The sequence below is a fragment of the Lytechinus variegatus genome, chromosome 1 (genome assembly GCF_018143015.1).
Source record: "Lytechinus variegatus isolate NC3 chromosome 1, Lvar_3.0, whole genome shotgun sequence".
Classification (NCBI taxonomy): domain Eukaryota; kingdom Metazoa; phylum Echinodermata; class Echinoidea; order Temnopleuroida; family Toxopneustidae; genus Lytechinus; species Lytechinus variegatus.
In genome coordinates this window covers 58,876,857-58,948,945 of record NC_054740.1, presented here as the reverse complement: position 1 = coordinate 58,948,945, position 72,089 = coordinate 58,876,857, and the positions used below count along the sequence as shown (strand labels likewise).

At 36.9% G+C, this 72,089-nt stretch overlaps 1 protein-coding gene and 1 pseudogene across 1 annotated transcript; both read left to right on the top strand.

Moving 5' to 3' along the window:
- Positions 1-1,897: 1,897 nt before the first annotated feature.
- LOC121431201 lies at positions 1,898-8,448 on the top strand. Its single transcript, XM_041628713.1, has 7 exons — positions 1,898-1,934; positions 2,487-2,533; positions 3,560-3,694; positions 4,152-4,262; positions 5,193-5,315; positions 6,024-6,771; positions 7,251-8,448. The coding sequence occupies exons 1-7, from the start codon at positions 1,898-1,900 to the stop codon at positions 7,478-7,480; spliced, it is 1,431 nt and encodes a 476-aa protein (XP_041484647.1). The 3' UTR covers positions 7,481-8,448.
- Positions 8,449-28,678: 20,230 nt separating this feature from the next.
- On the top strand, positions 28,679-71,698 carry LOC121431191 (annotated as a pseudogene).
- Positions 71,699-72,089: the final 391 nt, after the last annotated feature.

Here is a 72,089-nt window from a genome sequence, read left to right as displayed (position 1 = left end):
CTCTTCAATTTAAAAGGGATGTTTTGGGTACATAAGGTTGTTCATGTCATTTGGGTGATTGATTACCAACATAGGTAAACAAAACCAAAGATTGATCCTGAAATAGATGTCGTGTACAGGATGAAGTTTTTGCAATTTCTCAATTTCTTATGATGACTGTTTTTTTTCATCTTGTAAATCGATTTTTATTAGATTTGAATTTTACCGATTGAGGGCGTATTGCTATTATGTCTGGTCGCTTGCCCGTAGTTGTTGTTTTGATTTCTTTATTTTGGTGATACGAGCCCAATGACGTGAGTATCATTTGTTTATTTTGAAGTTTATAAGTTATATTTTCAGATAAGCCGAGTGGCATGGTGAAATATTGTTCTTAAGTAATGAAATTAATATGTCAAAGTCATGTAGGCCGAGTGAATTTGTTCAGATGAAAACGCCGTATACGTGTACTTGCATGCATTACGTAATATAGAAAGCGTGCGAGGCAGTTGTGTATGTAACTTGAATTTGGCGCCTTCGGGCACGTGATGTATGCATTGTCATAAGCCATTTAATCATAAAGAAGTGAACATAAACGCATTTAAAGTCGTAATTGATTTCTTTTATTATGAAAACTGTTAACCACTAGACCACAGAGACGGGTTAATGGCTGAGGAAATAGCTTTGATCCAGCTGAGGCATGGTGGCTTGTCATTGTTCGAAACTCACCTTCACCCAACAAAGGAAATTATAATTGATATGGTGTCGAAAATCTGTCTTTCTGACGGTCAATTGAATCAGGGTTGCCTTAGCCATTAACCCGTCTCTGTGGTCTAGTGGTTAAGGCACCGGCGTTCAAAGCTGGGGGCCCGGGTTCGATTCCCGGCAGAGACATTTTTTCGGCATCACCAATTTTTCCAAAGGGTAGATAGCTCTGGGGAACCTTGATTTAAGCTACGCCTACCTTTGTTCTCTTCATCCATTTCTTTACAATATTTAAATAAAAAAGAGTTGCCAAAAAGCTGTTGTACATGTAAAGCTTTACACACACACATATATATATATTATAATTTATAAACCCCTCAAAAAAGTTTAGAAATCTGAGTTTGGCCATTAATTTTCCCAACTCCCAATTTTACACAATGCATATTTGACATAATTCAAAAGGTAATTTAATCTTCTTTAAAATTATACCATGCTTGTTATGATCATGCCATCACGAAAAGAGCAGGATTCAAAAGTGTTGGATGAGGCCTAAATTGAAAAGCTGCAAAACAAGCAGAAAAAAGTCATTAAGGGTCAATACACAACATGATTTTTTTGTCTGTGTCAATATATAGAGATGAAAATCCATTCAAATCAAACCCCTGCTTCTTCAGTTTTTATGTTTTGTTGTGGTTTATGTAGTGATGGTTTGTTTGTTATGTTTTTGCTTGTGCAGAAGTGTGTTTGATTCCATGTTAATGTTCATGTTAAGGTACATGAAATTTTTTTTTAAAAACTGCTGATAAACTCACTCATCCCCACGGAAAAAAAAAGAATAGTGACTTTCAATATAGTGTCATTTTGCAACTTTTGAAATTGCCCCACATTTCAAAGCACTTCACCTCCATGTGAACCAAAATCATATCATGTAGGGTATCATTTTAAAGAAAATGAAATGATCTATTCATTGATATCAATTACACATTGATAAAACCGAGGATCGATTATTGGTCAAAGTCAGATTTCCAAACTTTTTTTTAAGGAGTTTATATATCACGCCACATTTATACATATATACACATCGTGAAAGAAATGAAAATTCATCTAATTTCTTTCAATATATCCACCCACACACACGCCTTTACGCAAATTTTATTCATTATGAACAGTTTAAGTTTGCTTTTGTTATGCTTGTTAAGTCTTTTTTTCATGAATTATGATCAAGAAGATATTGAAAACAAAGAAACTGATAGGTAATGCTGAATTTGTTTCTTAATGTGGTAATGTTTTGGCACATATGAAATTTCGACGTGATTTATCGCAATAAGTGACAGACTACCACCTTATCTCTCTATTTAAATAAAGAATATAACGACAAAATGGAATATGAACTTTGAAACCACAAACTTCATTACACTACATGTATTTCAAAGATGGAGAGATCTTTATGATTGTTACCTGCACATAGCATGGATATGGAGTTTTAAAGCGGTTCAACTAATACGAGGATTGCTGTTCATGAGACCATTCTTATTAGTTATTACTACAATAATGGGTAACGGCACAGTGTTCTTCCAATTTTGTATTGGCTACTATTGCTTTTTTGTCGATATTCCAAAAGAGGAAATGTTATGTTTTATGATTAAATAATTGTGAATTCATCTTTGCGATGAAAACATTATTGTTATACGCCTATTGTAATCATAGGTCTGCTGAGTAAGTCTATTTAAAACGACAAGCCCCTTTAATTTACTCATGGATTTCTTTATATTCTTTCCGCTTTAATGATTGATTTGTGTCTGCAGATATCAAGTTTGATGTTTCTCTGCCGCTCCTTCGAAAGGTTGACAAGGTAATAATCAACTTTATTTACCCTGTGTTATTCTAAAAATGTAAAAAAAGCAACTTGATGTCGATTCTAGAAGACGGATTTTGTCAGTTCAAGTATTCTTTATAATATAGAGGAAAGACTACAATGGTAAGAAATGGGAACAATACTTTTTATAGCGTTCAAGTTTGTCATAATTATGCGACACTTATATCGCTCCACAATTATTAATATAGGCCCTACTTATTACTTTTCAAAATCTTTTCCAATGAGGAAACATGTTTCTTTAATAGTCCAAACACCACAAAACCAAAAGGAAAAATAATCGACTCCATAAACGATTGTCAATATTATAAGATTACAGTCTAAATCGAATAGACGAAGGTAAATAAATCGTGCTGAAGAACACAGATTAAATGTACTTCTTGCCGCTAATTCGTATTCCAATTAATTAATGGCGTAGATTATTTTAGGCCCTCCAAGATATAAAGATATTGATCATTATTCGACTATATTTGATGAAGTCACCTGAATTAGAATACCGAACTTTCATAAGAAATGGAGTCTTCTCTTTGCCTTCAAATTCATGAATACATACACACCCACCTATATCTCTCTCTACTATAAACACACACACACCCACAACACACACTTACACACATATGTCCATAACAGTTAATTTCTAGTAAAATAAAAAAAAATCTTTGTATGTCCAATATGGAATTCATTCATTTTTTCCATTTCAGACATATTTTTATGGCTGGAATTCCTGGACATAAATCACACACAAGATGAGCTCTTGCATATCCAACAATATTCCATATTTATAACTCAATTTGGACAAGAGGTGAACTTGTGTCATTTTGTTATTTCATTTCCACATATTATTCATCACAATAGTATACAAGTGTTAAAAGTTTTCAAAATAACAGTAAGCAAATATTCTCCTAGTTCCAATGAAAAATTATACATGACAATTTTGGTGTTGTTGAAAACAAATATGAAATATTAATGATAATAGTTGATGAATTTATATTAAAATTGTTTCAGATTTTACAGAGAGATATCATCTTGAAGATAAGTCATTATTCTTTGATTCTTGAAGTGCTACATACATGTAACCGAGGCAATGAGAAATTTCACTCTGAACGTGGAACGAGGCTAAAGAAACTACCGAGCAAAAGTGTAAGTCATTCTCAACAAAATTGGTATATTGCTTTGAAAAAAAAAATCGTACAGATATTTCCCTTTTCTCCAAGAAACAGATAAATTTTCAATAGAATTTAAGAGAAAGGATTCATAAAGGAAATCAACCAGTGTATGGCCGTCAAGGCATTTCCGTTTGAAGAGACACCCTCCACCCATTTGGAATACAGCATCACTAATGCCTGCGGAATTATATATGAAGTACGAATGTCATTAAAATAAGATTTTTTGTTTATTACGTCGATCATATTGATATGAACAAAAATGAAACCTTCATTTTTTTATAAGTCGACCTGAAAATTTGATCTTTCGTCGTTTCAAAAGCATGTGTCATTGCAGTTTCTAAACTGTTCTTTCAGTATGTAACTAGGGCAAAAGAGTGCAGGGCAATAGTTAAATAATCACTATATCTGTTGGTTTATTATGCTCATGTCAGAGGTCCAAGCTACATCTTCCAGTGAAAGCAAATGAAGGGTTTTCATCACTGACGGATTATCAAACCGGTACTCAAAATCTCACCTTTAAAATCAGAGATCACTTCTCAGAGGTAAGCTTGGTCTTAGTATTTTAATGTAAACCATTTCTCAATTCTCGCCCCTGCGGTAGAAAGACAATCGTCTCCGAACGCACTCTGAATGGCTAAAAGTCATATTATTTAGAGTTTGTCTCGTTTTATTTATATATATACATGTATGTATATTTTACTGTATTATTATTTCTATTTATTCATTTATTTTTATTTTTTATTTCTTTATTTTTTATTTATTTATTCATTTATTTTTTTTTGTTTTTTATTTTTTTTTGTGGGGGGGGGGGGGCTTATCGCCAGGGACAAGTCTTCAGATGACCAAGTCCAAAACTTGTTGGGGTGCGTGCGTATGTAGACAAAGACCTCTGAGATGAGAAGCAGCCTTTGAACAATAAAATGGAAAATGGAGTTAGAAAGATGGCTGCGAAATTACTCCAGCGTTGGTGCAAGATTTGGTAGTATATAGGGAGGGACATCTGACTGAAAGGTACATGTACATGTAGTTATAGAGGGTGTGTGAATGTGTGTGTGTGCTAATACATACAGAAAAAAAATTATTAATTCTTCCCACAGTGCGTGGTGACAATTGAGATGATGTTTGTAAACTGTACGTTTTAGTCTGTTCATGCGAATTGGTTATTTGCTTGGCAAGTACTAGGTTTCTAAAAACCCAGCTCTCTCTGATGTTTATGTAATTGATATATAAGTGACTTTGTAGAACTGCAATTGTTCCAACAATAATATATATCTGTCATTCCATTCATACATTAATTACTTCTTTCATAATGGAAAGACAAATGCTTATCACTCAGACTGGATCTATTAAGCAAATCTAGAATCATTTCGTAGTAAATCATTTACATGCCCATCAATTTTTAAATTATCAACATTAAGTTTGATGGTTAATTTTATATTATCGACATTAATTTTGATTGTTAATTTGTTCAGGTGATTGGAAAGGTGACTGAATATCTGGGACAAAGTGATGACCAAAGTAAGCCAGAAATCTGGGCGTCGTATGAAGCCCTGTTCTTCTCTTCAACAATACCAGATATTGAAAAGTTTTATGTGGTGAGTTACGTTATCCATTATTTTTATTTCAGGGGTTGGGGTGTGTGGACATATTCTGTCTAATGAAGAAAATTAATGTTCACATAAATTTACATATAGGTCATTTAAACTAAGCGGAAAACGAAGCGAAATAATGACGTCCAATGATTATTTCCATATCGTAATCTTAGGATGCAGATACAAACCCATTATGCCCAGTGCACAATACACTTTAAAAACATTTGGTAAAAATGCTCCATGAGGGTAATTATGTGTCCAACGAACATTTGGCATTTCTAATTGGGCATTTTTATTTATCCAGTGTGATGAAAATTTTGCCCATTCTAAAGTAATTGCAGCTTATTTTTTAACCTTACTTTTTAACCTTACTGGACAAATGCTTCCCGCATTGCGTAAATTACTGCCCAAAATTGGTTGGACATATAATTACCCTCGTGCTAATTAAAATTTTACCATATATGTTTCTTACAGCGTACAAACAGACTCTGAAGTAATGAGAATAAATTTATTTATGTATTGTGGCTGCTTCTACCAGAGAAGCGAAAAATCCACTTTCCTGCTTCTAACAAAGAAACAGACAGAGAGTTCGGAGTCTAGTCTTTACTCATGGCAAAGTGTAATATTTGATTCCGTGCTTGCAATCTCTCATGAACTCATGAACTTCACGAAATCTAATTTGTCAATCCCAATATTTATTTATTTTTTTAGCTTGCGTATGATGGTGAAGCCAAGCTACTGCAGATGCTCCTTCCTACGGCCGATCCGAGGAACATGAAACTGAGAGGTGAATGGGTCATTGATATCCTTGATCCTGCAAAGACCTCTATACCAGGAACTGCGGAAAAGGGTACTCAAACCGATCCAACATCTTCTGATGAAGACGATTCCGGTGTATCAGGTAAAGACTGGACCTCGATACCAAGGCATGGATTCAATAGGCAGAGTTTCTACGGACAGATAAAGTCAGGGAAAGATCTGGATACAGACTTGTCGAAATACGATCAAGATGGACGCGGAAACCAGGTATCCAAGAGGGGTACAGGTGTGGAAACTGTAGCGGAACATCAACTTGACTGTGCAGGTAGTGCCTCACATGTATCCCTGGCTTCGAATCTGGTTGAGGAGATGGAAAACCTCTATCCATTCCTGCGTGATGTGACTCTTGGTTCTGTGGGTCTAAGCAATCTTCCTGCCATTACTCCAAAACCCCATATTGACCAACCCGTACAGAAGTCCAGAGCCAAGTCTGGGAAAGGGCGTCCCTCTCCTAGCTCCAAGTCTCAGAAGAAATACAGTAAGATTGTCCCACAAGGACCCATGAGTTTTGAAGACATGTTCAGCCGGGCATACGGGTGTTTAAGGATGGTCTTGCAAGAAAGGTTTCCTTTGGTAAAGCTCCGATGGTTGGTCATGTGTCTTCAGGCTCTTTCTGACTCGGTCAAAGAACAGGTCTCACGTGAGTGTTTTGTGATATTATTTGGCATTTCGACATTTCAGTGATATCAAAAAAGTATTGATAAAAAAAAATAAGCACTACAATTAAAATCAGAGCATTCATCTTCCGTTCTGACATGAACAATTCTCATACCATGAACGTATGTCTGAACGCCCACCTTTACAAAGTGACAGAATGAAATATCCTGGAGAGGGCTGAAGAGGTATAGATTATGATATATATAAAAAAGTGTGGTATGTTAGCCAGTGATTACACAACACTTTGGGACATCCACTTTTGGAGTGAAGTGTTGTTGGTTCGATCTTGGCCAATTCTAATTTTCGATTCAGAAATCCCCCCTTCCATGTGTTTGCAGCAATTTCTTCAGTATGTTTGTGGGTGTTAGACAATTGGTAGTAACTTAACTGGATTGATCCCCAAAAGCAGGTATTTGGATGAAAATCATAATTACTACTACTATTTTCCTTTATCCTCAATAGGTAAATTGTTTGGCGAAAGCCGTTCAATTGGCACAGACGATCTGCTACCATCCCTCATATTCTTCCTCATAAAGGGAGACCCAGGACAGGTTACAGCCCTATACCCACAGCTCAAGTTCCTCGAAGACTATCTCCCTGACATTGTTGCAAGTGGCATCATCGGTTTCACTGTAGCTCAATTCAGCACAGCATTTGCGTTCATTATTCAGACAGATGATGGCGACTCCTAAACATGATATTTTATAAATGTATTGATTGGATTTACTACATATACAGTCAAGTAGTAAATGGAGACGGGGCAGATTGTTTTTACACTCATACATGTTGTCTGAATGAAAATTAATCTTTACTGGAAATCAGTTGTTAGTTATGGCAGATTACGTTATTCATGATATCGAAAGGGAGGTGTGCTGTCCGGAGGCCCATTTATAAGCATGAAAGTCGTCAGTGGAGTAATAAATGGTTTGGATACTTAGATGTTTTATAAAATAGAATGTTGATATTAGTTTTGCGGTGATCTAATATTATAGTCTAATGAAATAGGAATGAATGGAGGAGTTCTGCAAAATGTTTCTTCATGTAACTAATTTTGGGGTACGGATGCTGCAAATTCGCAACATCGTAACATCGTATATTGATGAAAATGTGCATGTTGAGACATTTTTAACAGCGGTTTTTAAGGTCCATCCAAGCTGATGGATAATAATGTAGAGTTGACAGCTTGTTTGTATATCGTGTACTGGATCCTGTTTCATGTAAAGTCTTCTTATTTGCACCATATACCTAGTTTCTATTACAAGTATACTATACGCGAATCAAAATGAATGATTTCAGTAGTGTTAAATTGTTATGGTAACACGTCTTATGAAACGACAACCTGATGACCAAGATGCAAAGTGATCTTAATCTGGTCTTTTGAATATGTAGGCCTACCAATATGTGTCAGTAAATAGAAAGATAAATAACTGAACATATAAAGAGATTTAGTTTGGCCTATTTCCTGAAAAAAATGAACAAAACAGCTGACTATTTATATTTCTTTTATGTTTTATTATGATTAGGCCTAATATAAAACAATGCACAAATGTAAAGATTTTGATCAGGAGCTGCGAAACTGCCTTTAAAGGTTATCGGTGTGTGTGTGTTCATTAATGCAATGGGCCAAGCATTTTGAAGGAAACAGAACATATGGCATTTCGGGTTTAAAACAGTTTCTTGAGAGCGAGCGAAGTGAGCAATCAGTTTGCCATTTTATAAATGAAAAATCTCAGTTTGTGATAGATTCTGACAAGATGCTCAGAGAATTACATATTTTACTGATTTTTCTTTTCGTTTTTTTTCTTGGTTTTGTCACATTCTTTGTAAAAAGACGAGCACAATGTAGGCGGCTATAGCATGCAGTGATGCGTTCAGCGAATAGCTCGGAGAAAAAAAAATGGCGGGAGAGAGATGATATGCTTTGCCAGCAAAGCAGTAGTCCGGGGGAGCGTTTCATGAAAGTACTTGTCAGACGTTTTATCCGACAAGTCCTGTTTTATCCGACAGTTACTATAGTAACAGTGCTTCTCAACGAATCAGAATCCAGGAAAGGTGTCAGATCTGACAACTTGTCGGACGAAAATATTGATGAAACGCCCCCCAGGTGCTGGCCCTTTGAGATTTTTTAATCCCTCCATTCTCACTGCGCTCCATTCACTGCACGATTTGCCTCCATACTGCAATTTTGAGGGTTGCGCGATCAGTGGGTAAGTGAAGTGTGGAGGAAAAGAGCGTGCAATTGATGGTGCGCAGAGAGTGGAGGATTAAAAAAATCTCGAAGGGCCAGCATCTGGACTAGCATAGCAGGCGCCGAACCATCTTGAACACTGAACTGAACTTTTAGACTATCGATATCAAGAAAATGGATTAAGCAGCAAAAAAAAAAAAAAAAAAACAGCTCGCCCTTTTGAAAGGTCAAGCGCTCGCACAAAATTCCACACTTTTTTGCGCGCGTGCGTGTGTGTGTGTTAACCCTATCGAGGCCGGGGTATTTTTGGAGTTCATATGGCCGGGGGGGGGGCCTCCCAGGCCCCCCCCTTAAGATCTCGGCCGTCGACCACGTGATCGCGCCGAAAAAATACATTTAGACCAGCAAAACTAAAAATAATCATGAATTTATGAATTTTGGTTGCAAACACAATTTGCATTGACTTTGTACACGAATATCACGTTTTTGAGCAATTTTTGGTCTGACATGTACTTACATAATGTTGCGTAATTTCGGAACCTCGTACCCGGGTGACGCAAAATTGGTCTCAAAAGTTGCGCAAGACTTGAAAGTAAAAAGTCAGCGAGCGGCGCGGTCAAAATATTTTGCGCGGCGAAAATATCGCGCGATTCGTTGAGGAAGGGGGGGGGGGCCCCGGCCTAGATAGGGTTAAAGGCTCTGCAGAATCTGCCACATCGTTCCGAGTAAGTCTTTCGTGCAACTTGCGGGTGACTATTACTGCTACCCGCAGGTCACCCACAGGTTGCCAGCAATTACAATTTCTCGCATGTATCTCTCACGCGAATGCGGCGTCGGCACCATTGAAATCATAACGAAGGTTAAGGTTTTAAAATTTCATCATAAGGGTAATCAAGTATTACTGTACATCTTGCCTGAGGTTCACATGACCAAGGTCAAAGGTCGTGTAGGGTCAATGACAATGGTTAGTCGCGTGCATTTGAGTGTCCGAAAGTCCACACACACAGCTTCAACACAGGGAACAGTGGTTTTCATGAACGTAATATTGCAGAAATCTGGATATAACTTTATAACTCTTAATAATCTCACCCCAAATTGATAATAGTGTGGGAATTTTTTATCCAATTCCATCAATTTGGTGTAAATATTATTACAATTAATTCACTATTTACGTCTCGCTGTTCATTTGAAAGTGTCCATGTTCACAACTCTTGCTATGGCAAACGTCTGCATTCACCCATATTTTCGAGACACCAGCATCTTTGTTTTCCCACTGGAGTATCCCTAAGGGTCAAAAAGGTCGAGATTGATTGTCATCTCAATGCGAGGGGGGCACTTCCATTGACGAGTGGATACCATGCGCGACCATGGTGTCTCGAAAAGCACCCTAACCACGTAATTTCCATTTTCTGAAAATGCACCCCTTAAAAGTATTGGCGTGTAGTCAGGTCCAGATTTGACAAAAGTAGACTGCCTTAGGCAAATCGTGTTAATGCTGAAATGAGAAGTGCTTTAACATAATATGAGGGCGCTGAGTCCAAATTTACTGTTTGCCAACCTTGATTTTGATGTTGAAATCCTCAAATTGGCAAAAAAAAATGGCCGCCATTCTACACCCATTTTCATTCTATTCTGACCCCCAAAACTTGTAACAAAAATGTTTGTCAACGGTTTTTGGTACTGTTTGATCTAAAAAAAAACATACTAAAAATCCATCAGAATCCGTATCCGGGAAAGTGGTTATTTTCATGATGGCGTCTAGATGGCCGCCATTAACTGAAAATTAAAATAACCGGCACTTTATCTACCCTAGACACCTTTTTCGGTGCATATATGCATTCAATGGTGGAGGGCAAAAAAGGGAAAGAGTGAACATAAGCACTCCAAGATACCTGAAAATTTAAGATTGCGTAAAAATGGCTGCCATGGCCTAAAAATTCATGATTCATCTTTTACGTATTTTAGTGTCTTTTATTTGGGTTGTATTCATTGGTGATTTCAAGGGTCAAGAAGCAAACCGGGACAAATTACAAGGACGGTCAACAGTTCACTATGTCCAAAAATCCAAGATGGCTTTCAAAATTGGAGTCTAAAATAGCTGTTGTTATCTAAAAATCCCACAAACGCGACATAGTTTGTTTAATACCTGCCTTGGGCATATGATGTTGGTGTCTAACCCATGGTTTAATGGGTCAAGAAATACGTTAGGACAAGTAAAAAGACAGTCTATTGTCCTCCATGTCCAAAAATCCAGGATGGTTTGCAAAAATGGAGTATAAAATGTCTGTCGTTCGTCGACCCCAAAGTTATTTCTACCAGGTGGATATTACATGAATTTGGACCATTACAAAGTTACAACGTCCATTATAGACGCCATTTTGAAGGTAATCTTGGATTCTCTGACACACACAATGACTATCTTGTAAACATGTACTGATTCATCATTTGCCTTAAAAGCTTTTTGATGATTTTGATTTTGAGGATTTACTTTATTTTTCGAGTTGATGGTACAATGACTGCCGTTGTGGACGCTATGTTGAATTTCCAGGTAGCCTTGACAACGTTTTGTAACTGTGTCAATAGACTTTGTTTAATCTTAACATGCCTAAGTTTCATGAAATAGACATCTAAGCCCTAAAAGCTATGACATTTTAAAAACTTAACCTCGGTTAAGATTTGATGTTGACTTTGCCGCCGCCGTCGGAAAAGCGACGTCCATGTCTGGCTTCTGCTATGCAGGCGAGGAAAAAAATGGCGGACACGTTAAAGATATCCAATGTGAATATGCCAGCATCGCCCCCAAATTATCAAACATTTATCAATATTATTTATCAAATCAGCAGCTGTGAATCATGGCAGCCATCTAGGAATTAAAGATGGCTGACGAATCAATCGGACACATTATGTTTGGAACCCTGGGTATAAAAAATAACGCATAGATCCCATTTTTTTAAAAATATAATCACCCATCAAAATCGTTTAATACGGGAAACTGCATTATAAATGCCGCCATTTTTTTTTTTTTTGCCAATTTGAGGATGAAAACGTCGGAATCAAGTTTGGCAAACAGCATTTTTGGGTTCAGCACCCCTGAATTACCTTAAAACAATTGATAAATCAGCATTAACACAAAATGCCTAAAGCACTTTTTCTGAGCACATTTTTTAAAATCTGGACCTGACTAGTGTGAAACCATACCCTTAACAAGTATTGGAAACCAAACGATACTCTTGGCAAGTTCCTGAATTGACCCCCTAAACAAGTACAGCTATATTTTTATTGTTATGTCACTGACGTCGGTCGTCGGCCTAAATTCACACATATCATTGGGTTTAGTACAGCCCCACCTCCAACGTCTCGCCCAAATCATACTCTAAACATGTAGTGTTGACACTTGGGGCAAAAGTACATCCTTTATAAAACATTTTAGTCTTAATTTTTTACACCCTCGCAAATTTGACCCTAAACACCTAGCTTTCCTAGCGAAAATAGATAATTTTTTCATTAGTTTAGTGTTTTTGACACCCTTATCACGTTACGTACGGAGCGTGCCCTATCTTGAAAAACATCCTTTTTACGTGTTTTTTTGGTCGCGCATGGTATCCACTCATCAATGTAAGTGGGCCCCGGGTCTCAATGCTAAGTAGATTACCTAAAGTTTGATGTATAATACTTCATGACTGGTATAATGGTTAGATCTCATTTTTCTCCCAAACTTTGAGATCGAGCAGGCAAACATGACATATTTCATTTGAAACAATTAATACAATCCAAACAAACTTAATTAACACATTTAATGTTGAAAGTAACTATGTTCTTGTACTATGAAGCTTTGCCTCCTGATATTTATAATTTAGCTACAGTTTGAGGAAGCAAATATCGAGTCCGGAAATGATTTTGATTTGCAATCGGGTCTGCGTAAGTATACTATATACTAGCAGGCTAGCATCGTCTGCTACGTAAACCAAATGAGCGAGCATGCATGGCCGAAACTAACCATTATGTCTTACACCATTTGGGGGGAATCAACATCGAAATCTTAATCAAGGTTTAGTTTTTTAAATGTCTTCATAACTAAAAGTTTATGAATCTAGTACACGAAATCCGGACAAAATGGTAATGGTGTAGCACTAGACATCCTGTCGTAGTTTCAGGTCACATGAACAAGGTCAAATGTCATTAGAGTCAACGAACTTTGGCCATGTTGGGGGTATTTGTTATATAACCATAACCGATAACGTTGATAGTTGGATAAGGATAATCAGGTATCATACATATCTTGCATGAGTTTCTGGTCACATGTTCAAGGTCAAAGGTCATTAATGATCAATAAACATTGTATTTTTTTATATGAATGGTGGTTTAGTGAATGACTATTCAATAGACTTGTTAAAGTCAGCACTGCTGTTATATTGAATCGCGTGAAGCAGGCGAGACTGCCAGATGTGTTCCGCTTTGTTTGGAAATAAATAGGGGAAAAGGGGAAAAGACAGATTCTAACCTTTTTTTTAATTTTCCTAAGGGAAAAGCCATTTCCATGGCAACGATTAAATTTTAAGTATGGTGATGACTTTGAATACATGTATCTGTATTATCATTTATTGAATTTGAAGTTTAAAACTAAGACTGTGGCAGTGTTGCCATGTTTATTTACCGTATTATAAGAAAATGTATGTTATTCGAGAAATTAATCCTTTGCCCTTGCAACGATCAGGTAGAGTTGCCTGGTTTGGTAATGGCAGACGATTTCCAGGGTCGGCTCGCGATAATAGCCCGGAGTCAGCGCTCTAGCTTTAATTTATCCACCTCTATGGTTCAACCCCTTCCAATTCGCGCGCTTCTGGATAATTATAAAAGATGACAATAACATATATAATGCAAATAGATGGCGCTATAGCAAAAAAAACAATATAACCAACATAAATCCAGGTGCCACGAGCCTAATTACATCAGGAGGGCTAAAGACATTCGTTCGACCCAACCCATTCGATTTTTTTCAATTTGATATTGCTGAGTGGCATAAATGTAAAAATATGATTCAAAATCTAACACTGATTCTAGAAATGGTAGCTACTGAACTTCCTTCGCCCAAATTGGGAACATAAATAACAAAATAAGTGACTTGAAACTATTTTTTGACTGGCGGACTATTTAGGGGTATTTTACTGTTTCAGTTGATGAATTTGATCCATTCATAGTTATCTTCATAAATGGCGATTTATTTTTAAAATGAGTTGGCTACGGTACCCTTTCCTGGTCAGATATGGAATGTCAAATGTACAGTTTTGTATATCCTATCCAATGGTAGTAAACATTCCACCCTCTAATTTCACATTTATTTTTCATGAATTTTCAAAAGTGCCATTTTAACACACAAGTCTATGGGGAATGTTTTACGCGCGTGACACCTAATATGGGAAATCCCTAGTAGTGGACGGAATACCTGGCCAATTTCTTCAGTAGCAAAGAGTTTCTCACTGATATCAATATGTTTAGTCATCAAGTGGTGCAAAAAATGGATTTAATGGCTAGCAAGGCTATTATCAGGTAAAGTTAGTAGGTCTGTGTATATGTCAGCCTATGAATGTATGTAGACTGGTCAATGTACAGAGTCTAGGCCTCTTAATGTTCTGATTCATCATTGTTTTGTGTTAGTGTACATCACTTACTTATTGTTAGAAAGACCTTTACAAATTGCTCATGTTAAAGGAAGGGGTAGAGAGGAGATAGAACTTTGAGGAACTTTACTGAAGAGGACTAGAGTGGTACTTTCAAGAAGGTATTTAGAAAAAGATATCTAATACTGTGCTCAACTAAGGAGGGAGGGGTGGCTGTGTGCTCCACTCTCAGTCTACCCCCTCCCCTCTTTATAAGCCATGCCATCTATGAAATTATCTTTCCTTCTCTCTCTCTCTATTTAATAATAATAATAACAATAATTTGATTTATAGAGCGCTTTTTCCAGAGGATACAAAGCGCTGTTAATTGCATAAGACAAGTTCAGGTTTATGATTATATAAGTGTGTTTTGAGATGTTTTTTGAAGAGGTTAAGAGAAGAGAGGCTTCGAAGAGATGGAGGTATTGTCTATTTACGTATCTCTTCCTTCTTACATCCGAGAGGCAATAGCCCTAGGAAGATTTTGATATAATAGGTCAAATGCAAATGTACTATAAATAGAATGTTCTCATTCTTTTATTGTTCCCTCATTCAATCTCATGTATATCTGGTAATTATGTTTGGGACAGTTCTGGTATCCTTAGTGATATCTACACAAAATTTACATACACCTTTATATTACAATTAATAGGGACTTATTGTCATTGCATTCACTGTTGGGCTTTATGCATTGCAGGTAGGATATGTATGCATCCATATAATGAATATAACATGTATGAGTAACACATTAAAATGGGTCATTGCATAGAAAATAGGCATTTTCAATGCATTTCCTTGTGCTAGTGTGAGTGTACAGATATAAAAGAATAGCAAAGTAGCTATTCAAAAAAATAAAATTCATGGTCATATAATATAGGTGCCATGAGCCTAATTACATCAGGAGGGCTCAAGATATTCGTTAGACCCAACCCATTCGATTTTTTTTCAATTTGATATTGGTGAGTGACATAAATGTATGAATATGATTTAAAATCTAACACTGATTCTAGAAATGGTATCTACTGAACTTCCTTCGCCCAAATTGGGAAGATAAATAAGTGACTTTTAACTATTTTTTGACTGGCGGACTAATTAGGGCTATTTTACTGTTTCAGTTGATGAATTTGATCCATTCATAGTTATCTTCATAAATGGCGATTTATTTTTAAAATGAGCTGTCTACGGTACCCTCTCCTGGTCAGATATGGAATGTCAGATATATATCCTATTCAATGGTAGTAAACATTGTACCCTCCAATTTCACATTTATTTTTTATGAATTTTTCAAAAGTGCCATTTTAACACACAAGTCTATGGGGAATGTTTTACGCGCGTGACACCTCCAGTAAAGTACATCTGAATGAGAATAATTTTTTCGGAAAACATGAAACATAAAAAAAATACAGTATGAAAACACATACAGACTATCAATGAGAACGAGGGAAGTTAGGTTTTTTTACAGAGGAATAAAAGAAAAGAAAAATACAAAGTTGTTATGTCAAAATGAGCAAACGGGGATAATCAGTCGAGATTTGTTAAATGAAAACTTATTTCCTCACTGGTTGCAGCTGATACGAGAATGGAAAAAGAAGGGAATATTATCATGTGGAATATATAATGGTACCTAATGAAATAAATTACATGAATTATAATACATCAAAGGCCACAATATAAACTTCCGAAAACGAGGAATTAGTTCAATGATGCATTTGAAAAGGAAAAGATGGCAGAAACGAAAGATTTTGAATAATCTTTACAGTCATATTCAGTGAAGATGCAAAATTAAAGTTTGGCACAAAATTTTTAAAGTTTGGCACAAAATTTAATTCAGCTTTGAAATATATGTACATCTCGTTGTGTAAATAAGTTTTTCATTCCCTTATAAATATTAGTAAGATCGTAATGAGATGGGAAATATTACTATAACGGTACTGATTTGATCAATATCATCAGTAACGCGTAAATTGAATTGAAATAGTAGACATATCTTTGTAAAAATTACCTTCCCCCCCTTCCACAAAGAGGCCAGAATATGCCCCCACCCCTAATTTACACCGGCGTCTTTAAAGTGATTGGTTAACATTGGTTTGACTTTTAAAAAATCTGAGCTAGAAGGTCACACTTGTCGCCTGTGTCTGGGATATGTTACAAAAATGAAGCCCAGAAAAAATTGCGTTCGAAAATAATTATTTAGTGCTTCAAAAATTGAAATATAAAGTGACCGGAAACACCATCTTAATTTCATCCCATACACTTACGTGTACTATTTAGGTGTCTATAAGACGCCTATTTACAAAATCGGGGTTTGCCTTGTAGTTTTCGCTTTTCATTCTCAATAATGGTTGTTATCAGGGTTTATTAGTTCTAATACATGCACTTGTACACATGTTTCATCTTGGTTTGAGAATTTTTTAAATCGGCTGCTCACAAAGTTAAACAATACCTTTAAGTCACCGGAGTCATATGAGAATTACCAGAAATGGACTAATTATAACCATAGTCCGCGGATGTAAGCTTTGTGATAAAACCGAACGTAGGAATATGTCATGCAAATTACCCATGTAAGGTTGAGATGAAGACTACGGGGGTGTTGTAAGAAAATATTTGCGATCAATTGCAAATATTTTGTTGCAATTTTACAACTGATAGATCAACGTTAGCTGTAGCACATCAATTCAATTCAATTCAATCTTTATTTCGCAAAATAGGATAAAAATACAAAGAAACATCAAATAATGTGATTAGATAATATAATACATTGCGTGGCTTTCCATGAAGGTTATCAGAAACCTGTAAGGCTGGATCGCCAAAACATAGTAAAAAGACAACAATATTAATGAAAAAGAAAAACCAGAATATCATATCATTGTAGTGAATACAATGTAGGAAAAGGGACAGAGAAAACAACAAAAAATACAAAAAGACACGAATCAAAGGGGGGGGGGGGGTAGATAGGGTACAAGTAGTGCATTGCCATATCAACTGCGAAAATTAATAATCATTCACTAGAAATTTTTTGTACTGTTTTCTAAAGGAAGATATAAATTGTGAATTAGATATTATTTGGGGAATCTCATTCCATTGTTTGGGACCTACATAACTTAATGATTTAGCTTCGTGACAAGACTTGATAGACCATAGATGAAATTTATTGGAAGAGCGGGTATTATGGTTATGAATTTGATTATTATATTGAAAAAGATCTGAAAAAGGAGTGGGTAACAACCTCTTCTTGTACTTATACATAAATATTGCGATTTCTTGTTTATTGATATCATATATATTAAGTAAAGACAATTTCTTAAATAAAGGTGCGGATGGTGCTAGGTAATGAGAATTAGTAATTATTCTTAAACATTTCTTTTGAATTTTGTATATTGAGTACAATTCATATGAGGTTACATTGGTAGACCAGACAATATTGCAATATTTTAAATAAGGGAAAATTAAGGAATGGTATAGAGTTATCAGATTTTTATGAAGCAAACTATGCTTAAGTTTATAAAGTAAACCAGTATTCCTACTTATCTTATGTAATACATTTATCATATGGTACTTAAAACTCAAAAGATTATCCAATGTGACACCTAAAAAGTTAATGGAATTACTTAATTCGATACGTTTATTGTCGATATAAATGTGAATACGATCGTTGTCAATTGAATTATTATTATTAGATTTGTCAGTATGGGTTCGTGTTAAAGATTTATTTTTTTGAAAATAGATGCATCTAGTTTTATTTATATTCAGGGACAACTTATTTGCTTTTAACCAGTCGGAAACATTTTGGAGTTCATTGTTCAGGACGTGGATGGTATTATTTAAATCTTTAGAAGAATAAAAAATACTTGTGTCATCAGCAAATTGATAAAAGGTTAACAAATTAGATGATTTACAAAGGTCGTTTATATATAAAAGAAATAACAAGGGGCCTAAAATTGATCCTTGCGGTACCCCAACGGAAACATTTAATGAAGAAGATAAGACACCGTGGACAAATGTATGTTGAACCCTATTTAAAAGATAATCCCTAAACCAGTCTAACGCGATCCCTCGAATTCCATATTGATTAAGTTTAAATAAAAGTAATGAGTGGTCCATAGAATCGAAAGCTTTAGATAGATCTAAGAAAACTCCAATTATGTGTTCGTCAGCAATAAATGAATCCATTATTTTTTGTTTAACTTTTAAAAGAACATGCTCACAGGAAAAAGTGGGTCGAAATCCGTATTGAGAATCACTTAAGATATCATTACTGTTTAAAAACTTATGTAATCGATTATATACTATTCGTTCAAGCAATTTAGAGAAACATGGTAAGAGGGATATTGGTCTATAATTTACAAATTTATCGGGGTCATCTTTCTTAAAAACGGGAATTACTTTAGATTCTTTGAGTTTTGAAGGTACTTTCCCAGTTACAAAAGACAGATTAAATACATGAGTTAAAGGCAAGGCAATGGCATAAATGACACGCTTAACAACTTTACAATTTACGTTATCAATTCCACAACTTGCACTACTTTTAAGGCATTTACAAATATTAATCAATTCATTTATATGTACAGGTGATAAAAATAAGGAACCAACCACATTTGTTCGACAATAAAAATGAGAAGAATGAATAGATTGTGGGACCATATCACTAATATTTTTTTCCAATATTTACAAAATACTCATTGAATGCATCAGATATTTCAGTTGGTTGAGAATATATTTTTTGATCACATTTAAACACTTTGGGGATTAGATTTTTCTTCTTACCTAATAACTCATTAATAGTTTTCCATGTCTTTTTTATACTACTCTGATTCATATATAATATTTTTTTGTAATATTCTTGACGAGATATACGAATGATATTAATAAGTTTGTTTCTGATTTTTTTAAATTTTCTCTCGTTACTGGCAAGTTTAGTTTGGCAAAATATTTTGAAACATTTATTCTTTTTTCTAATTAATCTTAGAATTTTGTTGGTAACCCACGGTTTTCTATTTCTTCTTCTCCTTCTTTGTTGTTGAAGAGGAAAATGTTTATCATAAAGTTTGATAAAAATTTTCATGAATAAATTATAAGATTTTTCAGCATCGATACATGCTAGTACTTCACTCCAGTCAACGTTATACAGTTCAACAGAAAAACTATTGATCGTTGATTCATTGATTTTCCTTGAAGTATAATATTGAGCTGAATCATTCCTGAAAGTTCCTTTCTTGTAACAAAAAATTGGCATGTGATCAGTTATTGGAGAATAAAGCACACCCGAGATAATATCACTTTCATTTGTTAATATATTGTCAATAATAGATTGAGATGTATTAGTTACACGAGTTGGCAAGTTAATTTTGATATAAAAGCCATATTGTGCAATTGTATTCATTAAATTAATAGTATTATTTGAAGTCATATTCAATAAATTAATATTATAATCTCCAAGTAGATATATTTGTTTGTTTTCTTTTGAAAGTTTTTGCAATAAATCGGAAAAATATTCAGCGTATTGACGAAGATTGGATTTCGGGGGCCTATAGATTATTCCAACTATAATACTTTTAACATTAGGTATATTGATTTCAATGAAAATAGATTCACACGAAGAACATGTCGGATTTAGATCATTGCGTAACTGATAGAGTAATCGTTCATCTAAATATACTCCAACGCCTCCTCCTCTACCGTCTTTTCTATTATTATTGACAAAATCATAACCCTCCAATATGAACCGATTTTCGTTTTCAGCGTTTAACCAAGTCTCAGTTATACCTATAACAGTAAAGTTGAAAGAAAGGCTGCTCAGGTACGCAGAAATTTGATCGAAATTTTTTACCATGCTCCTCGAATTAAAGTGGATAGCACTGAACTGTACCAAATTAGGGTCAATAGATTCTTTGAAGTCATCATCGGAATAGTATTTGCAATCATTTACATATTGTTGATCAAATTCAAAATCGAGAATAGGAGCAGAATCATTTAGTCTTATATCTTCACTCATATTATTTAAATCATCATATGTTATAAGTTGATTGTTAGTTTGTTTTACACAGTTAAGAAAATCATCATTATTGATAGAGTAGAATGGGAAAACAGAACATAAATTAACAGGCATGTAAGTTTTCAACGACAACAAATGAGTATTAGAATAAACGAATAAACATTTTCGCACTCTCAGATCAGTTGCGAGTTGCGAGTTGGTTGACATCAGATTAAACTTCTTGTTTCAAGGAGCAGATTAGCAATCAATCACTAATTTGCAATTAACTGCAAGACATGTGATTGATTTAAGGACCAAAAATAGACTTGCAATTGATCGTAAGTTTCTTGCAACACCCCATTAGTCCATTGAAGTCCGTTTTAGTCCATTGCAATTAAAAATTCCCTTTATATATATATATATATATATATGTATATATATATATATATATATATATATATATATATATATATATATATATATATATATATATATATATATACATGTATAAAAGAAGCCAGTATTTGCGGGAGATTATCTCTGACGTTTTGATTTCATGAGGGTTTAACCCTTGTTATTTTTACCTCTACCATTTTTACCCCTGCAATTTTTACCTCAGTCATTTTCACCTCTGCCATTTTACCTCTTCCATTTTAATCTGTGCCATTTTATCTCTGTCATTTCTACCTATGTCATTTTCTCCTCTGCAATTTTCAACTTTTGCCAGATTTCCTTTGCCATTTCCATCCTTGCATTTTTGACCTCTTCCATTTTTACAGCGAACCGATAAAAATGGGGGGGGGGGGGTGGACTTGGCATTTAGCTAGTCAATTAATTATGGTTAATCCAGTCCACAATCGCGTGATCACCTCAAGTTAACAAACTTGCATCCGATATGTCTGTGAAACACTCTTGGCGAATTCTGCTGGAGGTTTTTGCTTCCTAATAGGCGATCAATATCCTCTCGAAAGCGTCTCTAAGAATATCAAAGCAGATCGACAAGGTTACCACTACCAGTGAGATTACCATTATTGGGCAAGGACGGCCGAATATTAGAAAGAAAACAAATTTGTCTTTAATCTACCCCAAACAGATCTTTATTCGGAAAAGGTTAAACATTTTGCTCGCTTGCTTCAATCTCCAGCGACTGTAAAGAAAAGTTTGGTTCATATGTCTGATTTTCGCTATTGTATTCATCATAAAATACATTTTACAATGAAATCCAGTCAAAAATGCTTGCTAACTGAGATTTGAATTAAATTGTGTCCCCCATGCCTTGTTTGTACCACTCAAAATGTTAAGCTTTTTATATGAGCTGTCTACATATTCAAATCTTTCATAATGACGATTTTTCTCACTTGCGTATAGATGGGGGGTGGTTTGGGGGCCATGCTTCCAAGAAACTTCCATGATCATGAAAAAAGGGAAAAGGGTGAAATTCTATATTATTTTCTGATCTCGATGTAAAGATATATACAAAAATATAGCATTTCATTTTAAAAAAGAAACGTATGACAATTTCAAGTTTTACTTAATCTCATAAAAAACATATATTTACATCCCTGTCAGTATGGAAAAGTGGTATTCGGTTGTATTTTATCATATGAAATTAAACATGTCATTTGTATCCTCATTATAATATAAAAGAAAGTTTGATTCATCCCTGAATATACTGAAATGTCATTGTTGTAATGTGATTTTATGAATTGTAAAATCTGCATAAACAGAAGAAAAATGCAAAATTCATACAATAAAATACGAACAAAAAGATGAGGTAGTAACACTATCGATTTTCCTATTAAATAATTTATATTGCAAATTTTGCAATATAACTGGGTTGTGCATAATAACTGTTTTGTAAAAAAAGAAAATGTAAAATGAGTTTGTTTGATTTTTCTCTTTTTATTAAACTTATTTTGGGGTCGACTTTACATTAAGGTAGCCAATAAATTATGATAATCTGAGTTAATTTACTTGGTCACGCCCATGTAGCAAACCTTGCCTGCATCCGATATGTCTTTGAAACACTCTTGGTGATTTATGCTGGATGGTTTTGGTTCCTAAAAAGTGATCATTGTCCTCTCGAAAGCGTCTCGAAGAATATCAAAGCTAGTCAACAAGGTATACCATTACCAGTGACATTGCCCTTATCAAGGCATATCGATTTTTCGTGAGGTAGGATTTGGTCTTTAACCCATAGCATACAGGAACCTGATGATCCCTGTATAACACCTATGGGGATAACAAAAATCATTTGTCAACAGGTTAAAGCGCAATTCAACGCAAATAAACATTGGTTTTAGAGGGAATGAAAAATCAGACAAGATGATAGGTAAAAATTTGAACAATATCGGACAATCAATGAAGAAAAGTTATGATTTTTTTACAGTTGTGAATATTGGTAATCATTTTACCCATGTAGACTTCGAATAGACAGCATAGGTGATGTCATAGTGATGTAAGGCAAGGACTACTTTTCCATGTACCCCAATACATAAAATGGCTAAAATTTCAAAAGTTTTACTTTAACTTATATTTTCTTTCATGAGGACATAAAACAACATACTTCCTGGGTTATATTCAGATTACTGCCCTAGGGGAATGGGCACATGAGAAAACCACAAATCCCTGAAAATTAAGTAAATGGCCTGTGGGAAATCTTTCCTTGCCCCTCGTCATAATTTACCCTGCCAATTTCAAATCTACATAGTCTTATGGATCTTGATATTAAACAAGCCAAAAAGTTCGTATTGCTTGTCCGATTTCCTTCAATCTTTCACCACTATATTTCATTTATTTTTACCTTTTACACGTACAATTTTACGACAAAGGCGTGATTCCCCTTAAATGTTCAATCTATTTGGCCTCTAAATAGATTGAACTTTTGAAATTAATCTATCATAAACTGAGATTTTCTTTTGCTTGCTTATTATCCATATCTTTCCCAACTTTAAAGAAAAATTGTCCCCATATACCAATTTTTTTTATCTGATTATGTTCAGCATAATGTGCAGGCGTTGTGGCTCAGTGAATATGTGTCCAGATTTGAAACACAAGGTCCGCGGATCGAATGCAACAATGTGTGTTTGCAGTGACGTAACACGCGCACACATATATTTATCAGTATATGAAGAATTAAGTTACAAAAGGGGTTAGGTCCATTTTGGACTATTCAGAGAAAAACCATGATTTTCATTTTCACTTATTGCAATATTCTTAGGAGAAACTAAATTGTCATGATGTATTTCCCTATCATGTGAACACAAATTTGGCTATAAAAGAAATATAGGCCTACCTGTCTTCAATTTCTTTCTACATAGAAAGAAATATATCATTGTGGACCTAACCCCTTTTGCAAGTAAACTGAAATGAATCAAATCTCTTTTGATTAAAAAGTGATTTTTCTTTGCCACTTTCATTCACGTTTTCATTTGAATTTCAAATTGTCTTTGGTATCATCAGAGTGACTAAAAATTTAGAGGTTTAGAGACAGAAAACAATAAAATTTATGAAAAATTGACATAACCCCTTTTGACAAATGAGTTCTTCAGAAGAGTTTAGTTGCAAAAGGGGTTAGGTCCACTCCAAGAAAATCATTTTTTTTTTTCAATTCGCCCATAATGCAATATTCTTGTGCGAAACTGAATTTTCATGATATTCTCCCATGAGAACATAAAATTGGGTAAAAGAGAAATCTACCTGTCTTCATATTTTTAAAGATATTATTTTTAAAAAATATTGTGTGTGGACCTTACATATTCGGCAGCTAAACTGAAATGGACCTAACGCCTTTTGAAAAAAAGGGATTTTTCTTTACAATTTTAGTTCACTTTTTAATAGGAATTTCAACTTTTCTTTGGTATCATCTAATAGAGCTTCTAAAAATCTATACATTAAGACATAAAAATCGAATTTGATGAAAAATGGACCTAACCCCTTTTGCAAGTGAGCTCTTCATATACACGTACACACCCCACACACACCCACACCATCATAAACACATGCATAACGTGTACATGTATGCATCATTCAGTTGGTCGATATGGAAGGCCTCCAACCTCCTATGAAGACCTGTCTATGCCACTGTTTTCCAGTAGAAAGAACCCCTGGCAGCATAATTTAATGTCCCCCCCCCCCATAGTAATAAGGGTTTTTTCCCGTCCAATTTATCGTAAATTTCATCTGATTTAACTATGTAATCATCCAATTTATAAATAATTAGAATGATTTATATATATATATATATATATATATATATATATTTCAACACGGCAAGACCTATTCAGCAAAAGCTGTTTTTTATTGGTCTGTGCATAAAAATCACAAACATTAAAACATAAGGTCACATATTACATGTATAACAGATAAACATCCATGAAAAAGAATAATGAAATCAACATTTCAGAAAGCAAGATAATGTAGCACATTCATGTAATCATGTAAAAGAGCGATAAATTAACTGTTTTCAATTTCGCACCGGCACCCTCTTTACGAATGTTAAGCAATTCGGATCCACGAATATGCAAGCATTTTCATTTTTGTTTTTATACGCTCATTTTACTTTCCATTCCATCTCCTATTAAATGATCATGCAATTGTCATATCGTTTCACTCCACTTTCATCTATAGACCTTCAAGTTCCGACGTCCATTAATTCTGTTTATACACTACCATGGCGGCAGCCCGAGGAGGGTACATCACTGGCGGATCCAGGGGGGGGGCACAGCCGGCCCGCCCCCTCCCCATTAAAACAGAGGTGTGGCCCCTCTTGAATTTGAAGATAATGTGAGTTTCAAAAAAAAATCATGACGTGATAAGAAAATAAACGGAAAAATATTTCTGAATTTGGACGTTTAATTTGCAAATGTGTGTGCGCCTATGGATGAATTGAAAACGGTCTTGAGGCTGAAATTGAATGACCGTTCCGTCGGCAAGGAATTAATAGGGAGTTTTCGCTCCTACTACGGGGAAAATCTACAACGCATCGATTGCTTTGAAAATGCAATTAAAATCACAATGGATAGCAGATCATCCAGTACGAGCACAGTACGAACAATTGCAAATATGTCTTTGTCCAGAGTCAAGAGATTCCGATGCTGTGCCGGTCCACAACTTCCGACAAAAGCCACTCAGCTCTCCATAGTGATTTCACTTGCATTTTCAAAGGAATAGGTGGGTGGTAGAGAGTTTCCTCATAGGAAAAGCAAAAAGTCCAGAATGACAACTTTTGGTCATTAATTTGAACCACTTTATTTCTCCATTTAATTTTAAAAGCATTTAAACGAATTATACGAAAATAAAGGAACATGAACCATGTGTGCAGAGAGTTGAAAAATATACAATCGTTAGAACGTGAATAAAATGAATTTAATACAAATCTGATAAAATTGGACAGGAAAACCTACGAATGGTCTGGTTGTGAAGACCTGATTAGTAAACGTGTAGTCAATAAACTCACTTTAAACGAGCCAGAAATGTATTCTCGATTGCATTACTTTTGATAACCCCTCCCCCCCCCCCATAGACATCAACCATCTTAGCTTGCATGCAGCCATTTTGTTTCTGATATACCGGTAGTGTTTTATTGCATGGAATACACGGGTCGTGCGGTCCAGTGGTTAGAGCTTTGGACTCTTAACAGCAAGGTTGCGTGAGTTCGAATCCACACTCTACCATTGTCTCCACTTTGATAAAAATGCCCGAGAGTAAGATCTGTCGTCTATATATATAGTCCAGTCATTTTAGCCCAAATCTTGACCAAACTTAGACCAAATTGCTACAGTTTTTTTTTCACCACAGTGCATTTCTGTGAGGTCCCTAGTACAACATGCTAAGAGTCCCAAACTATCCGAATAGGGGAAAGGCATCTAATTTGCATAAATCCAAGATGGCTGCCAAAAATAATTGATATGCTTTATCCTTAATATTTTTTGCACAAACAATGGGAAAATTTTGAAATGAATACGTAATTCACTATGATTAAGATATTATAAATCGATTGCTATCGTTTTCGGGACTGTCCGATTAATATTTTTCGAAAAATGTGAGAATTTATGCCAAAATTTCCATGTTTTCGGTTTTCTTTCTGTTTTGTTATTAACACCAACAACTAATGCAAAATATCAGCATTCGACAAGGAGAGGATACATCAACGAGAATATTGATATGCTCCATAACTGTATTAATGTCTTAACTTGCTTAGATAAAGCGCAAATACATCCGAATGTATTACTCGACATTGCAATAAAGTGACACCAAAAACCAACCTCCGAGTCTTGGTCACACTTTTGATATCGACTAGACGCCATCGATGGCATGCCTTTAAAGAAAGTACAATAGATTAAATCGGTCCTCCTCGCCTTTGTTGGTGTGACTTAACACGCATAAATACATGTAATGTTCGTATAGCGATAGAAAGGTGTATATTCCTTAGATGGGAATGTGGGCAAAGGGTGTTTTCTACATATTAAAACAACTTTTATGTGAATGAAATCTCTTGGAAAAGTTAGAGGAAGCATTGCTCTGCACGCTGCATGCAATTACGTTCAAGAACTTTGACGCATATTCCCGCAATAGCCCGCCGAAGGCCTACCCCTTATCCGTAGGCTTAATTAGGAGCCCCCAATGTGACGAATTTGTGTTTTTGCTACAGAGAGAAACAACCTTTATTGTCTTGAAATCACTTGGAGTTAATTTGTTCCAAGTGAAAAGTTAAAAAGACTGGGCTAATACGGTCACCCACTATAACCTAGTCGTAAAATGATTCCTAGGTAATTGTTTATATACCAGCTTTGCGTTTTAATCAGCAAAACGCTGTCCTGTCGAGTTCCCGCGAGAGTTAGCATAAACAAGTCCACAATTGGTTCGTTTCCACAGTTAAAATCATCTTCCATGATTAACACGTATGCACTTACAATCATATCAAATCACAATCGCCAAAAAAAAACTTTTATCCTTTTTCTCGGCAGAAGCATTGTCAAATGTATATATTTTTGTAACATTTATTTTAGTAGCTGTTAGTAAAATCCTTCCGTCATCGGATGAGCAAATGGCATCACTATTTGGGTATTCTATCTCACTGAAATTGAAACAATTCTACTATGAATGCTACAAAAATGGTAATATTCCAGTCTCTTCTAACAATGCGCCTTAGATTGTTCTAATTTCAACCAAAATGAAATAGTATTCTTTTCTTTTTCCTATTACATTGTAATCGCATTTAAATCATCTATTTCTTGCTCGTACCCTTCCCGTGCCTTTTATTGTTTTTTTTCCCTTTACCTCGTTTCCCTCTGACTACCTCTCGAATTATTATGATTGGTCGGAATTTAATTAAAATGCTAGGCGATCATCGGTTGAATGATCTACTATGCGACTTCTCTTCTTAAAGTGAAACTTGTAATGCATTTTCTCGCTCGCATAATATATCGAAGTATGGACAGCGTTCACAAAACCGACCATATTCACAATCGGGGATTATTTTTCGATATTTAAACTAAGAGGACGGATCAAAAGGATATATCTGTGTTACGAAATATAGCAAGTCGTAACAATAATTTGCATTGTACCGGAAATGGAACCAGTAGCCTTTTGATTAAATGTCGGTAGCTTGTAACAACTGGACCGTGGAATTAGTTTGCGTTGAATTGACACTGTCAGTGCTGGATAGATGGTCCTGGTACATGTGTAGTCAAATCATGTTAGCAAAAAGTGAACTTTACTTTTCATTTTTTTTTATTTTTTAAAACTCCAGGCACTGGCTCACCTTGCAGATACTTATATCAGATACTTATATCAATTTTAAGTGTTTTACACCTCTGGGACGCCCTTTCGTCCTCGAAACATGATTTCACTTCTGCCATATCCGCACAAGCATGCTGGTAGCTCTTAATCTTGATCGCAAGAGGCAAGTGTTTTGCGAGAGTCTGGATCTTACGGTTTTCTGGAAGAACCGCCAAGAAGATAAAATGACGCGTTCGGCTCGTGAGGTTGTCATAGTTGGCATTCATCGAGAGAGAAACACTACGGAGGTCTTCTCTTTAGTCTCTACATGTGGTGTCATCTCAACATCAAAATGAAGTTTGCAGTTTATCTAGTCCTGTGCTTTTTGGCAACATCAGCCAGAGCACAGACTGAAGGTGATGGTAAGTAAATTAATATTAATTCACTATGTCTTTAATTAACACTCGTGTATTTGAGACGGATGGATCGAGACGCGTGCGTGGGGGAGGGGAGCGTACTACATGTAGATTCATCTTCGAAAGCTGATAATCATGATAATTGAAGGGGAAGTTCGCCTGCTGTTTTATCAAAGCAATATCCTCCAGGGTGGCCGAGGGGCCCGGGCCCCCATATTAGCGGAGCTAAAAAAAGGAAAAAGAAGGTGGGAGAGAAAATAGAAGAAGGGAAAAGATAGAAGAAAAAGGGAGGAATATGGGAGGAGAAAGACGAATGAATAAAATAAGATGAGGGGAAGACTTGGAAAAAAATCATGTCACTATTTAAGATTTTCTCTAGCGCTTCGCGCTCGCATTGCCTCTTGGGTGATTTACAGCTTAAAATATCAAATTTTGAAGTCAATTTACAAAACAATTATCAGCTCGGAAATCGAACTTTCGTTATTTTGTTTGATAAACTAATTCATTGTTAAAACGTGCTTTGTAAAAATTTGATTTGCCAGGTACCTAATTTGTTATTTCATGTATTTTCCTGTATTCCATAAAGTTCTCAAAACATCCCTATTCAGGTCAGATTGTCAAAACATATCAGCTAGCGCTGCACGTTCGCATTTTGATTGGTGAGTTATGTATGTCTCAGTATTAATTCTGTAACAAACTACTTGAAATCCCCATTTTATGGCAGTGTATCAAAAATTTTGTTTCGCGATTTGCGCTCGCATTGATTGTTGAAACTCATGCATCTTATTCATTATTACAAAGTGCTTTAAATGTCCAGTTTTCAGGCTATAATACATTAACAGATTTCGTGTTCTCAATAGGCTTATTAGATTAATAAATAATATATTAATTTGATAATCAAATTGTCCTTTTGTCCAGAATGGAATATCGACAAATTTCATCTTGCGCTTATGAAGAGAAATAGGTAGATAGTCATCATTTTCATATGATGTCATAATATTCTTAGAATGTTCCGGTCCTATGTTAAACCTCATAGTAATAATAATAAAACATATTGGCTCTTTTTTAACTGTGATCCGTATCCATCTCACAAATTTCCTACAAAGTGCTTGAAATACAGAGCTTGGATTGACCACTTTTCATATCGGAATATTAAATGAGCTTTAGTGATTTTCATGATAGAAATGGCATTTATTTAGAATGCCCAGATTCTAGGTCGAAATCTAAAACACGCCCGCGCATGTTTATTTCAGGTGCGCTGCTTGTTCTCTATTCAAATCATTAGTATCCAGTTTCAGGTCACAATTGCCGTGTTTACATGTGATCGGCTTTTGCATCGGCTTTTTCATAGCGTGTAAACGCGATTAACTTGCATCGGCTCTCGGTTCAGAATCGGTAATTTTGCACCACCAAAGTAGTAGGTTCAGAACCGCGAGCTGATGCAGAATCGGCTTGTAAACAATTCTGCATGGGCAATTGGCGCGCATTTCATTTACTTTACCAGTATGACGTTCTAGTAAGCGCACGGATCCAGCGTTGTCTTTATTTACCGTGTTTACACATTGACTCGGCTCGCGTGTTGAATCCGCGAGCCGGGTTGAACACTGCGAAGAAGGGATCAGAGATCGCGTTTATACGTACATATAAAAAGGCGAGTTCAACACGGCTCGCGGATCTCGAACGGAAGAAGAATTATGACGTCGCAAATTAAAGGCGGGAAATTCACCGCCGGAATCGAATCTTGTCCGTGCGAACAACAACAATGCCAAAAGTGAAAGCACGCGCAGTGACCTAGGTCAAGAGAGTTCGACACGGCTTTCTGTTTACACACGAAAAATTGCCGAGTCTGACTCGGCTCGCGGGTTGAAACCTACGATTTTGGCGGATCGAAAAAGCCGTGTTCGACACGGCTCGCGGATCACACTGATCGCGTTTACACAGCATAAAATTGCCGTGTTGAGCACGGCTCGCGTGTCGAACCCCCGAGCCGTGTCCCTGTGTAAACACGGTAATTATGACGTATTGTTGGTGCGCGGATCATTTCAGGTTTTTGCCCCAAAAGCCGATTCTGGGGAGCGTTTCATCAACATTTTTGTCCGACAAGTTGTCAGATCTGACATCTTTCCTTGATTTTGATTGGCTGAGAGACACTGTTAATATGGTAACTGTCGGACAAAACAGGACTTGTCGGATAAAACGTCTGACAAGTCCTTTCATGAAACGCTCCCCTGAACCGCGAGCCGATGTAAACGCGGTGTAAGGTAAACCCAAAAGGTGATTCTGCATCGGCTCGCGGTTCTGAACCCAAAGCCGATCACGTGTAAACACGGTAAATATCACATTTTTTTCTGATGATGAAAAGATACGTTAAAAATATCCAATTACTCATTTTTATGATTTACAAAACATGAATAGAGTTTCCCGGCCATTTAGATGTAAATCTAGGTTTTTTTCCGCTTGCGCTTAGCGCTCGCATCAGTTGTTTAGTTGAATACTTATCCTTTACACGATTACAAAAAATGATTAGAATTTCCGTTCTTCAGGTAGAAATGTCAAATGCAGCCAATAACAAATCCCTTTTTGATCAGATCAAAACGATATAAAAAAATGTATGCTCTCGCTTCGCGCTTCCAGTAATTATTAAGTTGGATACACATCTCGTTTAGGATCACAAACATTGCCCAGAATGTTAAAATTTTAGGACAAAGTACATGAAATAAAAAATAGCTTGCGCTTCGCGCTCGCACTATTCAGATAAGGCTTATGAGAGTGTGATATATTTATGTTGATTTATAAGAATAATGCTCAAAAGTGACTATTAGGTCTACCCTTTCAAAAAACAAAAATTAATTTCGAGCTGCCATATATATATATATATATATATTATATATATATATATATATATATTGGTTAAAATTATAGCAAAAGTCCGTCAAAGGAGAGAACAGCCCCCACGCATGTGATACAAATGCAGTAAAGTGCATTTTCATTTGAAGAGTTTCATTCCAAATGGAAATAAATCCACCAGTCATTTTTTTGTAAGTCATTTTTTTGTTAATTCACCACTTTTCCCTTATCCATTGTTGTTTCATTTTGATATTATATGATAGTGCTTTCATCCTAGATTAATTAAATCATTTTTTTTTTCAAAAAATTACCATTCATAATGTTTTTTAATTTTTTTTGTATAATATTTTTCATCCATTTAGCTCCTGTTGAACAAAACCTAAGTATATTGCCCATTTTTGTCAGTTTAAACAAGTTTAAAGGACAAGTCCACCCCACCAAGAGTTAATTTGAATAAAGAGAAAATAAAACAATCTTATCACTGTAAATTTCATCAAAATCGAATGAAAAATAAGAAAGTTTAACAGTTTCACTTCATTTCACAAAACAGTGATATGCACATCCTGGTTGGCATGCAAATGAAAGGATTGATGACATCATCCGCTCACCTTTTTTTTGTATTTCAGTGTATGAAATACGAAATATTTCAATATTCTCATTGTAAGAAACAAAATCCCCCCCCCCGCCCCTCCTGAACATATTTAATTACCATTTTGTGGTGCAATCAGTTTGGTCCTTATCAAATCTGTACAAATTGAATTATTTTATATTAAAAAAAAACACATGGAAAATAGTAAGTGATGGACACCATTGACTGCCTCATTTGCATATCCCTGAGTTGTTCATATAACAAATTAGCGAAAGTTTAAAATGTCATAACTTTCTTATTTTACATCCGATTTTGATGAAATTTTCAGCATTAATCTTGTTTGATCTTCTTCTTTTTATTCAAATAAACATTTTTCTGGGTTGGAGTTGACCTTTAATATTGAAAATTGAACATGAACCACATGAATTTTGAATACGTACAGAATCTTAATTTTTATCATCAATGCACATCATCACTGTCACTGTCGATTAGCTCGGCGCTCTGAGTCTGATTTATCATGATTTTTCCAAATAAATTGCCTGTTGAATTTCGGAAAAAGTTTTTTGTGCGACATCAACAATACACGGAAAAATAGCAAGTTGTTTAAGCATGTCAAGTTATTCAAACTTTTTAAACAAGTTTTTTTTAACTTTTATTTTTTCTAATAGTTTTAAACAATGATTGTTTGAGTATTGGGCATAAACAAGACACTAAGAAAAATAGGTTCAACAATTTTTCATCTTTACAGACCAGAATGTCACACTGGGCGCACGTTTAAGGTACAACTTTGTACCTTTTTGGAAAGGTGCAAATTAGGGAGAGTTCCATTATGTACCCCCTCCAAAAATAACAAAAGATAACTTTCTATGGATTCTTAAAAGTTGCTTACCTTGCTTGGGACTCGAACTCACCTCGTTATGATTGCAGCCAAGACCTCTTCCCTCTATGCTAGCATGGACCTATTAGCGAGAAGCGCTGATACCGGAAGTTTTTTTAGCGAATATTTGCCGAGAGTTCGACGAGTTTAGACTTACAGACCTTTAGGGACGCACCATTAGCATGACTAGATACACAAGGGGAGGGGGCTGGAAGATTGGGTTGATACATTTTTACCTTTGTTCTTCGAGTATTTTTTCCCCTAATTCTATTGAGACAAGTTTTTTTTTTCTACACCTATCAGATGATTTGTCAGTGCACCATTTTTTTTTTTACTCTGATGGTGAGTCATTTTTTTGTTGCTCATATTGCAATTCAAGTTTTTTTTTTTAAGAAATGCCAGCCCCCCACCCCTGGATATCTTATGTTGCGTCCCTTACTGACTAAATAAACCGATGTCTATAAACAATTCCTGCTCGAAAATTTACCGGAATAATCCCATATTTTGTTATTCAGTGAGAGCCTCAGAAATATGGCAAAAAAAAGTTTCTTTAAGTTCGGGGTTAAATCAAACATTAATGTGCACGCTTTGTAGTATTTATAAGTTGTCTTGGGTAAAAATAGTGTCAACATCCTATATTTTATAATTTTATTACGCGATTTCAAATTTTGACAGTATAGTGAAGGAACTATGCTTTCAGCTATTGGCCAATTTCCTTATTTATTTTTTTAAGACATTATTGTTAAGCAATATATTTACATGACCCTTCCTCTGTGACTTTTTGTTGGTTATGGGGTTGCTGGTCACATATATGTTCTTATCTTCGGTTTTTGGCCTCTTCTATCAGATGAAATTATGATTATTGACAGAATGACATTCTTGCATGCGTACTCTCCAAACATCGGGAAAATTGGTTTGCGCAAAAATGATGATTTTCATGCGCTGGCAAAGAAGAAGGCGATTAGCCAAACTCAATTTGCTTTACATTTTGTAACAATATCCACGAAAATAAGACAGACACAAACTAGTTTCAACAAATTATTTTGTAACGAAAACTTAGCATGGGTAAACATAACGACAGGTTGTTTGTGCCAGGGGGATCTGAGGGTATAAAGCGAAATGAATCTTGACGTAAACAAAAGTTCATTTCAGACACTTTCACCTAATTCTTGTATACGTCTTGACATTTGATAAGGTTTTTTTTCATTTGATACCTAATTTCACAATTGTTTACACGCTTTCCCAAGCATGTATTTAAAGGACAAGTCCACCCAAACAAAAACTTGATTTGAATAAAAAAGAAAAATTCAACAAGCATAACACTGAAAAATTCATCAAAATCGGATGTAAAATAAGAAAGTTATGGCATTTTAAAGTTCCGCTTCATTTCACAAAACAGTTATATGCACATCTCGGTCTCTATGCAAATGAGGAAACTGATGACATCACTCACTCACTATTTCTTTTGTATTTTATTTTATGAAATATGAAATATTTTAATTTTCTCGTCATTGTCATGTGAAATGAAGTGTCATTCCTCCCTGAACACGTGGAATTCCACATTTTGTGCTTCAGGCAAGGAGGTCCTTATCATCAAATTCGTAAAAATTGAAATATTGTATAATTCAAACAATAAAAAGCAAAAGAAATAGTGAGTGAGTGACATCATCAACTCGCTCATTTGGATGTAACTGGCTCGTTCATATAACTATTTTGTTAAAAATAAGCGAAACTTTGAAATGTCATAACTTTCTTATTTTACATCCGATTTTGATTAAATTTTCAGCATTGTGCTTGTCTGAGTTTTCTCTATTGATTCAAATCAACATTTTTCTGAGGTGGACTTGACCTTTAAGTAATAATAAAAAAATAATCTCCGTGTTGGTAAAGGTGATGGACAAACTATGACGAGGCAAGCTAGCTGGATGTAGCTATCTTTCCTGAAGAGAGGTAGTGGGTAAATCCAGCTTGCCTCGTCACCCGAAATCATTAAATACTTTCTATTCCGCTTCGGAAATCGCTATAAATGAAGAAACCGATATCAGCACGTTTCTATGATAAGAATTTCGATTAACAGAAATATCAAGGTTGGCTTTCATTCCCTTATATTATAATTATTTCCTATTTTTTGCGTAAGTCATATTTTACAAAACTTTAAGGAAGTGTGCTCACTCAAGCGTGTGTCGTTATCCTTAGACCTCTGACACATGTGTCAGGAGTTTGAAGCCGGCTCTGGAGTCGCATTCACGCAGGTGTTTCCAGGTTCAAGCTGAAGGAAATCCTCCAAAGGCATTTGAAAAATCCCCAAATTGAAACGCAAATCCCAAAGATTTTTTTTTAAGGTTTCGATGCAATCGATGTCGCTTGGCAACACTTCCATTATATTGTACAAATTCTAAATTCATCGACTGAATCGCGTAAGATATGCGCTCAAGTACATTACATGCATTAACTGTCTACAGTAAATCGTATACGTAGAGATACGATTCAACATTTATGTAGCGCTTAATACAAATGTTTTTTAAGCGCTGCATACGTCTACAATCTTGAACTGTTGGCGTTATATTACTTAGAAAAAGCGAATTTCACTGCTTTTCACCATTTTTTTTTAAATCCCTGAAAATGGACAGAAAATCCCAAAATTTATCTAAATCCCCAAAGGCTTCTAAAAATCTCAAAATTGTTCAAAATTTGGAGATGGTATTCCCCAACTGGCAATACTGCTTCACGCTTGCAACAATAATATTAATCAGTAACAACGGCTCAAGCATCTGTTTAAATTGTCATACCACTGCGTGTCTGCCACTTTCGTATAATCATTTATGTAAATGATCATAATCATACATCTTTTAATGTAAAAATTTAATGTATTTACTTTTGTGATGGTCACATTTTGTACATTTTCATGACATGTAGAAAAGACTAAATAAATAAATTAATAAATAATGGAAGTGGATTATATCCCCTTTTACACATGGTCAGCGGCCTGCAATAGTGTGTCTTTATCTATTATACAGTGCGTATCAAAAAAAAGTTTACACTTTGAAAAAATCCTGTAAAACTATATATTTGTAATATCCTGAAGATTGTTTCACATTTTATGATTGGTACAGGTCCATTAAAGCAAATGACGATATAACTGTCGAAAAATATTTCCGCTTGAGTGAGCACCACTTACTTTTGAAAAGTTAGTGAAAAATGATTTGCGCAGAAATTTGAGATAGTTATGCGAATAAAAGTATACCTTAATCATGAAGAACACATGGAATTTAGCTGGTAAAATTGATTTGAAGATATCTTCTACATTGTTTGACTTGTTTCCTTGCCCAAAACACTTCGAAGAGTGCATTTCGCCCCACCCCACTCCCTACACACCGAGGCCATTGTGACGATATTTGCTTTACACTGAGCTGTGTTTTGCATGGAATGGCTTAAGCTTGATTTTCATTTTGTTAATCATTGCTAAGCTAGGGAAAAGTGCGGAGAAACAAGTATTAAATGAAGAATGAAATGTAAACAAACTTTCAATGATAAAAACGTAGTGAAAAAATGCTGGAGATGTCTGATATAAACTTTTGTTCAGATTCAGTTATGTCCTCAGATCCAGCTGACAAAAATAGGGTAAAGGTTGTGCTTATTAAGTGTTGACATTTCAATTTGGGTGGCAAAATTGTTACAAAATGCTTGAATTTATCAGTTTTATTCCAATTGACTAAAAGTGCAAGGGAAATGTATGATAAATCTTTCGTAGTGTAAGTTTGATTTCGTCCTTTCCCCTTGACACAGCATGAAAACGAGCATTTCTGCGCAAACAGATTTCTGCGAGCTTTACAGAAATGGACAGTGCTCACTCAAGTGTAACATTCTGTCAAAACTTTTACTTTCATTGGATAGATGAGACCCAAACCCAAGATTATATGTGAAAAAATTACCCGCATGTAGTATATTTTTTAATTCCCAGGGCTTTTTCAAAGTGTAAACTTTTTTTTGATACGCACTGTATAGCCGGCGTCACGTCGCCTATTTCATGTATTTACGGTTCACGAGTCACCCGAATTTTCATGTGAACAGTTTTATTGTTCTTCCATGGTTTGTTAGATCTATGTCATGACTTGTGTCATTGTACCAGGCGCGGATCCAGGATTTCGAAGGGAGGGGGCCCAAATTCGACCTGATTTTGGCGCCCCTGTGTACTTTTCGGAAAAATGGCGGCCCCTCCCTCCCCCAGGCAATCATATGTGCCTTAAATGCATGTTAAATTATCTTATTTCATAGGCACATGAATCAGGGGCGGATCCAGCCTTCTGATTTTTTTTTTCAGCCATATTTTCCCCGATCGGCCGCTCGAAGATGTTTTTGTTTTCGTTTGTTTCTTTGAAGGGGGTAGTCCTATAAGTCACTTCTTAGCTTTATTCTTTAAATCAACATAAATGTATACTATCATAATCCTTATTTTATAATGCCTGCGCGAAGCGCGAGCAATTTTTTTTTGAAATTGTATTTATTTTTTCTTAAAATTTGAACATTCTGAAAAAAGATGTGCCTGCAATAATTACTTCGAACGCGAAGCGCGAGTAGAAATTTTTGATAAACGTTTTGAACTGATCGGAAAGCTAGGCCTAACAGTCCTGTTAAAGATTGCATACAGTTAGCCATGAAGACGTTATATATTTCAACAATCAAATAATGCGAGCGCGAAGCGCGAGCTGAAAAATTTTGACATTTCTACATAAAGAATGGAAAACTTTAATCAGTTTTTGTAATCATTAACAGGATAGCTATACAGTATAACTAAACAATTTTATGCGAGCGCAAAGTGCGAGCGGAAAAATTTTAGATTTAGACCTAGAACGGGACACTCTATTCATGTTTCCTAAATCATGAAAAAGAGGGGATCTTCCTACATCAATAATGCGAGCGCAAAGCGCGAGCAGAAAATGTTTGCATACGTTTTGAACTGATCGAAAAGTGCCTTTTAAGGACTGCTTGCATTTAGCCATGAAGACATGACATATTTCATCAATCAAATAATGCGAGCGCGAAGCGCGAGCTGAAATTTTTTGACATTTCTACATAAAGAATGAAAAAAATTTAATCAGTTTTTGTAATCATGAACAGGATAGCTATACAGTATAACTAAACAATTTTATGCGAGCGCAAAGTGCGAGCGGAAAATTTTTAGATTTAGACCTAGAACGGGACACTCTTTTCATGTTTCCTAAATCATGAAACAGAGGGGATCTTCCTACATCAATAATGCGAGCGCAAAGCGCAAACAGAAAATGTTTGTATACGTTTTAACTGATCGAAAAGTGCCTTTTAAGGACTGCTTGCATTTAGTCATGAAGACATGACATATTTCATCAATCAAATAATGCGAGCGCGAAGCGCGAGCTGAAATTTTTTGACAGTTCTACATAAAGAATGGAAAAATTTAATCAGTTTTTGTAATCATGAACAGGATAGCTATACAGTATAACTAAACAATTTTATGCGAGCGCAAAGTGCGAGCGGAAAAATTTTAGATTTAGACCTAGAACGGGACACTCTATTCATGTTTCCTAAATCATGAAAAAGAGGGGATCTTCCTACATTACTAATGCGAGCGCAAAGCGCGAGCAGAAAATGTTTGCATACGTTTTGAACTGATCGAAAAGTGCCTTTTAAGGACTGCTTGCATTTAGCCATGAAGACATGACATATTTTATCAATCAAATAATGCGAGCGCGAAGCGCGAGCTGAAATTTTTTTGACATTTCTACATAAAGAATGGAAAAATTTAATCAGTTTTTGTAATCATGAACAGGATAGCTATACAGTATAACTAAACAATTTTATGCGAGCGGAAAATTTTTAGATTTAGACCTAGAACGGGACACTCTATTCATGTTTCCTAAATCATGAAAAAAGGGGATCTTCCTACATTAATACTGCGAGCGCAAAGCGCGAACAGAAAATGTTTGTATACGTTTTAACTGATCGAAAAGTGCCTTTTAAGGACTGCTTGCATTTAGCCATGAAGACATGACATATTTCATCAATCAAATAATGCGAGCGCGAAGCGCGAACGTAAAAAAGTCGAGATTTCGACCTTGAACGGGATACTCTATTCATGTTTTGTAAATCATGAAAGGGATGAGAAAGGGGATCTTCCTACATTAATAATACGAGCACAAAGGGCGAGCAGAATTTTTTGATATTGTGATCTGAAACTGGATAACTGAATGAAAATGCGCGCGCGTGTTTCAGATTTAGACCTAGAATCTAGGCATTCTAAACAATCTTTTATCATGAAAATAAAAGCGAGCGCGAAGCGCGAGCTTAAAATATTTGATATTCCGATCTGATATTTCAAACACTTTGTAGGAAACTTGTAAGGTGGATATAAATCGCACTTGATAAAGAGCTGATATGTTTCATTATTACTTTAATTTTGAGACATAGGACCTTGACATCCTTAGGATATGTTATCATATGAATATGATGACTATATATCTTCCTATTCATCTTGCTAAGCGCGAGATAACACAAAAGTGACAATTTAATTATCAAATTGATATATTAGTATTAATGCATAATGAGGGCGCGGAATCTGATGATATTATGGCCTGAACACTGAACATTTCAAGCACCTTTTTATTTATGAATAGGATGCATCATTAACTAGTTGATTTATTTTAACCATTAATGCGAGCGCAAATCGCGAGCCGAAATTTTTTTTGATAAACTGTCATGAAAAGGGGATTTTAAGTAGTTTGTTATACAATCAATATTGAGACATACATAACCCGCCAAACAAAATGCAAGCATAGCAGCGCTAGCTGATGCGTTTTGACAATCAGACCTGAAAAGGGATATTTTGAATACTTTATGGAATAAATGAAAATTGATAGGTACCTGATACATCACAATACGCGAACGCGCAGCGCAATTGGAAAATGTTAATATTCAGACCATAAAACTGACATTTTTACAGAGCACTTTTTAAAAATCAATATATAAATCAAAAAAATTAATGAAAGTTCGATTTCCAAGGAGAAATATGTTTTGTATACTGACTTCCAAACTTGATATTTAAGCTCCGTGTTGAACAAGATATGTGGATCACTTAACAGGCAATGCGAGCGCTAAGCGCGAGCGAAAATTTTATATAGTGACATGAAATATTTTGTCCAAGTCTTCCTCTCATCTTATTTTATGAATTCGTCTTCCTCCTTTCCTTTTTTCTCTTTTCTTTTCCTTCCTTTTTCTTTCTTTCCCACCTTGTTTTGCTCTACCCATAGGGGGGTCCGGGCCCCTCGGTTCCCCACCTGGATCCGCCTATGCATGAAGAAGAGGCAATTGAATAATGGTTTTGAAATGATGTGTTCATGAATAATGTAATATCACTTTAAAAAATGATCAATGCGAGCGGGAAACTCGATCGATTTCTATTTTAACCATTTGATGCTTTCAATTTCGTTTAAATTCTCATCAGAGTAGGCCCTGCTAGAATTATGTTTAAAAATTTAACACTGCGGTTGGGGTTCAAAACTGCACCCCTAAATTTCAAATTGAACCCCTAGGGGTGCAATTTTGAACCCGCAGGGTGCAAAAATGAACCCCAACCGCAGGGTTCAACTTTTGAACCCCAAATCAAGGGTTCAATTTTTGAACCAATAGGGTGCTGATTTTGCATCAACCTTTCGGGGTTCAATTCTGAACATTTATTTATTAGTGTGTGCAAGTAAACTTCAAAATTTCTGTAAATAATATCTGTCAATATATTCATCAGTGTTGTAAGTCAAGGCTCAAACCTCCAAGGCCAAGGCTTTAATACCCAAGACCAAGGCTTTAATCCCCAAGGCCAAGGCATGGAAACCCAAAGCCTAAACACCTCAAGGCCAAGGAATTTCAAACTTTCAATATATGGAACAATGAGCCAACAACAAGGCGGCAGTTCGAATATGAGTTCGGCGCCCCTACATGTAGGTCGATCATCAATTTGCCCCCCCCCCGTTCGAACAATATTCGGCCCCCAGTTCGAACAACATTTTGGCATTCCTTCGAACTCAATTTGCCTTTCCTAGTTCGAATATTATTTCGCCCCCCCTAGCTCGAGTATCAATTTTGCGCCCCCTAGTTTGAACATCAATTCGGCGCCCCCTAGTTTGAGTATCAATTTGGCGCCCCCTACCTCGAACATCGATTCGGCCCCCCTCCCTAGTTCGAGTATGAATTTGGCGCCCCCACTTCGAACATCATTTCGGCGCCCTCCTAGTTCGAATATGAATTCGGCGCCCTACATGTAGGTCCAACATCAATTTGGCGCCCCTATATGTAGGTTGATCATCAATTCGCCCCCCCCCCGTTCGAACATAAATTCGGCCCCCAGTTCGAACATCATTTTGGCATCCCTTCGAACTCAATTTGCCTTCCCTAGTTCGAATATCATCCCCCCTAGCTCGAGTATCAATTTTGCGCCCCCCTAGTTGGGAACATCAATTCGGCGCCCCGCCCCTAGTTTGAGTATCAAGTGGCGCCCCCTCCCCAGTTCGAGTATTAATTTGGCGCCCCGAGTTCGAAAATCATTTTAACATCCCTTCGAACATCATTTCGGCGCCCTCCTAGTTCGAATATCAATTCGGCGCCCCTACATGTAGGTCTAACATAAATTTGGCGCCCCTAGTTCGAATATCAATTCGGCGCCCCTACATGTAGGTCGATCATCACTTCGCCCCCCCCCCGTTCGAACATCAATTCGGCCCCAGTTCGAACCTCATTTTAACATCCCTTCGAACATCATTTCGGCGCCCTCCTAGTTCGAATATCAATTCGGCGCCCCTACATGTAGATCCAACATCAATTTGGCGCCCCTAGTTCGAATACCATTTGGCCCCCCCCCCTAGCTCGATTATCAATTTGGCGCCCCTAGTTCCAACATCAATTTGGCGCCCCTACGTCGAACATCAGTTGCCCCCCCCCCCCCCAGTTCAAACATCAATTCTGCCCCCAGTTCGAACAGCATTTAAACATTCCTTCGAACATCATTTCAGCGCCCTTTTGGTTCAAACATTTTCTTTCCTCCTCTTCCTCTTTTTTTCTTCTCGTCCTTCCCCTCTTCCTCTCACCTTTTCTTCTCTTCTTTCCCCTTTCTCTCTTTCTTTTTTCTTCTCTTCTTTCTTCCCTCTTCCTCTTTCTCCTTTTCCCCTCTTCCTCTCTCTTTTCACCCTCTTCCTCTTTTTTTCTCCCCCTCCCCTCCCTTTTCTTCTCTTCCCTTCCTCTTTTTTCTCTTTCTTTCTCCTCTTCTTTTCCTCTTTTCTTTCCCCTCTCTTTTTTCCCCTCTTCTTTCTTCCCTCTTCCTCTCTTTCCTTTTTTCTCCTTTTCCTCTCTCTTCCCCCCTTTTCCTCTTTTTTTCTTCTCCCTCCCCCTCCCTTTTTCTTCTCTTCCTTCCCCCTCTTCTTTTTTTCTCTTTCTTTCCCCTCTTCTTCTCTCTTTTTTCTCTTTTCTTTCCCTTCTTCTTTTCTTTCCCCTCTCTTTTTTCTTCTTTTTTTTCCTCCCTCTCCCTCCCCCTTTCTTTTCTTCTCTTCCTCCTTTTCTTTCCTCTTTTTCCTCTCTCTCTTTTTTCTTCTCTTCCTTTCCCTCTCTCTCTTTTTTTTCCTTTTCCTTTCCTTCTCTTTTTCCTTCTCTTTTTTCCCCTTTTCCTCTCTCTTTTCCTTCCCTTCCTTCCCCCTCTTCCCTTTTTCTTCTTTTCTTTCCCCCTCTCCTCTCTCTCTTTTCCTTTTTTCTTTCCCCCCTTTTCCTCTCTTTTTTCTTCCCTTCTTCTTTTTCTTCTTTTCTTTCCCCTCTTCCCCTTTTTTTCTCTTTCTTTCCCCCTCTCTCTTTTTTTTTAGCCGAAGGGGGGGGGCCAAGGCCCCCTCGGCCCCTCCCATGGATCCGCGCCTGCATTGTACTTACCGAGACTGCATTTAAACATAGTTGTGCATAGGGGGCATATATTGCTAAGTTTCTGCACTGAAAAACTCCGGTGTTGATTTAACACCAGCCCGGAATTTATTATGTCCACACCAGAGAAATGTTAAACAACACCAGTTTCGTTTTGGTCTAATACCAGATAGGTGTTTATACAACACAAAATATTAAAACAGCATCGGTTTGATTCCAAACTGGTGTTGTTTCCACACTTCTCTGGTGTGGACATATATAGATTCCGGGCTGGTGTTGAATCAACACGGACTATTTGTAGCGTGTTAAGTTCCGGGTTAGTTTCATACTGATCATTTTTAGAGCATTTTCAGTCAAATATTACAATCAGTTATTGACTTCAGTATTATCATGATTATACACTGTAGTTGCTTTGTTAAACGTGCTTATTAGTAAGTGTTACTATGGCTGGTTAAATCCGTTGATTTGGTCAGTGTAAAACAAATGCTTCAGATGTCAAAATATGGGAAACGCCTTGGAAAAGGAAGTGTAAATAACACGGTGGAATATGGTTGCTAAACATGTATTCAACATGTTCAAGGTAATGTTTGCCATCTCGAAACTATGGAAGCTTAAAAGTGCCACCGAGATGTTGAGATAATTATCTCGGAAGTCGACATCTTGATAGCAAAAGATAAGATGACGAGATCCTGGATCTCATCATGTTGACATCTTTTAGAAGAGATGATGAGATGACAAGATCCTGGATCTCATCATGTCAACATCTTTTAGAAGAGATGTTGAGATGACGAGATCCTGGATCTCATCATGTCGACATCTTTTAGAAGAGATGATGAGATGACAAGATCCTGGATCTCATCATGTCAACATCTTTTAGAAGAGATGATGAGATGACAAGATCCCGGATCTCATCATGTCAACATCTTTTAGAAGAGATGTTGAGATGACAAGATCCCGGATCTCACCATGTTGACATCGTTTAGAAGAGATGATGAGATGACAAGATCCTGGATCTCATCATGTTGACATCTTGTAGAAGAGATGATGAGATGACAAGATCCCGGATCTCATCATGTTGACATCTTGTAGAAGAGATGATGAGATGATGAGATGATCTTGTCATCTCAACATCTCTTCTTAAGATGTTGACATGATGAGATCCAGGATCTTGTCATCTCATCATCTCTTCTACAAGATGTCAACATGATGAGATCCAGGATCTTGTCATCTCATCATCTCTTCTACAAGATGTCAACATGATGAGATACGGGATCTTGTCATCTCATCATCTCTTCCAAAAGATGTCAACATGATGAGATCCAGGATCTTGTCATCTCATCATCTCTTCTAAAAGATGTTGACATGATGAGATCCAGGATCTTGTCATCTCATCATCTCTTCTAAAAGATGTCGACATGATGAGATCCAGGATCTCGTCATCTTATCTTTTGCTATCAAGATGTCGACTTCCCGAGATAATTATCTCAACATCTCGGTGGCACTTTTAAGCTTCCATACGAAACTGTTATACTTCGAAAGCTAAATTTTCATCACCCTGCTATTATGTGAAGCAGTGTGCAAAATAGGCCTCCCCGTCAGCCACTATTTTTTGAAATTCTTTTTAAATTCCATTTAATGAACATTTCGTGTTTGTATTTTTGCACCGATTACCTACCCATTTTGTTCAATGTTTCATTTAGTGCGACTGGTTGATGGAAGTGCCGCAAACGAAGGAAGGGTTGAGGTCTACGCCAACGGAGGATGGGTACTGTGTGTGATGATTCGTGGGATGATACAGATGCTACAGTTGTTTGTCAAAGTCTCGGCTTTGGTCCTGGAATAGCGCACTCATTATCTTACTTCGGAGAAGGTTCGGGTGATATCCTGCTAGATGATGTATCTTGTACTGGAAGTGAAGCTTCTCTTCTGGAATGTTCTAATGCTGGAATCGGCACTCACAACTGTCTACATTATGAGGATGCGGGAGTCACTTGTTCATTAGCAGGTATTTCCGGAATTATTTTCCATGATTTAAAGTTGATAAAAATAAGATAATAGTTTATTCAATCAATTACAGATTAGCCATTATAATATGTCCAAAATAATCCCCAATGTACTGTTATAAACTAACTCAACGTGCATGATCCGAAGGGGGGGGGGGGGTAGTAATATTTTACATCTAGGAAATGTATTATTGGTCCTAATTGTCAGTAAATGAATCTAAATGCAAGACATCCGTTTTGGGGGATGCGCATGACTTATTGTGTTCTGTCCAATTGTCCCCCCTATTTGTTGAAACGATTGTCACTAATTTAATCACTAGCTGGAATTGATAAGGGAATTATATAAAAGAGAAAGTGGCATGCATTCCCTAAAGAAAAAAAAAACATTTAGGGGATATTTAGAAGATGGATGATAAATGTGCCCCTGGACCCTCGATGTAATGTCTTTCTTTATTGTGCCTCTTTCAATTTTAATTAGTGCGATTGGTTGACGGAAGTGCTTCAAACGAAGGAAGGGTTGAGGTCTACGCCAACGGAGGATGGGGTACTGTGTGTGATGATTCGTGGGATGATACAGATGCTACAGTTGTTTGTCAAAGTCTCGGCTTTGGGTCTGGAACAGCATACCCTAGCGCTTACTTCGGACAAGGTTCAGGTGATATCCTGCTCGATGATGTATCATGTACAGGAGCTGAATCTTCTCTTCTGGAATGTTCTAACTCTGGAATCGGCGTTCATAACTGTGGACACTATGAGGATGCGGGAGTCATTTGTTCATCACCAGGTATTGATATTTAAAACTTTACAAATATATAAGTTTTAGGAAACTAAAAGCATTTCCAAATCGGTGATTGTTGTAATCAGCGATTTTACGAAATCAGCGATTCTACGAGACGGCTGTATTAGGTGATTTGCGCCGAGACGATTTTGTGACCACTCGCAAAGCATTTCGGGATAGAATATCACCACCTTGTTTTTTCTGAGCTCTTCGCTGAACCCATCATCACTCTATGCTTAAGCTACGTAAGCTCCTTCGTCTGCTTAGATCTCAACCTGGTCTAGCAATGGTACTTTCTGCTAGGCGGAGCAGGACGTGGCGACCAACCCATCGACCAGCATTTATCTACAGCCCAGAGGCCGTGACTCATTCATTTATTTATTAGAACCGGCAACAATGCCAGTGGCAAAGGGCGTTAAAAAAAGTGATTCACGTACATCTATCGGTAGTTTTTCATCATTTTCCCCAAAATTCTAAATTCAGATCTTTAATCATAATAAGTGAAGTCTACATCTAACTTAGATCTTGATCATGGTGATCGATAGACCCGAGTCTAAGAATCAGATCTAACTTTATTAGTCTAACTAGACAAAAGCTTTGACAAGCCTCGAGCTGTTTGTCGAAAATGTTGTTCCACACTGGATATCTAAGTAGATCTAGATCTATAGCACGACCTGTTGGTAGGAGATAGTCAATGCAAAATTTAAAAATAAAAATAAATTAAAAACAGTCTATAGGGACACCTAGTCTCCTAGACCATTTGAAGGTTAGTCCATGCAATAAGCCCCAATATTCAGCTTGGTTCAATTAAGGCCAGCCTGCATGGGCTAGGTACTTAGGATTTTTTTTAGCCGTATGCCTACAGGGAAAATTTCTTGAGTCTAGATGTAGAAGATTATATAGTTGACAAATTACCGTTAAGCCTTAGCGTTAGACCTGAAATCCTTAAATTCACTTTAGAAAAAGCATGAAATCATGACAAGTTCAGTCACTGCTCTTTCCCTTTCGAAATTTCTCAAACAAAAATTGTAAAGTTACACGTTCTGCCGGCCAAGCCCAAGCCATCAGGCCCAGGAAAGTTTGCAATATGGTAAACAAATCGTAAAAAAAAAATCTTCAAAAATTGATTGCAGAGAATCAATGGTCAAACCATGATATGGATGCTGTCTATCAAATCAACTTTCTGCCCCAATTAAGAAATTAAGACGATCTAATCTAGCCCCCTTCCCCACTTAGGCCTACTACTACTAACTTACTGGGTTGGGTCTAATGCAAAGCGATGGTGGCACTCTCCTCTCTGCCAAACGATGTAACATTGCAATCAGTTTGCCTCAATTGGCTGATTTTTCTTAAAGATTATTGAAGAAAACCAGGGAAATGTGGATAGGTGGCTGTTTATTCAAACTTTAATTTGTCTTTGGAAGTTTGGTTGCTCAATCGACCTTCGACGCGACGCAGCCTGGCTGTGCAGATGCAGCGGTCACAAAATCTCAACGAAGTGGACAACATTTCCGTGTGCTGCTGCCCTTTACGTTCGTTAGTGTGTGGCTGTTGTTTTAGGATGATCTCCATTTTTTATTGCAAAGTGGTCGAATCTAACCTATAACGTCCGTTCTGATGGCACAATACCACTTTAATTACATTTAACAATTAGTGATTATATCTAACATATAACTTGTGCTACACTTTAAGAATTCCTTAAGAAACATATCTTCACTGTGGGCTTTACCATTTTTAAACGCTTTATTCATTCCGAAGCTTCTTGACTAAGTATGGGACAACTTAAACTTGTATTATTTGAAGAAACATTGTCGATAAATTCTGAATCATAAGATTCAATATTATTACTGCAAGAATGAGATTTTGAAAGTGGTCATAAAGAGATTCAATTTCTATTGGAATCTTAATTTCATTTATCTCTTTGGCAGAATTTGTGATTTTCAAATGAGCCTTTGGTTGATTCTTATTAAAAAATCTTATTTTGTTATGAAGATTAGAGTCGAAATTCGTTTTAGCAGAGTGATTTGCCTTTATATATATATATATATATATATATATTAATATATATTATATATTATATATAATATATATATAAGATTCAAGAGTTCTATCTGAGCAACATTGGATTTGTTTGTCTTACATTATTTAACGCAAAATATTTCGAACGCAAGGCGATTGATTATTATTGAACCATGGCTTAACATAGCGTTTACCATTAACATTGTTCTGTTTTTTATGACAAGTTGAAATATATTAGCATATTTACTGCATTGAGATAAACATTTTTGATTTAGCAAGTTACATGATCAACAGATTCTTCAAAGTTCTTTTCGCCTTCCTAGAGCCTAATTTCTGCAAGCAGTTTTTTAAGAACACTTTTATCTTAAGTTTCAATGAAAGTTTTAATTGAATTCACATTCCACTTTAATTTAATGGATTCAGTCGAATCGGTAACTTCAAGAGTGATGTCTTTCTCAGCAAAAATTAAGGTCAATTCTTTTTAATGCTATTGGATTATATTTGTCTGAAAGGAGAGGATCAAACACATCAACAGAGAAATCAGTCAAAAAATTTGAAAAGTTCAGGAGAAGCAATGCAGTAATCTATAGTACTGGCATTAGCACATGTGAGGGAACCACATAGTTTGTATGATCCGACGCGCCCATTAGCAATGAATAGATTAAAAAATCCTTAAAATTTCAAGTATTTCTTCATTATGTTCGTTGACAACACTGTTACTAGATTTCCTCATGACATTATTGGAGTGTAAGTTCTGAAAATGAGATGAAACAAAGTCAGATGAATCTAAGTAGAAGACATTGAGACAGTCATTAAAATCATAACAAGAATTGAATAATTCACTGTCATTCCTTGTCCTTGCGTTGAAATCACCTAAAAGGAAAATAGGTAATTCGTAGATGTTTTCAACATTATCAAATCGGATGCAATGTCATCAAACATGGAATCATTGCAATATTTTAATTGTTCAGGAGGAATATACACTACTCCTTAAATGAGTGCAAGTCCGTAAGCTTTGTCACTAACTTTCAGCCACATTATTCTATCAGCTTTGCATTGTTTATAAGTTCTACGTAGTCATATATCTTATCTATTATCAACATGCCAATACCGTGAATTCCACCACAAGGATAAATACTAATTGGATTAACTTTAAACATGTGATGAAATTTGTTGGGAAATAAAACATCATTAATATCATTTGACTTTCTGTAAGACATACTATGTCATAATTCTGGATTTATTCTTCCAAAATACCTTCTGTTAATTTCTTTTAGACAACATACGTTTAAACCGAGTCAATTAAAACATTTAATCTCAGAATTTATCGGGCAAGAACGTAGACATATGCCGTATTTCGTCATGGACCTATTTGTGATAGGTCCATGATTTCATGAACAAGCAGGGTGTTACTAATAATGGAAAAAGATGGATCTTATATACATATATTTATATATATAAAAAGGAAAGTGGTAATGTATTCCCACAAGAAAAAAATGTGATATCTAGACGATGGAGGATAAAATGTTCCCTGAACCCTTGATGCCATGCCGTTCTTTATTTGGTGCCTCTTTCATTTAGAATTAGTGCGACTGGTTGATGGAAGTGCTTCAAACGAAGGAAGAGTTGAGGTTTACGCCAACGGAGGATGGGGTACTGTGTGTGATGATTTGTGGGATGATACAGATGCTACAGTTGTTTGTCAAAGTCTCGGCTTCGGGTCAGGAACAGCACACTCTTACGCTTACTTCGGAGAAGGTTCAGGTGATATCCTACTAGATGATGTATCATGTACTGGAAGTGAAGCTTCTCTTCTGGAATGTTCTAATCCTGGAATCGGCGTTCATAACTGTGGACACTCTGAGGATGCGGGAGTCACTTGTTCATTAGCAGGTATTTCCAGAATTGTTTGCCATAATTTAAAGTTGATAAAAATAAGGTGATGATAGTTTATGCAAATAACAATTTCAAAGTTAATCCCAATGTACTATTATAAACTAACTGGACAATGAACTCACCTTTGTAATCATGAACAGAGAGCTTATCTGATAAAACAATGTGGGCGCTATGTAAATGTTATTTTTTTTTGTTAATACTTACGTCTACTGTTCACACAAAAGAGAATGGAACAACATTACATACGTCTTTTTTCAATTACACATTTCCATTTATTCATTTTGTAAGAGCATTTGTATTGTAATTATGTATTTTGATGCTCCATTTCTAGAAATTCATCACGAGGATACGTATCCCACTTGTCGCATAATGCCAGCGCGAAGCGTGAACTGAAATAATTGGTCTTGATTGTCAGGAAGTAATTCAATCTAAATGCAAGACATCCGTTTAAGGGGATGCGCATCGCTTGTTGTGTTCTATAATTATGCTATATTTTTTTGTATTACTTGTCCAATTGCTCCCCACCCCTTGTGACGCCCTCTTTGTTAAAACGATTATCACTAATTTAGTTGCTAACTGGAAATGAGATGGATGTAATATAAAAAAGAAAGTGGTAATGTATTCCCACAAGAAAAAAAAAGTGATATTTAGAAGATGGAGGATAAAATGTTCCCCTGAACCCTTGATGCCATGCCGTTCTTTATTTGGTGCCTCTTTCATTTAGAATTAGTGCGACTGGTTGATGGAAGTGCTTCAAACGAAGGAAGAGTTGAGGTTTACGCCAACGGAGGATGGGGTACTGTGTGTGATGATTCGTGGGATGATACAGATGCTACAGTTGTTTGTCAAAGTCTCGGCTTTGAGTCTGGAACAGCAAACACCAACGCTTTCTTTGGAGAAGGTTCAGGTGAAATTCTGCTCGATGATGTATCTTGTGATGGAGATGAAACTTCTCTTCTGGAATGTTCTAATCCTGGAATCGGCGTTCATAACTGTGGACACTCGGAGGATGCGGGAGTAACTTGTTCACCAGCAGGTATTTCTAGAATTATATCCCATACTTTGATTGAAGTTGATAAAATAAGGTGATAGTTTATGCAATGAACTCATTAGCTATTACGATGTGTCCAAAATAATCCCCAATGTACTGTTATAAACTAATTGGACACTTAACTCACCTTTGTAATCATGAAAAGAGAGCTCTTCTAATAAAACAATGAGGGCGCTATCTAAGTATTACTTTTTGGAAATGCTTACGTCTACTGTTAACGCATAAGGTAATAGAACAATAGTACATACTTCTTTTTCGATCAGTTATTTCCTTTTTGTTCATTTTGTAAAACTAATTCTTTTGTAATTATGTCTTTTAATGTTTAATGATTGTACTCGGTTTGATATAGGCTACAATGGAAAACGTAATATGATGGTTATTAAAAATGAAATATTTCGAAATCTGTTTCTAGGAATTCATCACGAAGATACTTGTCTCACAACTCAATTAATGCGAGCGCGAAGCGCGAACTGATTTTTATTTTGTTGTCAGTCATAATCAAATCCCCGAACAATGTAACCACTTTCAAATTATAAACAGGTTGTACATCTTATGAAATAGATAATGCAAGCGCCGAGGTGCAAACTGAGATTTTGCATAGAAGGTACTTACACCACCCGAAAAATGGAGTTTTAAGTATTATTTGACATGTAAGAAAAATGCTATCCGGATGTGTGTGCCGATGTCAGTAAATGTATCAATCTAAACGCTAGAAATCCGTTTGGGGGATGCGCATGGCTTATTGTGTTCCATACTCTCTATATTTTTGTGTGAATTATCCAATTGCCCCCTTCCCCACTTGCTAGAATTACATAGGTATTACATAAAATAGAAAATGGCAACGTATTCCCATAAAAAAACACTTTGGGGGGATATATAGAAGATGAAGTATAAATATGCTCCTGAACCCTTGATGCCATGCCGTTCTTTATTTGGTGCCTCTTTCATTTAGAATTAGTGCGACTGGTTGATGGAAGTGCCCCAAACGAAGGAAGGGTTGAGGTTTACGCCAACGGAGGATGGGGTACTGTGTGTGATGATTCGTGGGATAATACAGATGCGACAGTTGTTTGTCAAAGTCTCGGCTTTGAGTCTGGAACAGCAAACACCAACGCTTACTTCGGAGAAGGTTCAGGTGATATTCTGCTCGATGATGTATCTTGTGATGGAGATGAAAGTTCTCTTTTGGAATGTTCTAATCCTGGAATCGGCGTTCATAACTGTGGACACTCTGAGGATGCGGGAGTCACATGTTCACCAGCAGGTATTTCTAGAATGGTTTCCCATATTTCAAAGTTTAGAAAAATAAGGTGATGATAGTTTATAACGTTGATTGAATAATTTCTAAACTAATTCCCAATGTTCTATTGCGCAGACTAAATTGCATTTTCTATAAAATGTATCCCTTCCTATTTTAAACGCCATTAGTGTCACCCCGAAGTTGAGCTTTTAGGGACAAAATAAATTTCCTTCATACCTAATTATATTCCTATAACACAATATCACGGGTACACAATGCGCTGACGTCATATATACCTCATTTTTCTATAAGCTTCCCCTCAATCTTTCTGTATTGGTACGTCTTTTTTTCGTTCAAACTGTTTAGTTTCATTGATGGTTGTTATATTTTTATTGTACATTTATCAATCTTACAAACATTAATATTTTATCAATATCTGTGATTACATCTGAGAAGTTTGATAGCGATAGGATAACCAATCTCTCTTTTCAAGACATGACGTATTAAAAAATATAGTTCGGCTCTTTTTATCACCCCAATTACCCCAAGGTAATTGGTTATATACCAGCTTGGCGCTTACCAGCAAAATGCTGTCCTGCCGAGTTCCTACGGGAGTTACCACAAACAGAAACGGAAACAGAATTAAGGTTCACGTTAATTTTTATTTTATTGCATAACGACAAGTTTATGATTGCATTAGCATAGATGAAAATATATATGAAGTATTGTCTTAATTCAATAATCTGCGCCCGAACAGCATGCAAGATTAATTATTTTTAGCACTGACCTAAGAAAAGTAATGGCCTTTTGTATGAACTCCTAGAAACAATACATGGTCTCAATAAGCGCGAGCTGAAAATAGTATTAGGATCTTACATCTAAAGACTGAATGTACTTTTTGAAATGGGCATTGAAAAAATACCTACCAAACAAATAGCAAAAACAATGCATTTAATGACGTAGGACTTAGATTGCAGACTCCTTCGGATAATTCATCAGTTGATGCAATAAGTAGTGTACAAACATTATCTATTCCCGAATGTGAATTAATTTCAGTGAAACAAAAAATATTCACGTTTTTAAGGCACTGTCAAACATTGATTGTTCAAATGTTGTTGGAGTAAATGGCATACATTTCAAACTTCTTAAACTGACTGCTCTTTTTTTAGTAGAGCCGTTGGTATATTTATACAATATGACAAGAAATTGAAAGACGGCAAGACTTTCTCCAATACATAAAGGAGGATCATAATGATGTTGATAATTTTAGACCGATATCTGTTCTACGTGTCTTGTCTATAATAATAGAAGGAGCAATCCACAATCAACTTTATGAATACTTGAATGAAAACAAACTGCTAACGAAATCCCAGTCAGGTTTTAGACCTTTGCATTCTACTACTACATGTCTAACTGAAATCACAGAATATTTGTTTGATAAAATGAATCAGAGGTAAATGATCGGAGGTATTTTCCTCGATTTAATGAAAGCGTTTGATGTTATACCACACAATTTCATTCTTGGAAAACTGAAGTACAAAATTAAGGGTAACGAATATGATTGGATGAAGGCATAATAGACAGGAAACAGTTTGTCGTAGTAAATAAATGTATCAGTGAAAGTGTAAAAATTAGATCAGGTGCTCCACAGGGATCCATATTGCGTCCATTATTTTTTTTTTTATTTTTATCAATGATGTATGTAACTTGATTTTTATTGTTAATTCACAAATGTGTCTTTATGCAAATGATTATTCTCTGTTCTGTCATGATGTATTATCTAAGGAGGTTTAAAAAAATCTGCAAAGTGATATTGAAGTTATCATTATAACTGGTCCATCCTTAATGGTATTCATTTGCATCCCCAAAAAGACACAAGTCATAGTTTTTGGTCATAGGAAAAGATTGAAAAAAATTATGTTCTAATGATAAAGTATAGAAATGAACCCATAGAGAATGTAAATACCATCAAATATTGGGTTTAACACTAGACTTTGGCATGACGTGGGGAGAAAATGTTTCTTGTATCATTGTTAAAATATCTCGTGCGATAGGTTTGATAAAGAAAATAAAACAATTCCTTCCGCCTAGGACTCTTAAGCCTTTTTTATTTTGCCATGATTTTATCTTACATTGATTATTGTAGTACATCTGTATATAAGGTATTCTGTATTTACTTTATTATGTTATTTACATTGAATTGCTATGATATTGAGTTATTTGTTAAAATTAAAGAAAACAAGCAAATGAATAAATAAATAAATAAATCACTAATAATACCCTTTCGATAGAAAATGAAAGCGCGAAGCGCGAGCTGAAATGTGAAATTATAAATCGGCCTAATCCAATCCAGAAAAGAAAAAATAAATCACGAAGAACATATAAACGTCAGTAAATGAATATGCACGCATAAAGGGCAAGCCAAAATATTGGAGACATAAAGACGTAAGAACAGGACAATTAACGCAATTTTTGTAATCAGCAATGCAGGGCTTTTCTAACAATAAAAAATTGTGAGTGCGATGTATCAAAGCGCTAATTTTTCGATATTATTTCGATATGTGATACCGTATATGGTATTTTTCGGACAACACAAGGAGGCATGTCCTAAAAAATGTGATGCAAACTTTGGTTTTCGTTCGGACATCACAAGGAGGCATGGTTTAAAAATGCTAAGTCGCTTAAGCTGACGTGGTAATTTCGGGAGGGGGCGAATTCCTAAATCCCCAAAGTTAGGCTTCTTCTTCATTGAGATAAACAGAAAACATCTTTCATCTCAATTCACCTGTTTTGGGCACCATGCTTTCTTACAGTGTTACCTCTTCCTCACCTTCACCTCCACCGATTTTCAACTTCAAGATGTTTAGTTTTCGTTTTCATGTTGTCGTTCTAACTTGAATGCGAGCTTTGGCCTTAAGCCTGGACGCACACAAAAGTGGGCCGCAAGGTAATTCCGTCCAACCTGTTCACCTACTTTTGAACATCCATTTGTCTTCACTTTTGTTTTATCGGTTAGGTTAAGGTGTTCAGGATGGTGTTTTCGCCCTTGCTGGAGCTCGGCCATTTGCAGAAATATAATTTTTTGCCACACCACATTATGATTTTTTTTCCTTTTTTCGGGCTTCCCAATATATTTTTTTGCCTCACCTGTATAGCAGAGTGAGACTACAGGCGCCGCTTTTCCGACGGCGGCGGCGTCAACATCAAATCTTAACCTAAGTTTAAGTTTTTGAAATGACATGATAACTTAGAAAGTATATGAATCTAGTTCATGAAACTTAGCCATAAGGTTGATCCAGCATTACTGAACATCCTATTAGAGTTTCATGTCACATGACCAAGGTCAAAAGTCATTTAGGGTCAATGAACATAGACCATGTTGGGGGAATCAACATCAAAATCTTTACTGAGGTTAAGTTTTTGAAATGTCATCATAACTTATCAAATATATGGACCTAGTTCATTAAACTTGGACATAAGGTTAATCAAGTATCACCAAACATCCTGCATGAGTTTCACGTCACATGATCAAGGTCAAAGGTCATTTAGGGTCAATGAACTTTGGCCGATTTGGGGGTATCTGTTGAATTACAGTCAAAACTTTAAAAGTTTTTGGATCTGATTCATGAAACTTGGACATAATAGTAATCAAGTATCACTGAACACCCTGTGCAAGCTTCACGTCACATGATCAAGGTCAAAGGTCATTTAGGGTCAATGAACTTTGGCCGATTTGGGGGTATTTGTTGAATTACCATCCTATCTCTGTAAAGTGTATTGGTCTAGTTCATAAAACGTGGAAATAAGAGTAACCAAGTATCACTGAACATCTTGTGCGAGTTATAATAGTTTTCAAAGTCAGCACTGTTGCTATGTTGAATTGCGTAATGCAGGTGAGACGGCCAGAGGTATTCCATTTGTCATTTGTTTAGACCAATTTCGCATTATGATATTCCACTCCTCAGGTTATAATGAACGGAGTTTCGTCACCCGACTCGGATGAGGCCACCAGCGAATTTTATTTCGGAGCGAATATTCACGTCGCCCCGTTCACATTCTAGTTCAGGGTTGTTGGTGGGTTTCTGAGCACTAGTTTCTGTTTAAAAAAGTTGACCTTTATTAGCTCGTGTTGCAAACGGGAATCTTGGCTTCATAGCTTTGCAGATGGAATTCAACGTTTCCCACATCTTGGTCAACATGAAAAAGTGGTGTCTTTGCCATTGATGTGGATGGACTGTTTATTGACAATTTAGAATATTGGTTTAATTTTTTGGCATAATTGACACATCTCAGGAGGCTTATACGTTTATATTGTGACGGAACCGCTCGGCGGGGCGTGGGTTCGGTCCGCCGGCAGCTCGCTCTTGTCAGGATGCCTGCCGCCGGCGGGTGCGTCGCCACGTCGATTTCCAAACTCTAAGTCGTGGATCCGTTTGGCAGAGATATACTGCCGCAGTTGACACTTGCACACGCCTCGATCCTGTCAGTACCACCACCAGGCAACCTCCAGACGGCTACACTCTTTGTTATCAGCTCCAAAAGCTCACCCGACCATATGCATCTGATTCCTGTAGTTAAGCTCCTACGACCATATGCATCTGATTCCTGTAATTAAGCTCTCTCGACCATAGGTATGGGTTTCTCTGTAGTTAAACTCCTACGACCATACCCATGGACTAATTTCATCCGTCGTCTGCTTACGACCAGCTACTACGTCTGTTCAGTACAGCAACCACGTCTGCTCCGTACTGCAACCACGTCTGAATTCCGTACTGCAACCACGTCTGTTCAGTACACGACCACGTCTGATACCGTACTGCAACAACGTCTGTTCAGTACTGCAACCACGTCTGTTCAGTACCACGACCACGTCTGAGTCCGTACTGCAACCACCGACATCTGTTCAGTACTGCAACCACGTCTGTTCAGTACCACGACCACGTCTGAGTCCGTACTGCAACCACCGACATCTGTTCAGTACTGCAACCACGTCTGTTCAGTACCACGACCACGTCTGAGTCCGTACTGCAACCATTGACATCTGTTCAGTACTGCAACCAAGCACGTCTGATTCCGTACTGCAACCACGTCTGTTCAGTACCGCAACCTCGTCTGTTACCGTACTGCAACCAGGAACCTCTGTTCAGTACCGGAACCTACGTCTGGTTCTTCGACCATATGTATGGGTCCTTCTGCAGTCAGGCTCTCACGACCATACCCCTTGGCTCTGCTCTACTTGTAGTTTTCCCCGTTGTCTGCTCCGGACCTCCGACCGTCTGCTTCCAGACCAGCAACCATCCGCTTCAGACCAACCCGTCTGCTCCGGACCACCAGCCGTCTGCTCCAGACTCCGAACCGTCCGCCTCCAGACCAACCAGACTACCAAAAGAGCAAGCCCTGGTATAGTCTCTTGCTGGCGTGCAAAAGACCCAACATACAAGGAAATCTAACCACAGTCGTCGCCTAGAATTCTAGGTTTCCCCGTGGAAAGACATGCGAACGATCATATAAATCATTTCGATCGCATCCACCAACTTTATTTATTGGATAGCGAATCCAAATCGATCTGCATACTTTACGTGCAATGCACCCCGTGGGCGCCGTATTTCAACAGATCATCGGCAAAGCCTCACGAGTGCACCAAGTTACTGTAATTATGCATTAATTATACAATATCTGTTATAGTTAACCTCTGTTACAATCTTAAAACAGCTATAACTTTGGTCTCCAAAACGGATATGCATGAATGACATATCAAATTAAAGCTTTCATTTAGATCAAGCTAGTGATAACCATAATAATCAGTTAAACATCTCCAGAAAATTGTTATTCCACGAAAATGGTTCAAAACATGCATAACTTTCAATGTCTTATCTACGTCGTTATTACTGTAGAAACATGCATGTAATATCGCCAGCTACGACAAAATCATTATAAATCAACCAAAAATAATTTCCTAATACGAAATAAAACCCATTTCGTGACACAACTCCCTTATTTTTCAAAGCTCGGCCCCCGAGCGTCACTTAACAACATCAGACACTGCAGCACGAAAATAAATCGTATCTGTATATCAAACTATGCATTGTGTCTTTTCTCAACAAACAAAAATGCATAAAGGAGTCCTAAAACAACTAGTGTTGAGGTTCAACAAAACACAACAGCTAAAGTCCAAAGTAAACTCAGCATGAAGAATAATATCCAAGGTACATGGTGACATGCTGTCATATAGTGTCCTTGTATTAACAACATAACTCCAGAGAACACGAGAGATACTGTTCAAGACGACTCCTTCCTTAGTGATGTAACGCTCCGTGGTACGAACAAATCTAGGTGACATCTGGTGGAATCTGGAATCTGTCGGTTGACTTGTTCAGGATCACCTTCTCTTCTGATCCGCCGGTTCTCATTGCCTGGATTCTCTGGCGGGGGTTGTCAGTCTGCGTCTCAGCATTCCTACTGGTGCAATCTATCCAGTCACTGGTAGGCGGAATCTTCAACACCAGTTTCCTAAAAGCGTATCTCTCATCATAGTCCAGGTCCTCTGGTTCAGGGGTAGAATTCCGACCATGCCGTGGAGATACTTCTGATCTGTCAGGTTCAGGAGACTTTGGACAATCTGGAATGGATGGTTTAGGCATGTCCTTTTGTGGTGTCCTGGACCTCTGTCTTGGTGATCGGGAACGGGAGTGTCGAGCCGAACTACCACGTTCTGACCGACGGGGTGAGCGAGAGTCAGTGCGACATAGTGACCTATTAAGAGATCGACTCAGTCGCAGTTCCTTATCTTCCCCGGTCCGGTGGCACAGGGTCTATTCGAACAAGACGGCATGTAGAATCTTCCTTCAGTTCTAAGGCATCCCAATGTTCTAGTAGATGTCTAGAAGCCATGGAACATGTGCATGCTTCATCTTGATTAGGCCTGTTGCCAAGTGTCTTGGCCGTGTAGATAGGACGTATGTCCTTGTCTTCTTCTTGCCAGTCAGCTTTCTCCCGTGAGCTCCGGTCAGTGATGGTTTCAACCATTTGAACAACCTGTTCCTGAAGGTCGTCCATTCTAGGCAGCTGGTAGGCATCTTTAATCGTCTCTGCATTGAGTTGACGGTAGTCAAAACACAATCTTTGTCTGCCATCTTTCTTTTTGACCGGTACAATGTTGGATGCCCATGGGCTAGTCACTGGCTCAATCAGGCCTTGAGCTAGTTGATTCTTTACTTGCCCGTCTATTTCTTTCCTCTGCGTCAGGGGATGTCTCCTCTGGGCTTGACATATTGGTTTCGCAGTACCAGTATCTATGCCATGTTGGACAAAACTGGTCTGTCCAAGATCTGAAGGTCCTGTAGAGAAAACATCTGCATTCTCAACCAGCAGTTCTTTTATCAAATCATGGCATTGGGCTGGCACTTCGTCAGTACTGCGAACAAAGAGGTCCTTCAAATGTTCTGGTATGTCTTTGTTGGCATTGGTCTCAGTTGGCTCGGCAAGGTTGCACATTTCCATGCTCACTTCTTCCAGCCCTGACAATGGAGCAATGGCAGTGCCTGCCTTTATGATCCTTTGTTCCTTGGTTGGGTTGAAAACCCGAACAGGATGTACATCTTCGTCTGCCTTCACAACAGATCTGGCGACGATGAGTCCTTTCTTGATTAGTTCTGTTGGATTTGCAGGTGGTTCTACTAATCCATCACCTAGTGACACTTTTCTACCTGTAACTCTACCTGCTAATACCATCTCGTGTCCTGGAGGAATTGAATAATCTTCTCCCGCTACTTTCCTCCTGCAGAATGATTCTCCGTTACTATCTAGGCATGGAATTATGCCATAGTTGGTCCTCAATTCCATCTTTTGGCAGTCTAACACAGCATTGATTTTGACTAGGAAATCTAGCCCTAGAATGCCCTCATTCTTTAGACTAGCCACTGTAGCCATTGTAGTGACGACTATATCTCCAATCTGCACTTCCAACATTGACTTTCCTCTGATTCTCAATTGAGATCCATCTGCTTGTAGTACAACACTTGTCACTGGTAGTAATTCTGGTCTTCTGATTTCCTCTATCTGGTCAAACACTTTCTCTCCAATGAGAGTGTTGGTAGCTCCAGTGTCGACCAGTAATTTCAATTCTTGTCCATTTACTTTGCCTTGAAGGTAAAGCCCTTTTCTCTTGGTATCTAGAGTCGCTCCGACTCTGGTTTGTTCCTCTTTCTTTTGTCCTCTTTTATTTTGTTCATCTAGAGTCACTCCGACTCTTGTTTGCTCCTCTTTTTCTTGTTCCTTTGTTCCTCTTTTCTCTTGTCCATCTTGAGTCGCTTCGACTCTGATTTGTTCATCTGTTTCTTGTTCTCTTGTTCCTTTCTTGTCTTTTCCATCTAGAGTCGTTCCGACTCTGATTTGTTCCTCTTTTCCTTTTATTTCGTTCATCATTTCCCTTTCGGGTACTTGAAAAGCTGCTGTTCTTCCTTTTATTTTCTTTGGATATGGGCAGTTGTTCCTCCAATGCCCCAATCCATTGCAATTGAAACATCTTTGTTCCTCTTGTTCATCAATCCTTGATTTATTTGGTTCCTCTCTTTTTCTTTGTGGCTCAAAGCCATCTTTTCTTGATTCCTGATATCTGGTCCTGATTTTTTTTTCCTTTTTCTTGTCTCTTTCATCCAAGGCGTCTATGACAGCCTTTACTATCTTGTCGATAGTTGGATTTCTTGATTGCTTTTCCTCCACTGCTGCAACCTCACACTCCTGCTCTTCCAGAGCTCGGCTGTACCTTATGGCCCGCTTCACTTCATTCCTCTGACCCTCCATTCTCAGAAAGGCCTCTGTGTTTAAAGCAGCTTCCACAGCATCATCCAATGTGCGAGGTTGAGCACGGAACAATCCCTCTCTTATTTCTGGTGTTACTATGGCATCTAAAAAATGCCCTCGGGCAAGCCGATCTTGCCCCTTTTCGTCGAATTCGGGATACGCCAATCCACACAGCTCCCGTATTCTTTGTCCTAACTCCTGGAGGCTTTCCTTTGGTTGGCGACGACGTTGCCTCAACTCCGCCAGGTATACCTCAGCTTTGCCTCCTAGGCCAAACCTGTTTCTGAGCCTGTATACCAACTCGTCGTATGTCAACACCACTCCAGGTTGTTGGGTCAACAACTTCACAGCAGGGCCCCTTAGACTTGCAGCAAGAAACTGAACTGCTTCCCTTTTTGTCCATCCGTTTACTCCAGCACAGGCCTCAAAGTGATGCAAATAATCTTCGACAGGTGTGCGTCCATCAAATCTGTCCGGTACCAGATGTGGTCGTCTGCCAATCATAGCATCAAAATTTGCCATCCCCGCATCTTGAATATGTGGGGAAAACTGTGGGGGTGTAAATTGAACACTGGGTCTTGCAGTAGATGATCGTCTCATCTGCTCTCTGGGCGTTGAGCTGAATCCAGCCTGCTGTGCCCCTTCCATCTGTGAGTCATTCCTTGGTCCTCTGTCCGCTTGTCCACTCACAGTTGGGGGAATATCCTGTCCACTTGATTCTGCACCGGGTGCTTGTCTTATGGACAATCTTAACTGTTCCATCATTTGGTCAATCTCTGTCATGCTCCTCTCTAAGTGCGCCATCATCTCTCCTGGCGTCGGTCGATACTGCATATTTCCTTGTTGTGCCATTGTCACTGGATCCCACTTCTGACACCACTTGTGACGGAACCGCTGGGCGGCGGCGTGGGTTCGGTCCGCCGGCAGCTCGCTCTTGTCAGGATGCCTGCCGCCGGCGGGTGCGTCGCCACGTCGATTTCCAAACTCTAAGTCGTGGATCCGTTTGGCAGAGATATACTGCCGCAGTTGACACTTGCACACGCCTCGATCCTGTCAGTACCACCACCAGGCAACCTCCAGACGGCTACACTCTTTGTTATCAGCTCCAAAAGCTCACCCGACCATATGCATCTGATTCCTGTAGTTAAGCTCCTACGACCATATGCATCTGATTCCTGTAATTAAGCTCTCTCGACCATAGGTATGGGTTTCTCTGTAGTTAAACTCCTACGACCATACCCATGGACTAATTTCATCCGTCGTCTGCTTACGACCAGCTACTACGTCTGTTCAGTACAGCAACCACGTCTGCTCCGTACTGCAACCACGTCTGAATTCCGTACTGCAACCACGTCTGTTCAGTACACGACCACGTCTGATACCGTACTGCAACAACGTCTGTTCAGTACTGCAACCACGTCTGTTCAGTACCACGACCACGTCTGAGTCCGTACTGCAACCACCGACATCTGTTCAGTACTGCAACCACGTCTGTTCAGTACCACGACCACGTCTGAGTCCGTACTGCAACCACCGACATCTGTTCAGTACTGCAACCACGTCTGTTCAGTACCACGACCACGTCTGAGTCCGTACTGCAACCATTGACATCTGTTCAGTACTGCAACCAAGCACGTCTGATTCCGTACTGCAACCACGTCTGTTCAGTACCGCAACCTCGTCTGTTACCGTACTGCAACCAGGAACCTCTGTTCAGTACCGGAACCTACGTCTGGTTCTTCGACCATATGTATGGGTCCTTCTGCAGTCAGGCTCTCACGACCATACCCCTTGGCTCTGCTCTACTTGTAGTTTTCCCCGTTGTCTGCTCCGGACCTCCGACCGTCTGCTTCCAGACCAGCAACCATCCGCTTCAGACCAACCCGTCTGCTCCGGACCACCAGCCGTCTGCTCCAGACTCCGAACCGTCCGCCTCCAGACCAACCAGACTACCAAAAGAGCAAGCCCTGGTATAGTCTCTTGCTGGCGTGCAAAAGACCCAACATACAAGGAAATCTAACCACAGTCGTCGCCTAGAATTCTAGGTTTCCCCGTGGAAAGACATGCGAACGATCATATAAATCATTTCGATCGCATCCACCAACTTTATTTATTGGATAGCGAATCCAAATCGATCTGCATACTTTACGTGCAATGCACCCCGTGGGCGCCGTATTTCAACAGATCATCGGCAAAGCCTCACGAGTGCACCAAGTTACTGTAATTATGCATTAATTATACAATATCTGTTATAGTTAACCTCTGTTACAATCTTAAAACAGCTATAACTTTGGTCTCCAAAACCGGATATGCATGAATGACATATCAAATTAAAGCTTTCATTTAGATCAAGCTAGTGATAACCATAATAATCAGTTAAACATCTCCAGAAAATTGTTATTCCACGAAAATGGTTCAAAACATGCATAACTTTCAATGTCTTATCTACGTCATTATTACCGTAGAAACATGCATGTAATATCGCCAGCTACGACAAAATCATTATAAATCAACCAAAAATAATTTCCTAATACGAAATAAAACCCATTTCGTGACAATATTTATTAGGTTTTGTTTGTCCAATATTTTTATTTTGGCTTTATTTTAAAACATCGTTTTACACTTTAGCATACATCATTTTGGAAGATGCTCTTCGGAATTTTTAATTAAACTCCAAGGAAACTGCACACTCGCCTCTCGTGTATTTCTGTCTGGGTTGAGATGAACTGTAGTTAACTGTTACCACTTGTAAAGAATAGAACAACATCCAAACTATTTAGTTTTATAAGACATTTTCATTTTATCCCTCTAGTTTAAAGATTTGTATTGTAAAATTATATATTTTATTTTTTAACTTGTGTAAACGCTGTGATATTGCTTGCTATGAAGAGCGTACTAAATACTAGTTGTTATAATAAATGAAACATTTCGTGGACTGTTTCTTCTTTGTAATTCAGAGCAAAAAAAGAAAAGGGAAAATTTTTACCACTATTTTCAATAAAAAAACATGAGATTTCTCAAACTGAGAACTGAGATTTCTCAAACTGCATGGCCCGAAAACTATTTTGCGGATATGTTTAGCAGTAAATAAAGCAATATAACTACAGGACTTCCATTTTTTGGAATGCACATGATGCATTGTGCTCCATACCCTTAATATTTTTGTAGGAACACTCTAGCACTCCGAAGTACACTCACTATACACGCTCTTTAAGAGCTAAATTAGCACTTAATTTTTTAGAGTGAAGTGTCCCCCCCCCCCCTCGTGACGCAATAATTGTAAAAAAAAAAAAGAAGTTTATTACTAATCTCATCATTAGATAAAAATTATTCTTTATTATTAAAAAGTGGCAATGTATTCGCACACACGCACAGAAAAAAAAACATTTGTTGTATATTTACAAGATTGAGGATAAATGTGACTCTGGGCTCTTGATGCACTAAGATGATTTGTTTGGTGCCTTTTTCATTTAGAATTAGTGCGACTGGTTGATGGAAGTGCTTCAAACGAAGGAAGGGTTGAGGTTTACGCCAACGGAGGATGGGGTACTGTGTGTGATGATTTCTGGGATGATACAGATGCTACAGTTGTTTGTCAAAGTCTCGGCTTTGAGTCTGGAACAGCAAACACCAACGCTCACTTCGGACAAGGAGTAGGTGATATCCTGCTCGATGATGTATCTTGTACTGGAAGTGAAACTTCTCTTCTGCAATGTTCTAATTCTGGAATCGGCGTTAATAACTGTGGACACCATGAGGATGCGGGCGTTACGTGTTCATTAACAGGTATTTTCAGAATTGTTTCACATACTGTGATCTTGATGAAAATAAGTTGCTGACAGTTTATGTAAACTATTGTGAAATTTCGATATAATGCATATCTATTTATGTACAAAGCCATTGCTCATACCTCATTATATTGCTATTACGTAGGGACGCAACACATTGCCTAATTTCATCATTAGATGAAAATTACTTTTTTATTTAAAGAAAAAGTGGCAATGTATTTAAAAAAAAACACTTTGGGGATACTTAGAAGATGGAGTATAAATGTGCTCCCGAATCCTCGATGCAATACCGTTCTGTATTTGGTGCCTCTTTTATTTAGAATTAGTGCGACTGGTTGATGGAAGTGCCCCAAACGAAGGAAGGGTTGAGGTTTACGCCAACGGAGGATGGGGTACTGTGTGTGATGATTTCTGGGATGATACAGATGCTACAGTTGTTTGTCAAAGTCTCGGCTTTGGGTCTGGAACAGCAAACACCAACGCTTACTTCGGAGAGGGTTCAGGTGATATCCTACTAGATGATGTATTTTGTACTGGAAGTGAAACTTCTCTTCTGGATTGTTCTAATGCTGGAATCGGCGTTAATAACTGTCAACACCATGAGGATGCGGGCGTTACGTGTTCATTAACAGGTATTTCTGGAATTAATTTCAATTTAATTCATTTATTTATTACTGTCATTAAAATCAAACATTTTTTAAGACATAGAATCATAGACAAGATGTAATTCAATTGTTTGTGACATTGGAAGTAAGCAATCGGTAAAAAAAAATGAAGAATAAATTTCATTGTAAAACAACGAGGTTTTCTTCATTGTAAAACAATTAAGAATAAACTCGGACAGAAATGAAATTATAAGGAGTGGCAGGAGGGCTTAGCCTTATGTAAAATCCAAGCTTCAGACGTATGAATCAAATCATGCATCACCAATTCAGATAAAATCTAAAAGGTACTCGTATACAAACAATTATCAAAAGCTAACTAAAGTTTGGACAAACACACTCCCCACCCCCATAGGCGGCGGGAGCGGGGGGGGGGGGGGACCCGCCCCCCTAAATTTTTTGTTTTGCTTGTCAAATTTTTTACCTGTGTCCAGCCCAAAATTTCTGATGGACCCCCTAATATTTTTTGGCTTCCGCCGCCAATGCCCACCCCCCACACACACATCTTATCTACAATGGCAATTATTATGTATAGATGTGTATTTTTAATCTATATATTAATGTGTAGTATGCTTCACAGTAAATCATACTGGATACACGATTTGTCATCAAAATGAATACCCCAAAATTTGACGGTTGGACAAACCGTCTTGTAAACAGTACTTGAAAAAAATGTACTGCATTATTTTGTAGTTAGATGGTTAGTAATAATTAATAGATAATAAGTAAAAATATGTTGTATTTATCATCATCATTCCCCTATAGGCCTAATCATTTCTTATTGTTGTTATTATAGTGTATTACGTGACTGGATATTATCATACATGTCATAATACTACTCATATTGTATTTCATGCGATGAACGATTCTGTTTCACAATGCAATATTTATCTTATTAAAAATACACTCCTGTCAGGTCCTTTAATACTTTCGTCTAGTTCTCGCTCCCCATTTACGCTCTTCCCAAATCTAAAAAAAGGGCATCGAAGTTGTATGAGGGCCTTTTTTCTCACTGGCCCAGTATGATGATTTTCCTCTGGTTAATACAGTACAGGTTTACAATAAAACGTCTTCACAAAATAATAAACTTTTTTTCGTTAACGGTTTTTAATCGTTTTAAGAACCCTTTTCCCCCAACGAATTATGCAATTTTCTGTAAATCAGTTACTCTACAGAATATGATCCAAGCCCTTGATATTTGAATAATTTTTGGAGTAAGTAAGAGATGACCACAATTTATTTTACTGAACTTCCAATAGAAACATTTTTATATTACCCAAATTACTATATCATGGAAGTTGTGTGTGTGTGTGTGTGTGTGTGTGAGTGTGTGCTTGTATGTATATGTATATATATATATATATATATATTGTAAAGAGTTGCCAAAGCTGTTGTACATGTATAACTTCACACACATACACACACACAAATATATATATATATTTATATATATATATATATATATATATACATGTATATATATATATAAATATATGTTGACATTCTAAAAGCTTAATCCACATGTAGTCCCAGTGTATTTCGTAAAATTAGGGGACGACACGAATTTGCACATTGGTATAATATGACATAATCTGTGCGCTTTTAAAGCTAGATGATAGTAGTTGCAATAAAACACTAATCTCGTGAGAAAGTCTGTAAAACAAAGTTTAAGTATCACTATATCATCGTGGATCTATATCTGGTACAGTTACATAAACTAAACTTTGTGAAATCATAAAATCTAAGCGGAAATACGATCACACTGAAGATCGCCAATACAGATAGGCACACGTGGGACAGTGTATTATCATTATTGCTGGACTAACATGACTAAAGACCCGACGGAAGTGACCGAATCGGCGCTTATTTTGCTTATTTCTCAGCTATTACACAATATCTTCCAGAATCCTTTGGCACATATTTTTTCTTCATACAAACAGACACATGGGTTGTCATTAAAAAGTCATTTTGAGATCGTTACCAGAACTCGAATTTATTTTTAAAGCTTGATTTTATTAAATCAACATGCTTCATTTCTTTTTAATTAATTATGCCAATTTTAGTGCATGAAATAGAAAGTTAGGTTTAAATCAAAAGCTTTTTATCTGATCAAACGCATATGAGAAAAAAAATCAGAAAAAGAATTGTTTTGTAAATGCTTTTTTAACTCTTGAAATAATTTTTTATGTACGTATTTTTTCTTTACTTTTTAGGTTTTATTATTGTTCAACGGAATTGTCAAAAATTCTCCAGTTATTAACAAAAAGTACAAATAATAATACAGACACAAATTTTGGGCGAGAATTCACATTGGATTTATACATGAAATCAAGTTTTTGAGCAATTCAGGGTCTGCCATGCACTTGTGTGAAATCATGATCGAATTCCCATGCATGCATCCAAAATATAGCCTCGAGCGAAATAACGTGGCCCTGTCGTGTTATATGGACTTATCACAGAAAATTTTGGGGGGGGGGGGAATTTAGGTCTCCTGGGATTGTTGGGGTTAAGGTTTGCTGGCTGATATGTTGTACTGTTAGAAGTACTTCATCTTTACGAAGAGCTTTACCTCCTTTCATGTGTACCTCAAGAGTACGATGTCAGTTTTGCAGACTGAGTCTATGTGGTGTACAATATTATGATACTTCAGCAACACTTCCATTTAATTCAAGTACTACTATTATATGTATTTGAGCTAATTTTGAATAAGTTTTCTTTCCCTGTCCAAACATTGAGCAAAAAATTCAGATATGCTTGTTAAAATGACAGTATTCTTATGGATTGATGTGCGCAATTGAACAGGGAGGAAAGGAACATGACAAAGCAACGGAGAAGGAGGGGGGGGGGGAATAAAGGGGGTAAGAGAAAGAGGGAAAAAATGGTGTTGAAAAAGAGTTTTAGTTAGAAGAAAATAATACACCACTTAAAAGTAATTTTTAAAAGTATTAAAAAGCATTCATCTAAAATCACATCCATGCAAATTTACAACAAACAAGACTGGGTGGTGTTTTTTGAAATACATTAAAAAGACCCGAGTGTTTTAAAACGCGTTTTAAAATACGTTTTAAACCACACAATTTGAAACGTGCCAACAGAATGTACTTCGGTTGACACATTAAAAACCAAACTGGAGCTGAAAGTAAAATTGACAAATTGGAAATATAATAAGCTACATAGAGCAACATTGTAGGTTTTACTCAACGCTAGACAACTGAGTTTTTGCCTACTTGCTTGAAAACACAATCAAATTATTAAAAACGGCTTAAGAAAATTGGCTCTATCGGGATTCTCAACGGCTTGAATTACGTGACGTCACTGTTCAGGAGGATTGAACGTAGAAAAGATATCTGGAAATTATGTATATATATATATATATATATTTGTATATATGATTTCCAGATTAAGAATTTTTTTCTTTCAGAAGAAAATGGCACTGATGATTATTTAGTGCTCAAACGAATGGAAACCTACATTTCTCTTCATTGGGTTTTTGGTGTTGTCTCTGTTTGGCTCTTATTCGGTCTAAATCGCTTTGTCAGGAAAAGTTGTTGCACATTATTTGAATGCAGTTAAAATTGGACAGCTACACCAAATAAAGAGGAAAAGAAGTATGGTACAAATTTGTCCAAAGCTGTAAATTTCTTCAATTCTAGCTTGCTGAAAAAGAAATTTATGATGTCTCTACAGTCTCTTTATGTGATAGTGATAGTAAAGAAAATAAAATGCGTATTCTGAAAAACAGAAAAAAATCACCCCGATTTTCTGTGTACAAACTTATGTAATCACAACGCTTTTAATACAACACGACGTCACGGTCGGTGAAATGCAGAAATAAAGCCTATTTTCGAGGCCCGATAATTGCTGTTTTTATTGAGGAAAATACTCAGCCTGTAAGCGGTGAAAATGCACCATGCTTAGCTTGCATCGATGTGTTTATTATTTAAACTTTCGATTGGTATATGATCTGTCAATATCATGGTTAAGGGTGACCCAAATCTGCTAAGATGCAGCTTCCTACTCTTAATTGTTAATTACTCTTCAAGTTCTTTACTATTTCATTGCATAATGCATACTTTTATCTATATCCCTTTCTGTCTCTCGAGTCATTTCGATTGGGCACTCTACAGGATGGATTTAGCGCATCATAGTTTATATATATGATTATTATTATCATTTTTATTATTATTATTACCATTTTTTATTTTAGCTGTCATTTTGTCATCTTCAAAATCGTCGACATCATTATCGTTGACTGATTTTGTTCATGCATAATTCATAATCCTGGCAGGAACCGAAGTACGTCTGGTTGATGGTTCCTGTGCCGGCGAGGGTAGAGTCGAGGTTTACTATGACGGGGCCTGGGGGACTGTTTGTGACGACCTGTGGGATGATACTGATGCCACCGTTGTCTGTCGAAGTCTTGGGTACACATCCGGAATAGCGGTAGGAAATGCAGGATTCGGAGAAGGGACTGGGGAGATACTTCTTGACAATGTAGAATGTGCATCCACTGATACCGACCTCTTCGACTGCCAACGCAATGATATCGGAGATCATAATTGTATCCATGCTGAAGATGCGGGAGTGACGTGTTCGTAAGGAAGGTAAATACAAGTGACGTATTTAATGAGCCCAAAAAACAATGCAAGGCACAGGCATGGCATGTGGGATCCCATTTCTAAAACGCTGCAATAAAAAACTGACCCGTTATGGTAAAAAAAAAAATTTTGCTATATTTTGGGCATAATTTTCAAAGAATGATATTTTACCCCTCCTAATTTCCTTTGCTTTCTTATTCTACTTTACTTTTTCTTCGTGAAAAGCTTAGGGAGTCCAAAGACCCGATTCCCTTATCTTTTATACGCCAGTTGTTTGAGATACATAATATAGGGAACATATATGGATTAATTTCAACACCATTTACACCGACTTTTAACCATTTGAAAAAAATGTCGGCGATCGCTGTACATAAATTTATGTTCATAATAATATGGTACATCAATGATGATTTATTTGTCATTTTTGATATTTTGAATTATCATGACTATGACGAACATAGATAAATGCAATTTTCTTTGTTCCGTTGGCCCATTTTTTTACGCTGTACGCGATTTCATTTGATATAATATTATGTTAATGATTATTCTTCGTATATTTAATCATAATCAATACCCAAGGTCTCTGAAACATGCATGTTTTTTAAAATCTTTTTATTTTTTCTTTCTTAATATTGCAGACGATTGATGCTGGAAGATCTTTTGTCCATTGAACTCAAACCAAATTTGTTTAAAATCTTCAAAATTGGTGCATCGATTTATCAATTTAAATTCTAGAATTTTTCTATCTATTTTCTTCTCTTCAGCATGTACTCGGGCATACAGTAAAACATTATGCTTCATATTTTACAGGTTTTTTAATATTTGGTACACGGTTTGCTGCAGATTTACAGTTAGGCTTGATTTAATTTGATTGCAACTTGTATATAGGCCCTTACAACTAAACCCTAAGGTGGCAATGTATACATCTGATGCATGGTCGATTAACCTATAGGTTCGAATTTAATGGTATAATTTTCATGACACCCTAAGTAAGTTACGTAATGATTTGAAAAATCAATCAATAAATTTTAATCACTACGTAACAACCACGATGAAATAGATACACATTTATGAACAAGTACTTTGCCATTCCATAATCGTCACGTGACCCAAATAATATTATAAAAATGTGTGTTCTATTAGGTTTTATCGTTAATCATTTACATATCTTCATCTTTTCATGTACAAAGCAATAATTACGTACTATCCAAGGAGATATTGACGGTAAACATGTTTAGAAATAATTGAGCACGGAGCGAAATATTACTCAGATGAAATGACTAACAAATTTAAGAATCAATAAAATAAAGTCAATGTGAACCCGGGCCTCTTAACACAAATAGTTTAGTAATTAATCGCTAATTGAAAGAACAATTTTGATTAATAGTCGTCAGTCAGTCATGCAACGAGGATCTTGATAGGACATTTCATTTAGCGATTCGCTATTATGTTTGTTACGGAGTCCTGATGTATACATTTCCAAATCTTAATGTTTCCCTTTATGCTATGAAATGAAATTTCGAAAGCTTCGAAACATCATTGACATTTTGATTAATGGAGATGTGCAGTTATGTCGTCCAAATTGTCGGCATGATTTTTTTTTGTCTGATTTCGATCAATTACATTGTTCAGTTAAGGTCATCGTAAAATCTTGAGTTATTGACTTAATAATTCGAAAAAAATTTTGGTAAAAATATTGAAATTATATTTTCTTTCTTCTCTAAATTCCATGTTAATCTTTTTTTTTGTTTACCGCGAGTGTTTGCGTGGTATCTTAGAGTTGCATTATAAAATCATTACTAAGTGGAGTATATCTTATGAACGGGAACAAATTTTTATAGGATCCTATGGTATCTTTGGAAATAAAGTCTGTCTGCATTACATATTTTGTGTTTATATATTTTGTTTATTTATAATCGTTTACGTTGTCATTGTCTCATCTGTTTCCTGTGTGATGGATAAAGAAATGCGCTCGTTTAAGTGTGTCAAAAACAAAAATCACCTAAACCAAGTTACCCCACCCCCTATCATCAATGGCACGTTCCAAGTTCCTGTGAGAAGCTGGTGAAATCCTGCAATTTGATTGGCTGAGAAGAAATTGATCATATAATCACATAGAAACAAAAACAAATCTGCTATTAAAGGACAAGTCCACCCAAACAAAAAGTTGATTTGAAAAAAGGAGAAAAATCCAACAAGCAAAACACTGAAAATTTCATCAAAATCGGATGTAAAATAAGAAATATATAACATTTTAAAGTTTCGCTTAATTT

Excerpts from the sequence above, each read along its gene's own strand:
- LOC121431201 (XM_041628713.1), top strand. The coding sequence starts at position 1,898 with ATGATCAAGAAGATATTGAAAACAAAGAAACTGATAG. Across the intron at positions 1,935-2,486 it reads GAAAACAAAGAAACTGATAG|ATATCAAGTTTGATGTTTCT; the intron begins GTAATGCTGAAT and ends TTGTGTCTGCAG. Across the intron at positions 5,316-6,023 it reads ATATTGAAAAGTTTTATGTG|CTTGCGTATGATGGTGAAGC; the intron begins GTGAGTTACGTT and ends TTATTTTTTTAG.